Below are 72,089 nucleotides of genomic sequence, written 5' to 3'. Positions count from 1 at the left end.
CGGAAACTGGACGATATATACTGGATTCTCTGGGAATTCGCATACCGGCACACACGACAGACTTCATCTCTCTCCCTCGCGCCATACACTCCGCGCTTATCCTGAAACCCCTTCCTAAGAATGTCCACCCTGAATACCATCAATCCCGCCGAGTCGCGCGAGCCAAAGCTCTCCATAAAGAATATGGCACTTTAGAGGATGTGCGCTGGGTGGACGCCGCGTGTGGTATAGACCGTTCAGTAGCTGTGGCTTATCATCCAGCAGCCCCCCCCCCCCCCATTTACCCATTTCATAGACCCACCTTGTACCCCGGAAGAAGCAGAGGAAGCAGCTATAGCAATAGCCATTGCCCAAACCAATGCGGCTTATATACTAAGCGATTCCAAAACAGCCATTCTTAACTTCGCCCGCGGACGCGTCCATCCCCCTGCGTGGCAGATATTGAGAATGTGCACCCTAAATCCCGATAGGCGTATTGAGCTCGTGTGGGTGCCGGCTCACTCTGGCAATCCCGGAAATGAGGCCGCCGATAACATAGCCCGAGGACTTATTTGCCGGGCAAATGGCGACCCCAGCCGGAATTTCTCGAGGGAGCGGGCACACACATTCTCAGAACTAACTCAACAAGCACGCCTTGCTTGCCCGTCGACTCTATCCCCCTTCCCACCCCCGCCTATCCCACTCCCAACAAATCCTCTGGAGGCGACTCCAGACCCGACCTCTTCCTACCCCTCAGCTTCTATCCCACTTCCGCCATGTTTCCCCCGAGTGCACTCTCTGCGGAGAACCGCACGCCACCCTAGGCCACATCCTCTTCGGCTGCCCTGCCGATCCTCCCCCGCAGGGACAGCCCGCCATCGGTACATGGGAGAAATGGGAGGCCCTCCTTGCGTCGCAGGACCCGGACGCGCAACTTCGCTGTGTGAACCGGGGTGCCAGTGCCATGGCCCTACGTGGCCTGGACACATGCGCGTAATGTGAGGGCTGTGCGGTGGCCCTGAGACCTTGTACGGTCCAAACTCACTTGCTCAATAAAGTTTTCCATCCATCCATCCATTTGTATAACTTTCGTCGTCATCGGCTGAGACGCGTGGTTGTAAGACGCCTCCAAACGTTTCGAAACACCTCCCGGACTCTGCACAGTACTGGTAAATTGCTAAATTGGTTCTTGAGCAAAGGAAATAGCGAAGTATATGTCTCACTTATCTCGGTGGATACCCGAACCATGCTGTACGGGAAGAGAGAAAGGTGGGAGTGCAAGAAAAAAGAGGTGCCGTAGAGGAGTTTGGTTGGTTGGTTGGTAACAACTTTATTTATAGTCCTGCAGAGCTTTCGCCGACTGAGCCTTAGGTTTCCCACGTGAGGACGTCGAGGCGTTGCCTCGCCGTCGCCTCGCGGGCCTGCTGGACGGTCCAGAGTTGGTCCCCGAGGCTGGGGCTGCGCAGGGCTGCGGCCAACCGCGGCTGGAGGGTCGGAATAATTTCGACTACCTGGGGATCTTTTAACGTGTCTTAACATCGCATACCACACGGGCGCCTCTTGCGTTTCGCCTCCAACGAAACGCGGCCGCCGCGGTCGGGTTCGAACCCGGGTACTCCGGCTCGAACCCGCAGTTGAGAACGCGTAAGGGTGAGGCTGGTTACAAGCACGAAGGACGTAGTAGGGCAGCTGCTCGCGAATACTGTCCTCGAAAACATCTGGGAGTTTGAGCCCATAGATTTCATAAACGAAAATTGGCAATGTTTCCGCCATACTGCGAAGTTTCCAGCGACCCTCGTGTCTCGAAGTCACAAATGTTTCGCGTCTTCGTAGGGGTTTTAAATAGTTTTATAAGGAAAGGCGTGGTAGGAGCCTTACGCGTTGTAAGTGATGCTAAGGAAGGTTCGCTTGCGGTTTTATCTTCGGTAGGCGCGAGAAGTTTACGATGAGGGAAGGGATTTATGGCTCATTCGAATCGGCTATTTGTCTACATGCAGCGCTGAGCCTCAAAACCACCAGAAAACCGTTTGTTACCCAGCTGGCAATGGCAGTGGATGGACTGAGTCACCTAGCTAGACATCGCACCTCAATGACGTTATAATTCTTTTTCGTGAATTTCGTGATTTCGGTAGCTGTGTCCACCATGCACCTTTTTTCTTTTCAGGTTTCTTTTTTCAGTGATGTCTATCAAGCAACATTGTTATCAAACAACATGTACACGGGAATCTACATTCACGGAGGCCGCCAGGCGCGGAATGGAAAAACCGGAACCACCGAAGACGACAACGCACGTGCGAAGCTGTGCAACGTGTGGTAGAGGGACGTGCTGCTGATTTCGCGGAGCGGCATGATTGGACGGTTCAATGTAGGAGTTGCATTAGTGCAACTCCTACACTGAAAGTTGCATAAAATAATGCTCCTGGATGACACGCTGAATAGAAGGCGACAGCGATGGCGTTGGGGCGGGTGGGGAGGTAACCAGCGATAATTGACGAGCCACCTCCTCCCGCACAAACTGCTTGATGTGCTCAAGGAGTGTCGGCTGATCGTGGGCAGGGCTGCCTTCTGCCAAGCTCGAAATGGTGGCGTCCGAGCAAGTGGTACGGCGGGTGACATGTCGCTGTTTGCGGAGCTCGTCGTAGCTCTGGCACAAAGACACGACGTCGGATACGGTTTGGGGATCTTTAGACACCAACATTTGAAACGCATCGTCCTCAATCCCTTTCAGAATGTGTCGGATTTTGTCAGCCTCGCTCATAGATGGATTGAGCCGCTTACACAAATCAACGACGTCCTCGATATAAATCGTGAAGGTGTCGCCGTTCTGTTGGGCTCGACTGCGCAACCGTTGTTCAGCACGAAGTTCTCGGACAGCGGGGCGGCCGAAAACGTCAGTCAGGCTGGTTTTTAGAGCCGCCCAGATAGTAAAATCCGCCTCGTGGTTGCGGACGTTCGTGAGCTTAACGACGTCATCCCATTTGTTGTATGCGCTCATGCGTCCGTAGGAGGCGAGCCAATCTTCTACATCGGTGTCGTCAGTGCCGCTGAAGATCGTCGGGTCGCGCTGACGAACGGCACCGGAACAGATGACAGGCTGGGCAGGTTGGACCGAGGTGTCGGACGTCGTGGTAGAGCCTGGTAGCCTGCGCATCGTGGCGTAGGTCCACGGGGAGAACAAGCAGCACCTCCACCAAGTGTAATGTGGAAACTCGCACAGTTAGCGTGGACGGCCACAGTCCTTGTCCCAGCGGTGCTGCTCAGCAGGCCAGCGTTCGCAAGCGCAAAACCTGCACTTCGTCGGCTTCGCCTATCTTCTTCTTCCTCGTCTTCGTCGGCGCTAGCTGCTGAGGCATCAAACTCCAACTCTCTTTCTTACAGCTTCATTATTCGGCTAGGCTGCGTGAGTGCAATAAGGGAAGTGTCCATCGTATATAATAATCGCCAGTTTTGTTCTTCATTTTGTAGTGAAAATGGCCTTATAATACGTACTTGCTGTATCGTGGTTTCAGTTTCGAGGCCAATGATTACTCGCCTCAGCAGGCGCTGTATTAGCGGCGATGAGTCTATTTAACGCGAAGCACTCTGAATAAAAGGGGCTTGTTCAATGTCGGTCAGCGTCTGCGTCTGTCTCCCTTCAGGCCGCCGGCCCGGCGTGCCCCAACGTGCTCCGGAGTGGCGTTCGTGGTGGCCACGCCGACACAGCATATTGGTGACGAGGGTCCACGTGCATCGTGCCTATACGTAAATGAGAAGATTCTACTTACTTCTCCACTACTCCTACTACTGCTGCCCTACCTTCAAGAGACGTCAGCTTTTTGACGTGACTTTATCGTCGTCTGCCTGACCTACCAGCGCTACTGCGGTGTCTTCTGCATGGCTGTTTTGACCCCTAGTTCCGCTTCCTACTTCTTCAAAATGATAATGGAACTTCCTCCGCCACCCTTCTTGTTATGCCTCGGCGTACTGGCTATTCCTTAGCTTAAATGGCGACGTGTTTTCCAGGCTTACGTCTGTGCCGCCGCCAGGACAGCTACGCAGGACTGACTACAAGAAAGTGCTTCTGCACTACGCGCTGGAGGCAGAAGGCAGCAGTATCTACTGCAGCCTCGTCGAGAAACGGACGCAGGCTAGAACTGATGTGGAGACAGGTGACTCCGGGGCACTGGACGTATACAAAGCGGCGATTCAAGCACTATCATGACGAAGAAAACGAATATTGCACCCGCGTACATTTCAAACGCTGAGTGCGGATTCCTGCTGAGCCACCTACCGAATACATTAGAGATGTCCAACGGCTCGCCAAATCGTGCAAGTTTGGCACCGCTACCGGTGCCATGGTGCAAGATCAAATCCTTTGCGACTTGCAGTCGCATGAACTTCGCCGCCAGTTCATCCAACTCGGCGAGAATTTTGCCATGAAGAAGGCAATGGAGATTGCTCGGAAAGAGGAACGCACCGATAAAATAATGCAGCAGCTCGGCGTTCTAGAAGTAGACACCGTGTCACATCATCGGCAGCCACACAATGACGGACGCGTCCCGTCTCGTCCTCAGCGAGAATTTCCAGATGGCTGTCTTTCCCGTCCTGTCTCAGTCCAAGATGGCGGTCTCCTTCCCCGCCCGGCTTCACTCCAAGATCGCGGTCAACAGACCGGCGTTCCCGCCCGACCTGGTAGCGATTGGGGACGCCGAGAGCGAGGAGGTCGGCCTCCCCGTCAGGAAAGAAGGCAACCAGGCGCCTCGGCGCCGTCCGCTTTATCCGGCGGCTGGTTTTGCTGTGGCCAGCCGGACCACTGGGTGAATTTTCTAGGTTGTCCGTCTTGCCACAAATACTGCCACACAGGTGGGAAAAAGAGCCATTTCTTGCAACTGTGCCGTTCATCAGAAGATACAGCGGGAACCGTCAGCGAACTGGAAACTCAAAATGGTACCATTAGAAATACATTGACTGTCCTCAAGGTCAAAGGCAATGTCAGTGCCCTGTTGCTTATGCGCCTTCCCATTCAAGTTAACAATGTGATCCTCCCCTGGATGATCGACACCGGAGCAGTCGTCTCTGCCATGAATTTTCGGGACTACGAGACGTAGTTTTCACATATACGCCTGCTTGAATCAGTTAATCATACAGAACTACTCGGAGAAAGTGGTTAACTTGGGATTTTTCTCCACAACTGTCAAGTTCCAAGGTAAGTCGGCACGGTAAACTTGTATGTCACGGAACGTGGTTCATCATTTCTTGGACTTGACCCTATTAAGCCATTGAAACTCATCCTTATCGAAGAAACTCGGTGCTGTGCATAGATCACTCACTCGTCTGCAGTTCTGCCCAACGCACCGATGGAATTCAGTCATCACTTCACACCAGACTTGGGTCTGGTAAAAGGCTGCCTGCGTCTGGTGACTCGGCGACCGAACGCGAAGTGTGAGCTATCTTCTTCAAACTCCTCTTGCTGTCATCCTGTTGTAAGAACTAAGGTGTTCCATAGGCAGCAGTACGTGAAGAAACACGTGGATGTAGAGGGGAGCAAAGCCTCAAGGTATACAGATTGAGAACAGATTACGGGTACACATTCCAGTGAAACGACCTAAGTACATAGGTCCTTTTACAGTACTGTCCAATGTATCGCATAAAGCATTTAAGCTCAGTGATTGAAATTTGGAATGCTTCCAAATTTGCCCATGTGCATGCAGAGAGCTAAATAATGGTACCCAGAAAACAGTCCCCTGACAATGCTCCTTTGTTACAGAAAAGCTATCAGTTCTTTTCATACGAGATTCCTACTTTGGTAGCTACGCCATTCCCGCAACGCAGTCGTCTTCAGTCGGAAGACGTGATGATCAGGCACGCGTTCAAATTCTGACTCACGTGCCCAGTCAAAATGCTACACTTAAAGCACCGACTGCTGAGCGTTTCATAGGATCTGAGGATACTATTCACGTAACAGTTCTACATCCGGCTATGCCTGCATTGGACCTAATGGTCAATTGCAGGCACCTTCACAACGAATGACTGACGTGCCCAGCTGCCATACTTTCTCTGAAGCACCTAACACTCATGTGTCTGAGCCTTCGTACTCACATGAAGTTCTTCATAAGTATCGCTCCCTGCTGCCTGAAGGGCGCACCACTGAATCTTCGGACTCGTTTGAATCTTGTTCTTCGACTTCAAAGTCCAAAGACATCTGAGGAGCGCTTCAGTGAGCTTGGAAGCTCAGATGTCAAGCAGCTATCTCCATTCCCAGTTTTGCCTGGTGGGTGCTTAGCTGAGCAGCAAAGCTCAAAAGCAACTACACACCCATTGCTGGCACCTATAGAGGGTAGGCACGTTCACGTACCGCAGTTGCCTCGGCGGTCGAAAAGGCGGCGCCGGAAATCGCGCCACCCCAAGGATTATGTTCCGTGATTAAGTGTCATGGGTTCACATTTCTCGTGTACTCATATTACTTGCACTTCCACGTGCCACACCTTGACAGGTATTCAGCGCTAAAATGAAGAACCACCTAAGCACAATTCTGCCATCAGCAGCAGTGACGCGGGGGTGCAGTGCAGTTCAGTTTTTTGCTTTTGTGTATTATGCAATCCGGAAGATGCATGACTGTTATATTTTGATATACGACACAATAAAATATATTATCGCAATGCCGAAAAATAAGACAGATTAAGCGTGTAATAGTTGCCCAGTCTTTCCAGTCGAAGGCAGCGCTACCGGCGGCGTGTCAGCGCAGGAGCTCTCTCGTTTTTTATTTTAGTTATTTATTGATACTGCCGGCCAATAAACTGGCCCTAGCAGGAGGGCCAATAGAGTAAAGAGTGCGGCAATGCAAAAAACAAAAAAATACTAACGAAAAATAATGCTGGGTGTAGCAGTGTTACTCAATCAATACATTCACGGAAAACAACAGAATTGTTTTTTGGGGGAAAAAAAGGCATAACAGAGTGAAGAAGTTAGCAAAACATAGCCGATTGCGAACACTGCTTTTGTTTCAGTTAGTTTATAGAAGAAAGATGTTTGTCCAGCTCTTCTGCAAAGTTTTGTGACTGCAATACCTCGACAGGTATATAATTCCATTCGTGTATAGTACGCGGGAAGAAACTATTCATATGGGATTTTGCTTTAGAAAATATTGGCGTAAGTAAAAGGTTATGTCTGTGTCTTGTCTGGCGTGGACTTAGAGGTTTAACGCAATGAGGCCGCTGAAGTGCGCTTTTTCCATTTATAATGTTATGCAAAAATTGGAGACGACTTACCTTACGCCTGTTTTCCAGCGTACTGATTTTATTTGCAAGCATTATTAAAGTCGGGGAATCCTCTCCTTTATATTTAATAAAGATGAATCTGATAGCCTTCCTTTGAACACGCTCTAAATTCATTATATTATTTTTAGTATGAGGATTCCATACGGTGGGCACGGTGGGCTGCCGCTCTAGTTCGTATGCAAGCCACGCTGCAAGCAATGGCCTCACTATCGCCTCTAGCGGCAGAAAGTGTCAAATCTTTGTTAATTTCCTAAAGCTATGCTTTTCAACAACGCTTCATTGGATGCAGATTTTAAAATACATTTGGAAATGAACAAAATGTTCATAATATTATCTGTTGCCTTTTAACGTATTCGAGAGAAGAGGAAGGGTGGATAGAAGAGTGCACCTAGTGCGCACTGTTCGTCTTCGGAAATGGAGAGACAGACAGAGCCTGAAAGAGAAGACACGCCTTTGACGCGCACGAAAAGGAGTGTCAAACAGCTAGCGGCGAGTGTGGAGATAGATAGCAGAGAAGTCACGATTTCGCGATTGATGATATGGCGATCGCGAAATCGGTAGCGCTGCGGCCTGGTATTGCGCAGTGTATTGTGTTTGAAGTGTGAAACAGGCGCGCAGGGTGCGCTTGTATCGCCTTTACGTGGCTTTATCTCTACATTTTATTGTCCGCTGCCTGCGCGCGTTCAGCGCTATCTTCGTTCACTGACTGCCGTCATCGCAAATTCGGATGAAACTCGGGCGAGCGCGACACTCCGGCATTCCGGCATATCGCCATTGGACAGGTATTGGCTATGCACCAGCGCCAGCTCGCGTCTGCGTATCGCGCATGCGCACACCGGCTCCGGCGTACGCTAGTACGCATAGGCGCTGCGCGCGTATGCCTCGGATGGGCCCATGAAGATGCGCCTTAAAGGGACAGTGAGGAGAGCTCTATTAATATTTTTTATAGCAAAATCCGATGGTTTGGCATTTCATGGCTTTGTTGCCACTTCGCCGGAAGCGAAAGATGCATTTATTTCTAAGATATTTGGATTCGAAGTTGAAAAAGTTTTAACCGCCGCTCAGATTCAAACTTCGGATTCTCCTATGATGACACAGGACTAAGTGACGTGAAACATGACGTGCACATGACGTAACGCAGACTCCGTGATTTCTGACGGCCAGCAGAGCGGCCTAGCAGTAGCCGAAATGAAAGCTACTGCCGGCCGCACGTTGAAGGCATCTATCAGCTATTGCGGCCGTCGCTACCGTCGCTTCGCTTGCGTTTGCACCGGCGTTTTGCCAGCGTTACGATGGATCCTGTTCTCGAAGTCGTCAACGAAGTTCTCACAAATAGACACCTTTTCCTTTAGCATACCGTGTACCTTGTTACCGATAGCGGAATACCGGGAGCCCGCCTACGGTGAGCAGGCGCTGATTGGTTCCGATGCTGCAGTCGCGCGCGTATCTGCCGGGTACGTGGCACCATCTGGCGACGTCAAGGAGATTTACGGATGCATTGGCTGCGCCTCAGTGATTCGTGACTCCTCGTGTCCCAGTATTACTAGAACAATTGGTTCTAGCAACACTGTTTTGTCCTATGACGTCAGCACGCTTGTACTTGCGAGTTTGACCTGTGGCGGCGATACCTGTATTTTGGTTCTTGCCCTTTTATACGTTACAAGAGCTTTTTCGTCACTATGAGTGGCGTTTTTGTAATCAGGAGCTGGTATTCTGTCGATACAAGCCAACTTCAATTTCTCCTCAGTGTCCCTTTAAGGCATACCGACCCCACAGACTCGAGACGCCGCTTACACAAGACGCCAACCCCCCGCCAATAAACCGTCTCTTGTCCATCTTTCATTACCCCTCATTTTTCGGGTCACCGCCACGTATCGATATATACTTGAAGGGACTTGAAGAATATTTAGAGCACGTTGGGAAATTCAACGTGCACTGACATCAGGCAGCACACGGCGCCAGTACTCACCTATCGGGCAAAAATCGTGGAGGCTAAAGAAAAGGCTTCAACTTAAATTCGAGACAACGCAGTGGCTATGAAAAGGAAAATTATAGGTGCAACATAAAGAGGCAGGAAGAGGGCAGAGTGGGTCAGAGAAATAAGTCCATCGTAGTCGAAATTAAAAAGAATAAATGGGCTTGGGCGGGACATGTAACGCGAAGGTAAGAGAAGCGATGGTCCTCAATGGTAACAGTGTTGGCGCTGCCACCAGTTGTTGGCGAAGATGGCGGATTCGGTTCGGGGTCGTTGCTAGCTCGCTGCTGCTGCTGCTGCTCGCTTGACGGAACGGTGGTCAAGCTTCGACACCCGTTCCCACCACCACCAGGACAGGAGTGCCGCCAAGTCAAAGAGTTAAGTGATGGGAGGAAGATTACAAGTGGGTTTATTTACATCTTTTTACAAGCATAAGAGACTGAAGTGAGGTTCCAAATGAGGCTAAGTGAGGCTCAAAATAAGGCTAAGATGAGGCTCTAGTGAGGCTGCTCTGCCGCATTGATTCTCGGCATTTATAGCCTTCTCGTTCCCCAAATTCCCTAGGTTGAGGACGCCCACGCAGGGGTGGGAGGGGCCCAGAGCACAAACAACACAAACTTGTGTGCACAAACACACCACTGCAATTAGGGCCACGCCCCCGTCACATGTTGAGTCTGAGGGAAAGAAGGTCGTCGTCGAGGTAGCGTCGACGGCGGTAGGTGATGGCCTCCGGCCAGCCGAAGGTTTCTGCGGGTCACCGACATCTGTTGATCATCAAATGCCACCCGCCGCTGGAGGCCGGACGCGAGGTCACGAAAAGGCCGAAAGTGGTTCCTCGTGCTTGGATATGTTGGCGAGGGTCGGAGATAATGCCCGCCAGCTTGTCGCGGTGCTTGGTACGCCTACGAGCAACAGGAAACGAGGGCCTTTGTTCCCTGGCACGGTCACGGCAAATGGGGAAGATAACGTTCGTCTCGCCGAGGCGGCGGCGGCGGCGTTCTACACGTGCAGACCTTTCGGAAAGGGGATCTGATTTTGGTCCTGCACTCCAACCGGGCAAACTCCGTAATTGAAGCCAGCTGTCACCTGGGTCCTCTACGTGCGTGCGGTCCATGGCGGCAGGCCCGAAAGTAATCACACTCAAGTTGCTCGCAGCCATACACAGTAGAAGCAGGCGTGCTGGCGGCCACCCGGCGAGACTTGTTGACGTCGATCTTAACAGCTCCTCCGCGGCCCGGAAAATCTCGAATGGCCAGCGTTCCCCACCGCTGGGCAGGAAGAGATGGGTTCGCGTCCACGCTGATATCTTGGCTTGCAACATCAACTCTCGAGGCAAACCCAAAACACCAAACCACCAACAAAGGAAAGCATAGATGGGATGTTCCAAACAACAAAGCACCGCTCCACGCGCAAGCGCCCGGAATTCACTCAAGACCCACCAGGCTTCCTTTTAATACCAAGCAAAATCCTACTGACTCCACAATTTTGCCCGAATTTTGAGTCAAAGCGAGCGTCCGCGTCACATCTGAGGTCGCCAAAGACAGACTGCCACGTTGTACGATAAGCGGTGGTGTGTCAAAGCCTACAATTTTTGAATAGAAACTCCATTCCTTATCAATAAAGCTCTGATCCCCAATACCACCCGAATATCGAAAGTCTGCTTAAAATTTGGGCCACGCTCAGTTTAATCCACTGGCTCTTCTCAAAGAACCTTGATCGCTCGAGACTGAGAATCAACTTTTTTTGTTTTTTTTTGTTTTTTGTTTTGTTTTGTCATTTTTTCTCTCACGATCCTTCGGCCTATAAAAGATGTGGCTTTCACCGAATAAATTCAGTTGACAGTTAGCGCTTGTGTGTGTTTGTTTTGTTTTTTGTTTTTTGTTTTGTTTTTTTTGTCATTTTTTCTCTCACGATCCTTCGGCCTATAAAAGGTGTGGCTTTCACCGAATAAATTCAGTTGACAGTTAGCGCTTGTGTGTGTGTTTCCTCTCTTTTTTGTCCGTGTCTTTGTTTGCGCTATAATATTTCTAATTCAATATGAACTACCAACTCGCCCAAAGGAAGTTTTAATGAGAATCAACTGCTCCAGTTAACCTCACAAAGATACGACTGCTCATCAAAATTCGTACTGATTCCAGTACTGGCGCAATACTTCTCTTATACTCATTGTGTCAGGCACCATTACCTATACACAACCTGCTACAGCTGTTCTCCACAAAATTGTGCACTTTCAGTTCATTCGGTTAATCTCCGAATACCGCAATCGGATAACTAACCACGCGCCATTAAACACGAGTACGCAAAGGAGCACAATTACACGCACTTTGCCTTTCTCAAGGCATTAGCTACACTGCCGTTAATGTAGCAACAAGATCTCAACCAAGTTTGACACGTCTGAATCCACTAAAGATACAAAGGAATCGTGCGCCGAGATTCCAAGTTAAAGACACTTGCTTGCTCTAAACGGTTCCACGTTAGCAAGCAGCACATCGTCTACAAAGATGTATTCGCTGCACTCCTGCGAGTGCTCTCATAACTTCGTAGCGTGACAAATTAACACTCGCAATTATTAACTCAGGGGCCCCAATAACATTTGCCGAAGTTATATGAAAACACAGTAACATTCGTCAGCTCCAAATCTTTAGCCCAAACAAAGTAGCCTTTCCCTTCACTATTTAGCACTCAAAAAAAAGGAACAAAAAACCCGCTACTTCGAATGGCTACGCGGGGGTGAAAGCTCACTGACCTCCGCCGTGCGGAGTAATTAGCCCTTCAGACGCGCCCTCTGGGGTCGCGCTTTGACTGATGACAGTGCTGTCATTTCGTTACAAAAGGCCTCTGAAACAAGCCATCTACGACTCCTTCTGTCGTCTCCGCGCCCCCTCGACACGCTCAAAAAGCCTTGGTAGCGCATGCAAAGTCGAGAACCGGCTCTTGTCGACGCACAGCGACCAGCGCGAGAAGCTGTTCTTTGTTCTCGCCCCCAGCACTGAGCTCGGCTACCCTTTCGCCGTGCGCGCTTCCCGGAATCCAGTGCCGAAAGTGAAGGACGCATCCTTCTTTTCAATTGCGCGCGGTGAACATGCCTGCGTGCGTTGTCTCTGTTTCTCAATCCCTGTGCTCGCATGCGCTGAGGGTCGCGCAACCTAGCGCCTTCCGGTCTCTTGGGCCGCTTTACCTTTTCCCTTGCCGCCTTCTTGTCAGGTACGGGTTGTCTGGGTTTTCCCTCAGGCGGATACCCTTTGAAAAACCCCCCTTTTGCTTTGCTTGGAAGATGCGGTCTTCCCTTTCTGTTACTGCGGTCCCGTTTACAACAATCCCCGCGGGTCGCCTGGCCAGTAACTTTAGCCCCAAACTTGCGAGCTCTAATGCGGGAAGGCTTTTCTTTCCGTTCTGCCGCATTTCCACCTGTGATAACATTATCACCTGTCCACGCGCCTGAATTTAGGGCCTGACATTTCAACCGTTTCTTTTTTGTCCTTGCCCTTTTCTTTTTTCTCTTAGAACTTTGCGCGTGCATCGCCTGAACACAGACTGTTTCCTCCAGCCCTTGACATGCATCGCGTGATCCTTCCTTAGGCACAAAATTCACCTCTTTGCCTTCGCAACAGATGGTCATCTCCACAGAGCTGACAGACGGACCTTCAGCTGCCCCTGAGTTGAGCAGTTCGCTCCCCTGAAGGTAGTCCTCTGCAGCTGGCTTATCGCTCTCAGTGCTTTCCTCTGAAACGCACTGCTCATCTATAATCGGGCTCTCGTCCTTTGTCTCAGCATGGCGTTCAATACTGCGTTTTAACTCAACAGCAGCTTCACACTCTTTATACGCCAGCTTCGCCGAGGTAGCCACAACACTGGCTTGTTCACTGGCACCGCAGTGACGCCTCAAATCGGAGTTGCCACGATTCACAATCCCTAAAGGGCTGCCCTTTGTTTCCCTTTTGAAACCTCTACCTTTGGGGAAGTTATCCCTTTCACATCCGTGCCGGTTAGTCGCCTGTACAGGCCCCTTTCTAGCGTCCTCGCGCTTAACCAAATCGGCCACGGTTCCTACTCTCACTGCACAGCCTCTACTCGGAGCTCTCTCTTTTCTAAACAGTCCGTGCCGGTAAGGCTCTATTTCTCGGCCCATATTCGCAAGTTTGCAACTATCTGACTGGGCTACGGTCTGTTTAGCTAGCTTGGGAAGTTTCTCTTGGCTCGACTTTGTCAGACGCCATCCGTGCCCTCTCCACTCGTTTTCTGGACGAGCTCTAGCGGAGTTACACCTAGCTAACTCTGAGACTGTCTCTGTAGCCTCTCTACTTTGGCCGCGCTCAGTCGTGTACCATCCATGCCGGTTTAGCGCCATTTCGCAATCCTGTATTATGGCGTCATGTCTCTCCAGCCCGGCGATGGACTGGAACGTTAAGGGCCCTGTCTGGAAGGAGATAGCGTCGCTCATTGCTACCTCGTTCCCATTAAGACCACTGAGCCTTGCGAGCCGCCTTTTCTCAGCCTCGAGTTTAAGCTCTTTTAGCTCCGCTGCTAGCTTCTCCATACGCTCCTGGTGCTGTGCCTCTCGTTCCTCTCTTTCTGCTTCCTCAGCTCTTTTACGCTCCTGTTCTTTTGCCCACCTGTGCGTATTATCCCAAGCAATTTCAAAATCATCTTCTTCTTCCGTTTCAAAACTTTTGATTGCCTGGATAATATCCGAATCTTTCGCTCCTTCCTCCACATCCACACTTAACTCATCGCACAAGAACAACAGTTATGTCCTCGACAACCTCGTCAGGTCCAGGGTCGCTGCTTTTAAATATTGTCTTTGCTCGCTCATGGTGATTCTGAGCAACTACCCCTGTGCTACAGACATACAAACACCCAATCAACCAGCAGTTTGAATTATTAACCCAGAATTTGAAGCCTGGAAGATCCAAAGCAAAAACCAAACACTCACCCGCAGATGCAGCACCATGTCACCCGGTTCATCACACCGCTGCCAACCAGTTGTTGGCGCTGCCACCAGTTGTTGGCGAAGATGGGGGATTCGGTTCGGGGTCGCTGCTAGCTCGCTGCTGCTGCTGCTGCTCGCTTGACGGAACCGTGGTCAAGCTTCGACACCCGTTCCCACCACCACCAGGACAGGAGTGCCGCCAAGTCATCTCATCCTTTCTTTTGGTCGGCCCCTTCTAATTTCGTCATGTACCATCCCGACCAGACGGGTTTCCGTCAAACACTAGACTTCAAGTCAAAGAGTTAAGTGATGGGAGGAAGATTACAAGTGGGTTTATTTACATCTTTTTACAAGCATAAGAGACTGAAGTGAGGTTCCAAATGAGGCTAAGTGAGGCTCAAAATAAGGCTAAGATGGGGCTCTAGTGAGGCTGCTCTGCCGCATTGGTTCTCGGCATTAATAGCCTTCTCGTTCCCCAAATTCCCTAGGTTGAGGACGCCCACGCAGGGGTGGAAGGGGCCCAGAGCCCAAACAACACAAACTTGTGTGCACAAACACACCACTGCACTTAGGGCCACGCCCCCGTCACATGTTGAGTCTGAGGGAAAGAGGTCGTCGTCGAGGTAGCGTCGACGGCGGTAGGTGATGTCCTCCGGCCAGCCGAAGGTTTCTGCGGGTCACCGACATCTGTTGATCATCAAATGCCACCCGCCGCTCGAGGCCGGAAGCGAGGTCACGAAAAGGCCGAAAGTGGTTCCTCGTGCTTGGAGATGTTGGCGAGGGTCGGAGATGATGCCCGCCAGCTTGTCGCGGTGCTTGGTACGCCTACGAGCAACAGGAAACGAGGCCCTTTGTTCCCTGGCACGGTCACGGCAAATGGGGAAGATAACGTTCGTCTCCCCGAGGCGGCGGCGGCGGCGTTCTACACGTGCAGACCTTTCGGAAAGGGGGTCTGGTTTTGGTCCTGCACTCCAACCGGGCAAACTCCGTAATTGAAGCCAGCGGTCACCTGGGTCCTCTCCGTGCGTGCGGTCCATGGCGGCAGGCCCGAAAGTAATCACACTCAAGTTGCTCGCAGCCATACACAGTAGAAGCAGGCGTGCTGGCGGCCACCCGGCGAGACTTGTTGACGTCGATCTTAACAACAGACTAGATTCCACGTGAATGCAAGCGTACGAGGAGCGGCAGAGCACTAGGTGGGCTGATTGGAGCATTGCTAGAGCAGGAGCTAGTTGCTTTTGCATTTTTTGTATTTTACATCTTGCGTGTGTTTTGCAACACACGCAACTCGTTCGTTGTACACGTTTGTTCGTTTGTCATTTGCGTCGTGTAGAAGCGCGCTATAACCAAGAAGGACGAGAGTACGAGATAAAGAGGACAGTACGAACACAGTACTGGCTTAATTGAAGAGATAAGGGAGCAGCCTTTTTCCTCCAGTTGGCTTAGTCAGCCTGATGTTAATGACGATGATGACGGAATACGCGCTCTCTGTCGTAGATTTAGAAGACTCCTGGAATTTAATGCGGGAAGGTATTTATGGTGCGCTCCAATCGACTAATCGGCGGCGGTGCAGCGCTCACTTACCGATAGGCCTACGCCCTAAGTACCATTGCAATGGTACAGCCGGGATTACAGACCAGAGAAGAAACAATTGAAGCCCACTTATCGAGTGTTATTCTTATTCAGTGGGCTGCACTTAGTCAGAATGCTGGGCTAGGCCCGTGAAATCCTACACTCCTCATCTAAAGATCCCGACACTTCACTTCCAAAACAGCTGAATCCCCTCCCACGAAGTATGCACTCAGACTACCACATAGGCCGCAGGAAGACGTGCGTGTCCCACATCATAAAACTCTGCGGCATGCAACACATGACAACACGTTCTATATACCGATCCAACATCCCGTCCTCAAATCCCAGGCATCCACACAGCTGCCGGCCTGGACACCAGCACTACCAAAGCACCAGCAACTCCCACAACCACGAACATCTCCCAGCCAGAATCCCTGGCCATATCCATGTCTTTAGTACACGTCTGCTGCCTGCTCGCAACCACACGACTGTCCGTGCAGACCGCCAAGCAACAGCCCGCTGGCCAGAAATGGCTGGTGGATTGGGCTTTACATGAAGCACAAGCCCGTGGACTCCTCGACCAGTAAGGGACCACCCTGGAAGATATTTGTTTGTGTGTGTAATAAAGTTGTTTCCATCCGTCCATCTATCCATGCAGACTCTTTCGTAAGATTCCATTTCTTCATCTTAAGCTTATATACTATCTACGGTACCCGAACCACGGCAACATGTGACCAGTATATGCGCCCTGGACATGAGGGCTTTCCCATAAATTAGCGCGTTCATGCGTCTGCCACCGAACCTACAACCATACCATCACACCCAAAAAAGCCCCTCGGCTACAGCCCGGTCATAAAGCGCGACAGGAAAAGCCGTGTCATACATGCTCCTCTTCAGCAGACCACTCAAGAACGCACTCTGGAGACAACTTCAAACGAATTAACTTCCAACACCTTCGTTTGCCCGCTTGCAAGCCCATCCACTTCCCTCCTTACTGGACAGCTTATGCAGCCAGTGCCCAACAATTTACTCACCCACCCCAAAGTTTTGGAAAAACACCTTTCTGTGAGGTTATCATTCCTACCTCGAGCACCAACTTGTCCAGCAAAAGTTAAGTGGAATGTCTGTTTTGCCGCGAAATCCGGAATAGCTCGATTCTTAACCCCTTACTTGTTGATGATCTTCCTTACGAGATTCCTAGGCTCCCTCCTAAACACTACACTAACTTTTGACTTTACTAGCCTATGTTAAATAGATCACACTGCAAAATGGCAAATTTATCTCTGAGAGAGTGAAAGGAATTTTAATGAGAGTAAAAGGTAGAGAGCACAAGTAAGCTGAACTGGGCTAGTCGGAGCAATTGCATCTTCGAAATACGTAGCGCGAAAAACAAGACACAGGCAAGATGAAGACAGGACACGAGCGCTTTCTCACGACTGAATTTTTTATTAGGGAGGATATCAGAATATATACCATAGATATTGCCACGTATCATTGTAGCGTCCGTTCGTTCGCGCAAGGCCGCAGAAAAGGGGTGTTATCATTTTTGTTCCTGACGCGAGAAGCGACCGTACTAACCTCGATTGTTCACAGCCATGAACAGCTTCGTCTACGTGTTTCTAGATTACTCTAGATGATCTCGACCTGTTATCTCGAAGTTTCCTAGCCGGCTTTAAATTGAACGATGCCACGAGCAGCGAGCATTCGTAGTTCGACGACCGCCGAGCACGCCTGTTGCTGCCCGAGCTCGTCCAGACCCAGCGAAGGTTTTTTTCGGCGCTGGCTTCCTGAGAAGTTTCATCGACAAGTGCAGGCGGGCCCCGGATCCACTGCGACCCGGAGGTTCCGCAACCAGCCTCCCCCGCCCAGGCGCCGTGCCTTTGCCGGTGCTCGGGCAAACTGCGTGAAGTTCGTGCAAGCAGCAGCCCAGCCGGCCACCCGTGACGTCATGGGAGGCCCGGGACCTGCTGCCCCTCCCGTGTTCCGTGCGCCGCCCCCAAAGGCGCACTGTTTTTCATTTACAGTTACTTCCGACGCGACAGCTGACGACATCGTCGACGGCATCGAGTTGGTTGTCGGCCCGAAAGGGCTAGAGAGCCTCCAGCACCATGGAGGCATGAAGTTCTGCGTCGCCATGGCCTCGGCTGCGGCGGCGGAGAAGATGCTCGTGGAAGGCGCCTTCAACGTGAACGGCACTTCCGTCCCAGTAGCCTGCGTGGGTCCTGCCGTGGTCCACGTGACGGCTTTTCGTGTGCCGCTGTTCGTGGGAGACGCGGCGCTGGCGGCGGCACTGAGCTCCTACGGCAAGGTGCTTGACATCACCCATCCCGTCCTCAAGGGCCGTCGTCACGTCGGCAACGGGACGCGCGTGGTCCGGATCGAGATGAAGCAGGCGGTGCCGAACTTCTTGACCGTCCAGGGCCACCGCGTCATGTTTGACTACCGAGGCGTCCGGAAGGTGTGTTCCCGCTGCGGGCAGGACGGCCACATCGGCGCGGCGTGTCGAACACCGCGGTGCGCTCGCTGCGAGGTGTTCGGCCACGACACGGCCGGATGCGGAGCGGCTTGCAGGCGCTGCGGTGGAAGCCACGCCACAGCGGACTGCCTGCGACCACGGTCCTATGCGGCGGCCGCCGCCTCGAGAAAGGAACCGAGCAAGGACAACGTGGTCGCAGAAACGCGGAGCACACCAACTGTCCGGACGCCTGTTGCCGACGCGGACCCTACGACCAGCAGCCCGAGGGAGCCCGAGCCCACCCCCGCGACGGAGGTGCCCGTGAAGGAGCAGCTCGAGGGGACGCCTTCAAACGAGGTGGAGCCGTTCGGTGCTGTTTTCGCGGAACCCTTGCCGCCGCTATCCCGCACAGCTTCCTTCAACACCGAGAGCAGCAGCGGCGATGAGTCGAGCGTGGCGTCGGGCGACCTGGTGGACGTACCGGACAAAGTCACGCCGCTTCGCCTGACAGGCGACTTGACGTGCGGCCAGGTGTCAGGAACGACGACTCCTGGAGGTGCGGACGACGCGCGCTTCCCGTCACCAGCCAGCCACACCCTCCCATCGGCGACCCTGGCGTCGGCATCGGCTTCAGCTGCGAGCGTCGCCAAGACCACGCAGCAACCGGTGAGCGAGGCCACAAGCGCCGACGACCCCGAAAACATGGACTTTTCCCGACCAGACTTCAAACGTGCCCCCCCCCCCCCCCCAATCATCGGAATCCGAAGGGACTGTTAACGAACGTTCTAGCAAAAAAGTGCCGCGCGCGCCAAGCGCCGCCCATGGCAGCGCTCTTTAGGTTGTATGCTATGCCGTCGGTGCTCTTGGCAGTCATGGCGGTTGTGCATCTCCTCTCCCTGAATGTTCGGGGATTTCAATCCGTAGATAGACAGAGAGAGGTGATGCACTTTGCCAGGGCTAGGGGCGTCGACATCCTGTTTTTACAGGAATGCAACTTCCGTACTTCACTTGATGTGCTGAATTTCACCACCCGGTTTTCTGTTTTTGCTTATTTTTCGTTGACTGATTTTCATATGTGCGGTGTTGGTGTCGTTTTTGTAAACCCCTGCCTGCGCGCGGGTGCTCATTGCACTTTCGGGCTGGACGGCCGCACTCTTGCGGTCGACTTCACACTAAACCAGCGGCGGGTACGTGCGTTGGTTGTATATGCGCCAGCACGGCGGACTAGTAGTTCTGATTTTTTTGAGCGCCTCGACTCATTCCTCCTTGATCCCTACCCCACTTTCATCGTCGGTGACTTCAATTGTGTACTTAACATCGACCGTGACGTCCGCGGACAGGGTCACGGTCGCCGTTATTGCGGTGCCCCCGCGCTCCGCGATCTCGTGACTCAGTTCCGCTTGTCTGACGCGTGGGTGCAGCTTCACGGGGATGCCTTTGGAGCGACGTTTGAGAGAGCACAGTCAGCGAGTCGGATAGACAAATTCTATTTTCCACCAGAGCTCGCTTCTTTTGTCGTTAGCTGCGAAGTTCTCGCGTTCCCTGCAGGCACGCCGGTGATTTCCGATCACCACCCCTTGTCAGTCAGGCTCGACTTTGGTGAGGACACCCCACGTACTGTTACGTGGCGCATGGACACGAGCCTACTGGCGGACCCGGAAAGCGTGGCGTCGCTGCGTACGGCGTTGGCAGCATCGTGCAAGAGCTTCGTTGCGACTGATTCATGGGACACACTCAAGGCTCGTTGGCAGGCAACTCTGGTGGCGGCCGGTCAAGACCGCAGACGCCGGGTAACTCATGCACTGAATGACACCCTCAAGCGCATCCGTATAGTGCAAAGGGGAGCACCCTTAACCTTTGCCATGAGCGATTACCTGAGTCTACTTAAAGCACGTTACCACGTGTTGCTCTGCCAGTCATCACGGGCAGCTAGTCGTGCACACCAGCTCGGGCGGCCGATATCAGACCCGGCTGTGCTACGACACGTACGCGCAGGCACGGCAGAGGAATTCGCTCCCGCTACTGTGCCTTTCGTGACACTCCCAGACGGCACCCAAAGCAAAACCACGGCCGATATCTGCACGATCTTCGCAAGCCACTTTTCGAACTTGTTTTCTACGGACAGTTGGCTACATCTTCAAGATGGTTATGACGGGCTTCTACAAAGTTTTTTTGGAAACTTGCCACGAGTAGCTGAAGAGTTGCATGAAAACCTTTGCGCACCAGCCACAAGCCAAGAGCTGCACGCCATCCTGCAGAGTATGACTGCAGCCTCTGCCCCCGGTCCAGACGGCATTCCAACAAGTTTTTATTCAAACTTTTTTTACGAGATCCAAGGAGCGCTCCTGAAGATGGTCAACGGCTTCCTCGCGGATGGTTTACGTCCAAACTCTTTCCGCGAATGTCGCATCATACTCATTCCGAAAGCGGGCGGTGACCCCTCCGACCCGCAAGCATGGCGGCCCATAAGCCTCTTAAACGCAGATTACAAAATAGTCACATCTTTACTGAACACAAGAATGCGGACGATCCTACCTCACCTAATCCACCGGGCTCAAACCAGCAGCGTCCCTGACCGCTCTGTGTTTGATACATTGGCACTCACTAGAGACCTGTTCACATTTGCCAGCAGGACGGGCTTCAGCGGGTGCTTTGTTTCACTAGACCAGGCGAAAGCATTCGAACGGGTGGAACACTCGTATCTGTTCGGAGTCCTTGAAGCTTTCGGATTCCCTCCGCAAATTGTCAGCAGGCTGCGCTTACTTTACGCAGACCTGAACGCTCGTCTCTCCGTAAACGGCCACCAGAGCGCTCCCTTCTCAGTCACCAGGGGCATAAGGCAAGGATGCCCTCTCTCCCCAACATTCTTCGTGTTGTGCCTGGATCCACTCATCCGGCGCATTAACGACAGCCCATCCATACGTGGCTTCCCTCTGCCTGGCCAGGGCCAAATCAAGGTATCGGCCTACGCCGATGACGTGTCGCTTTTCCTCAAGGACGAGGATAGCTACGCCGCTTTTTCGCGGCTGTTTCTCGAGTACAGCGAGATATCTGGGGCCCTATTGAACAGGCGAAAAAGCAAGGCACTAAGGTTTGGCACCTTCACACCGAACCTTGCGGGCGAGGTGGAGTGGGTGCAGGGAGTGAAAGTCCTGGGAGTAGTATTCCTCGCCAGCGGAGAAGTAGCCCGCGAAACCTGGACTAACCTCCACACGAACGCTGAGAAACGCCTCTCGGTGGCGTCAACTTTCCGCCTTTCAATGGCAGAGCGCTGCTATATAGTTAAGTCCACAATCCTAGCCGCATGTTTTTTTGTCGCCCGCGTCGCAAACCCACCGCGCACGTTTGCGCGCAGGCTAACCTCGGCCTGTGGCTCTTTCGTTTGGGCGGGCAAAACCGAACTTGTGTCACGAATGTTCATGCGCCTTCCATCGTACATGGGTGGGTTTGGTATACCTTGTATCCGCACCATGTGCAATGTGCTCGCCTTGCGAGGAGTACGAGATCTTGTACGCAACCCAGACTATCCCGGGAGAACACTCCTCACATACTTTCTGGGTACAGCGCGTAACGTGTTTTTTTCACAACACGTGGTTGGCCCTACAGCCGAGCAGCCGCCGGCATTTTTCGTTAATGTGCGTCGCACACTGACGTCGTTGACTGCCAGCGTGCCCGATCTGGATGTTGATGGAACCCCGCCCTCCAGAATGTGTGAAGCACTAACGGTCGCTGCGCTGACCCGCGAACAACTCCAGAAAACGAGACGGGCACGCTGGCGCCAACTGACCTCCGCTACGCTTCCTGCAGATGTCAGGGACTTCGGCTGGCTGCGAGGCTGGCGGGTCCTGCCCACAAGAGACCGCCTTGCGGCGTGGGGCGTGGCGCCCTCCGCCCGATGCCCGCAGTGCGGTCTGCTTGAAACTTTGCAGCACGCAATGTTTGAGTGTGTAGTTGCGCGCACCTTTTGGACATTAGTGTCACGCATGTTTTTAACCCGCCTCGAAGCGCGCACTAGTTCACGCGAACTGTTCACAAATATGCTCTTGTGTGTCGGCATGTTCGTTTTGTGGCGGCAGCGTGGAGTGGCAACCTTAAATGGGCGTCCGCAAAGAACAATGTTCCCAATGTTGCAGCGCCTGCGCACGCGCCTCTTTGAACAAGCATGCATGGACGCTCTGTCAATGAGCGAGGCCGAGTTCTTGCGCAAATGGTCGACATACTTTATCGTCCTGCGCGGCGGTCGAGTATCGGCATTTTTACTGCATTACTGACGTTCTCAGTGCTGCGTCACTGCGCATGTGCTTGACTGATCAGAGAATTAAGTTCATCTGTTTTGTTTTGTATTTTCTATGTTAAAACAGAAAAAATAAACTTCTCTTTCTACGCCGCCACCGAGTGATTCAGTTCTTTTTCGGGCGCAAGTTAGCCCAAATAAAGAGCTTCGTTTCCAAGTCTTGTTGGTGTCCTACTGACCGCTGGACTGCCGTCACTACAACGTGACATCTGGTGGAGGTGCTGGGTAGCCTTCCATGTACCGGACACCCCTAGCAAGTCGCGACGCCAGCCCTTCGAGTCATTCGCCGGAGGACTTGACTCCAGTCTACCACGCAGCCTCATGGAGCCTCCAGCCATGACTTACACCGCAGCAGTGCGCCGTCCCGCACCTCGACGACGGCACCTAAGCCCCTATCGCCATTAGCCAGCTGCGATGGAGCGCCGCCCTCTCGCCCCAACTCCGCCCGTCCTACGAGCATCGCACACGGCCTAGAAAATGCGACGAGTGGAGATCACCCGACCAGCGCCGCCAACTATGCTTCCACTGCAGAGAAGCCGGTGACATTCTCCGGTACTGCCCATACAGGAGAATGGGCATCCGAGGATTTTCTTACGACGCCCCACGACCCCGACCTGGCCTGCGACCAGCCGCAATCGAAGAGTTCTTGCGTCGGGAAGAATACTCATCGCCGAGCCGCCTATCTCGTTCTCCGTCGCCATCGCCACCGCGCTATGTATCTCCTAGTCGAGGCTACGCAGTGCGTGGACGCTCCCCCGGCCCCCGAAAGTTAAACTGAATAAAGCAGCCTCTGGAGGTGAGATTGCTTCTGAGCGCAAGAACTAAGACCGTCCATCGACGAAAACACAAGACTATGCCTCAACTACGACGACGACCCCTACGACGACGACCCCTACGACGACGGCCCCTACGACGACGGCCCCTACGACGACGGCCCCTACGACGACGGCCCCTACGACGACGGCCCGTACGACGACGGCCCCTACGACTACGGACCCTACGACGACAACTCTACGACAACGACCCCTACGACAACGACGCCTACGACGACGACCCCTACGACGACGACGACAACTACGGCGACGACGACAACTACGACGACGACAACTACGACAACACCGACGACGACGGCACAGCCAGACTTGAAGCTTTTACCGCTGCCCTTAAACCTTATTACGAACGCTAAAGGAGTCGAAGTTCGCATTCTCCGTATTTATTTTCATTTTCAAGCATCGAGACGACGCTTCTTTGCGGGGGGGGTAATGCCACGTATCATTGTAGCGTGCGTTCGTTCGCGCAAGGCCGCATAAAAGGGGTGTTATCATTTTTGTTCCTGACGCGAGAAGCGAGCGGACTAATCTCGATTGTCTTGAAAGAATGTCGTACGCCAAAAAAGGACGAAACAGGAAGGAAAAAACACGTCCTTTCGGCCTTTTTTGGCGTACGACATTCTTTCAAGACAATGTACCAACTAACCCGTCAAAAAGTTCTACTACATAATCTGGATTGTTCACAGCCATGAACAGCTTCGTCTACGTGTTTCTGGATTACTCTAGATGATCTCGACCTGTTATCTCGAAGTTTCCTAGCCGGCTTTAAATTGAACGATGCCACGAGCAGCGAGCATTCGTAGTTCGATGACTGACAAGCACGCTTGTTGCTTACGCCGCCACCGAGTGATTCAGTTCTTTTTCGGGCGCAAGTTAGCCCAAATAAAGAGCTTCGTTTCCAAGTCTTGTTGGTGTCCTACTGACCGCTGGACTGCCGTCACTACAACGTGACAATATGGAAGCGGAGAAGAAAGAAGGAAAAACAAAATAACAACTCAAAAAAAGAACAAGACGAGGAGATAAAAGGCCGGCGATAGAAGCAGGTACATAGCAGAGCAACATAAAACACGTGCACTGTTACTTAACAACCGATTGGAGGTACACAATCTCACTTTTTGTTAAGGCGATGGATGCGTCACAAATACACTTCCCCCCCCCTTTCGCGATATGGAACGCTTCAATAATCTTTCTCGTGCGTTGATAATATGCTTTGTCAAGTACTACAGTCTTATCGAAAAGGGGGCGACATTTACATTCTCTTAAAGATGTTTAAGACATGTGGTCAAGGTTTGAGTTTTACTTTCGAATTGCCTAATGAAAACTCTCTTCAATTTCTTGACTTATCTCTTCATTTTGGCAATAAGCATCTTTGCTGGGGCTACCACCCTAGGTCTTCTAAACCTTTACTCCATTTTCACTCCAGGCATTCTAAAGTTGTAAAAAATGCAATTGTCTCCTCATGCCTACGCTCTGCTTTACTTAAGTCTTGCCATGATAAAACAGCCACAAGTTTTCATGAACAAGTTAATAGATTGACTAAGTCCGGTTATCCGCTTTCGTTGATTAGCACTAGTTGTGAAAAACTCCTGTTGTGGCTCAAGGGCAAGGATGCCAAGAGGGCTATGGTATTCGACGCGAAAAAGAAACCTGTCGTTTTGCCCTATGTACATCGTTTTTCACATGGGTTACGAAATGTTGCCAATCGCTACCAGGTGGGCACAGTAATCTCAGCTCCCGTGAAGTTATCTGGATTGTGTGCGGTGGTCAGAGCGAAAGCAGAGGGATTAAAAAGTGATCATCGTTGCCATGTTAATCCCAAATCTATGTTTGTGCCATGTAGAAAAGAGGTGATTTACAAGATTGCTCTTTCGTGTGAAAAATATTATGTAGAGCAGACCGGGCGCTGTATAAATGTCCGGCTGTTCGAACACAGAAATTCTTTAACGCCAACAGCTCTTGAAAATTTACCGAAGCATTGCAGAGAATGTAAATGTCGCCCCCTTTTCGATAAGACTGCAGTACTTGACAAAGCATATTATCAACGCACGAGAGAGATTATTGAAGCGTTCCATATCGCGAAAGGGGGGGGGGAGTGTATTAGTGACGCATCCATCGCCTTAACAAAAAGTGAGATTGTGTACCTCCAATCGGTTGTTAAGTAACAGTGCACGTGTTTTATGTTGCTATGCTATGTACCTGCTTCCATCGCCGGCCTTTTATCTCCTCGTCTTGTTCTTTTTTTTAGTTGTTATTTTGTTTTTCCTTCTTTCTTCTCCGCTTCCATATCTATGGTATATATTCTGATACCCTTCCCAATAAAAAATTCAGTCGTGAGAAAGCGCTCGTGTCCTGTCTTCATCTTGCCTGTGTCTTGTTTTTCGCGCTACGTATTTCGAAGATGAAAGCTAGAAAGGTCGGCCAGTGGTAACATAGCCCTGGCCTCCTACTCCACACAGGGGAAAGGGAAAGTGCGAATGGAGGTTGATGATGGCATAATACAATGAGTTTCATGGGTTATGTCTACACAAACAAAGTGGCTGCCACTCGTATCGCGGTGAGCAGACGCTCGTAAAACTTGTGTCTTCACCACACACCTGTCATTAACACATACTGGAGAAGCGGCTCCATGAAAACACAAATGTAAACCATGTAAACTGTGTAAACCATGTAGGTAGTGCACAGGCGGTCACAGACAACTATCCAGGCCTATTTCACACTAACATTTGAGCACGGCCTTTGTCACACACGTCTAATCAAAGCGTTTTGCCTTGGCGTCTAGAAGAGTTTTCTCAGAGAGAGCGCGAGAGTCCAGTTGTCTCACGGTCGCTCCCAATGTTCTCCTCTCATCATTGTAGTTCGGGCTCTCGCACAGAAGGTGCCCAATAGTCTCTAGAGTGTGGCACTGTACGCAATTTGGGTTAGTTTCGATTCGATTCTTTTAAAAGTAGTGTTTGGTGTATGCAACACCAAGCCGTAACCGGTGGAATAAAGTCCCATGACGTCGCATTACCCTAGATGGTCGATGAAGTTGTGAGCCGGCGTCAAGCTTATAGACGCGGCCCTGCCGATGGCTCGAATCGTTCCAGTGCAACTGCAATGCGGCTTGTATTAAATGCGCTAGCAAGGCTCCAATGTCAGAGCTGGAAAAGGTATTTCAATGAAAGCCCCATCGTCATGTGCCAGCCGAGCCTCGGCATGTGCACGCTCGTTTCCCGCTATGTAGCAATGGCTCGGTATCCACTGAAGCTTTATGATATGATCTCGGTGAAAAGCCTTGGCTATCAAAAGTACAATCTGTTGAACCAGCTCCTCGCATATCCTAGGTTTTACATAAGCTTCTATGACCTGCAATGCCGATATCCAGTCGCAGAATATAGTCCATTGGTGCGCTGACTGGTGACCAATATATTCACGTCTTAGTGACGGCAGTCCAGCGGTCAGGAAGACACCAGAAAGACTTGCAAACGAAGCTCTTTATTTGGGCTGACTTGCGCCCGCAAAAGAACTTAATCACTCGGTGGCGGCGTAAGCAACAAGCGTGCTCGTCAATCGTAGAACTACGAATGCCCTCCGCTCGCGGCATCGCTCAATTTAAAGCCGGTAAGGAAACTTCCAGATAACAGGACAAGATCATCTACAGTAATCTGGAAAAACCTAGATGCAGCCTTTCATGGCTGCGATCAATCGAGATTAGATTGGTCGCTTCTCGCGTCACGATCAAAAATGATAACAGCCCTTTCCTGCAGCCTTGAGCGTGAACGAACAAACACTACAATGATACGTGGCATTACCCCCCTTCCAAAGAAGCATCGTCTCGATGCTTTAAAATGAAAATAAACACGGGGAATGAAAACTTTCAGTCCTTTAGCGTTCATAATATGGCTTCAGGCGTACGACATGTACAACTTCCGGGCGTGGGCGGCGTCGCTGAGATGCTGTCGTGCCGTCGGGGATGACTTCATAGTCCAGGTCACCGATGCGACGGAGAACCCTGTACGGGCCAAAGTAGCGTCGCAGCAACTTTTCGCTCAATCCACGGCAGCGAACTGGCGTCCATATCCAAACCCGATCACCTGGCTTGTAATGCGTGTCTCGCCGGCGCAGATTGTAGCGTCGGGCGTCGGTGTGCTGCTGGTCTTCAATGCGAAGCCGCGCAAGTCTTCGGGCTTCCTCGGCGCGATCAAAGTAGGCGGCGACGTCGAGGTTGTCTTCGTCGGAAACGTGCGGGAGCATTGCGTCGAGTGTTGTCGTGGGCTTCCTGCTGTATACCAGCTGGAATGGAGTAAACCTGGTTGTCTCCTGGGCGGCAGTATTATAGGCGAAGATCACGTAGGGCAGAATAGAGTCCCACGTCTTGTGTTCGGCGTCGATGTACATGGAGAGCATGTCTGCGATGGTCTTGTTCAGACGCTCTGTGAGTCCGTTGGTTTGCGCGTGATAGGTAGTTGTCCTCCGATGGTTTGTCTGGCTGTACTTTAAAATGGCTTTCGTCAGCTCCGCTGTAAATACCGTCCCTCTGTCTGTGATGAGCACTTCAGGGGCACCGTGTCTCAGGAAAAGTTTTCCGACAAAAAATTTTGCGACTTCTGTTGCGGTACCATTAGGCAACGCTTTTGCTTCGGCGTATCGGGTCATGTAGTCGGTGGCCACGATGATCCATTTGTTACCTGATGATGAAGTCGGAAAGGGGCCGAGGAGGTCCATTCCTATTTGCTGAAAGGGCTTAACTGGAGGTGGTATGGTGTTCAGGAGTCCGGCTGGTCTAATCGGAGGCGTTTTGCGTCGCTGACACTCACGGCACGTTTTCACATAATGGGAAACGTCGGCAGCTAGCCGCGGCCAATAGTACTCCTCCTGGATGCGGTGCAACGTGCGAGCGATACCGAGATGCCCCGCAGTCGGCTCATCATGACATGCCTGCATAACTTCTTGCCTAAGATTCTTGGGCACGACAAGAAGATGTACTGTTCTGTTGGACGCGAAGTTCTTCTTCAGGAGGACATTACTGTGAACGACGAAGGACGAGAGTTGGCGCTTGAATCGTCGAGGAGGCGATGCAGTCTTGCCTTTCAGGTAATCAACTATGGTTTGCAACTCAGGATCGGAGCGCTGCTGCTGCGCGAAACTGTTGTTGTGGTTGTTGTTCACCTCATAGGATGGCGCATACCCACAGAGGGGGTTCGGCCAAGAAGAGGGGTGCATAGAGTTTTTGAGATTTTTTGCTTGTTTGTTTGGTTTTGTTTTCTGGGGAAAAATAAATAGATAAATTAAGTAATAAATAGCAATAGCAGAATGCTGGGGAAGAGAATCTTTATGAGAAAGCAGAAAGACCAAAAAGAAACAGGACAAGCAAACGCACGCAGGAGCTGGACTCAGCAAGATCTCTAGCAGAGGGAGTTGATTAACAAATAAATGAATGAAAATACTAATAATAATAGTAACGGGGGATAGAAAAAAATAAAATGATGTGTAAAAAATTAAATAAATAAATAAAGAATAAAATATTAGCAAGGTAACCGTTTAGCAAGGTAACTGCTGGCGCTTACCGGTCCTAAGAAAGCATCGTCGTCTTCTTCTTCGCTTGCTGCGTCGACGGGGGCTCGCGACAAGCAGTCTGCGTCGGAATGCTTGCGGCCAGATTTGTAGACTACAGTTATGTCGAATTCTTGAAGACGCAGGCTCCAACGAGCAAGACGGCCGGAGGGATCTTTCAAATTGGCTAGCCAGCACAGAGCATGGTGATCGCTCACAACCTTGAATGGTCATCCGTACAGGTAGGGGCGAAATTTCAACGTGGCCCAAATAATGGCGAGACATTCTTTCTCGGTCGTCGAATAGTTGGCTTCGGCTTTCGACAGTGAACGGCTAGCGTACGCGATAACTTTTTCCTCTCCACCATTTTTCTGAACGAGCAGCGCTCCTAAGCCCACACTGCTTGCATCGGTATGGATTTCGGTTTCGGCGTTTTCATCAAAGTGTACGAGCACAGGAGGGGACTGTAAGTGGCGCTTTAGCTCTTTGAAAGCTTCCTCTTGCGGCATTTCCCATTTAAAAGGCACATCCGCCTTGGTAAGTTGGGTCAAAGGCTCAGCGATGCGCGAAAAGTTCCTGACGAATTGCCGGTAATAAGCGCACAATCCGAAAAATCTGCGTATAGCTTTCTTGTCACTAGGCTGTGGAAACTCTGCGATCGCAGCCGTCTTCTGAGGGTCTGGGCGAACTCCATCCTTGCTTACGACGTGACCAAGGAACAGCAGCTCCTCGTAGGCGAAGGGGCACTTCTCTGGTTTCAGCGTTAGGCCCGAAGACTTGATGGTTTCCAGCACTGTACGAAGCCTTCTGAGGTGGTCTTCAAAGCTTGTGGAGAAGACAACAACGTCATCTAAGTAGACTAGACCAATTTGCCGCTTCAAGCCTGCGAGCACCGTATCCATTACTCGCTGGAACGTCGTTGGGGCAGAGCAGAGGCCGAATGGCATCACCTTGAACTCGAAGAGCCCGTCTGGTGTGATGAACGCAGTCTTTTCGCGATCTCTTTCGTCGACTTCAATTTGCCAGTAGCCGCTCTTCAGGTCCATCGATGAGAAGTACTTAGCGTTGCACAGCCGGTCCAGTGTATCGTCGATGCGGGGGAGGGGGTAGACATCCTTCTTCGTAATGCTGTTCAGGCGGCGGTAATCGACGCAAAAGCGAAGGGTGCCGTCTTTCTTTTTCACTAGGACGACTGGTGCTGCCCAGGGGCTCCTCGATGGCTGGATGACGTCGTCACGAAGCATTTCCTCAACTTGCTTGCGGATAGCTTGGCGTTCTAGCGGCGATACGCGGTAGGGGCTCTGTCGCAGTGGTCGGGCGTGTTCGTCTGTGACAATGCGGTGCTTGGCAAGCCGGGTTCGTCGCACATTCGATGCTGATGAGAAGCAATCGCTGTACTTTTGAAGAAGACTGCGTATTTGGTCTTGTCTGCTCCGTGGTAATGCTGGGTTGATATCAAACGTTGGTTGTTGGCGTTGGCCAGATGGTTCTACGGGTTGGTCGGGTAGGGCAAATATGTCTCTGATGTCTGCCAGCTCGTCGAGGAAAGCGATCGTTGTACCTTTGTTTAGATGCCGGTATTCTTCGGTGAAGTTGGTTAGCAACACCTGGGCTTGGCCATTTCGGATTTGGGCGACTCCCCTTGCGACGGCCAGTCCTCGATCCAGGAGTAGCTGGGTGTTCCCCTCGATGACGCCTGCGGCAGTCTTGATGTCTCCAGCACCTATGCAGGCGAGGACACTCGATCGGAGCGGCACGCTCAATGCTTCGTCGAGGACGTTTAAGGCAACGTGATGAGTTGCGCTCGTCGCAGCAGGTATGGCGTTCTCCGTGGAAAGCTTGATCGACTTAGATCGAAGGTCGATGATCGCCCGATGTTCATTCAGGAAGTCCATTCCCAAAATCACGTCTCGCGAGCATTGCTGTAGGACCAGGAAGGTTGTAGCATAGGTTCTCCCATTTACAGTAACTCTCGCGGTGCAGCGTCCTGACGGCGTAATCAGGTTACCACCTGCGGTGCGGATCAGCGGGCCATCCCAAGTTGTTGTCACTTTCCTGAGTCGAACAGCGAATGGCCCGCTCATGACGGAGTAGTCAGCTCGCGTGTCGATCAAGGCAGTAACCGCGTGACCGTCCACCTTAACTTCAAGGTCACTTGTTCGCGTTTTTGTATTGCACGTTGTCTTTGGTGTCCGATCTCGGCTTCGTCGGGTTTTGAGGCAGCGGTGGGCGTACTCCGACGTTACTGCTATGGGCAGCGGTAAAGGCGTCAAGTCTGGCCGCGTCGTCGTCGTCGTCGAAGTAGTCGTCGTAGGTGTCGTCGGAGGTGTCGTCGGTGGAGGATCTTTGTCCTTGCGCTTAGAAGCAACCCCACCTCCAGAGGCTGCTTTATTCAGTTTAACCTTCGGGGGCTGGGAGAGCGTCCCCGCATGGCGTAGCCTCGGCTAGGAGATCCGAAGCGCGGTGACGATGGCGACTTGGAACGTGATAGGCGGCTGGACGTTGAGTATTCTTCCCGACGCAAGAACTCTTCGATTTCGGCTGGTCGCTGGCCGGGTCGGGGTCGTGGAGCGTCGTAAGCGAACCCTGGTATGCCCAGTCTTCTGTATGGGCAGTGCCGGAGGACGTGACCGGCTTCGCCACAGTGGAAGCATAGTGGGCGGCGCTGGTCGGGAATTCTGCACTTGTCGCATTTCCTCGGCTGTGTGCCACGGTCGTAGGACGGGCGGGTTGGGGCGAGAGGGCGGCGGTCCATCGCAGCTGGCTGAGGGCGATAGGGACTTGGGTCCTGTCGTCGAGGTGCAGGACGGCGCATGGCTGGAGGCTCCAGAGGCTGCGTGGTGGTCGGTGTCACACCCAAGGCCTGTTGCACCTCATCCCGGATGACGTCGGTGAGCGAAGTGAGCTGTGGCTGCGTTCCTGTTGGCAGCAATCGTCGGAGCTCTTCTCGCACAATTTCACGTACAACCTCCCGCAGGTTATCGATGTTAGCGGCGTCCATGCAGCTTGCTGACAAAAAGCGCTGCTGGCGGTCATACTGGCGAGCTCTGGCATCAAGTGTTTTTTCCATGGTGGATGCCTCTTCGACGAATTCCGCGACGGTTTTGGGTGGGTTCCGTACGAGGCCCGCAAAGAGTTGTTCTTTAACTCCTCGCATAAGCAACTTCACCTTCTCTTCTTCCTTCATGTTTGCGTCGGCCCGCCGGAAGAGACGCTTCATCTCCTCAGTGTAGACTACAACGGTCTCGTTTGGGTCTTGTATGCGAGACTGAAGGAGCTGCTGGGCTCTCTCCTTTCGCACGACGTTTGTGAAGGTCTTGAGAAGCTTCTCCTTGAAGGTTTCCCAGTTCATCAGGCTAGCTTCCTCATTCTCAAACCAGATTCTTGCTGGTCCCTCCAAGGCGAAGAAGACGTAGCTACGTTTAGTGGCATCGTCCTAGTTGTTGAAGATAGCCACACGGTCGAACTGTTCCAGCCATTCTTCCGGGTCGACACCAGGCGAAGCGTCGAAGGTTGGTGGCACCCTGGGCTGGTGAAAAATGATTGGACTCGCCGTCTGGGGCAAGGTCATGGTGGACGGTGCTACTGGCTTTCGCTTCCGGGTAGGGTCCGGCAGAGTCCCGAACTCAGGTGCGTCGCCTAGCAGACGTCGGCTTGCGCGGTGGACTGGACTCAGGTCCTGCGGTGGATGACTCATAGGGCTGGCGTCACAACTTGTAGGGGGTGTCCGGTACATGGAAGGCGACCCCGCACCTCCACCAGATGTCACGTCTTAGTGACGGCAGTCCTGCGGTCAGGAAGACACCAGAAAGCCTTGCAAACAAAGCTCTTTATTTGGGCTGACTTGAGCCCGCAAAATAACTTAATCACTCGGTGGCGGCGTAAGCAACAAGCGTGCTCGTCAATCGTCGAACTACGAATGCCCGCCGCTCGCGCTATCGCTCAAGTTAAAGCCGGTAAGGAAACTTCCAGATAACAGGACAAGATCATCTACAGTAATCTGGAAAAACCTAGATGCAGCCTTTCATGGCTGCGATCAATCGAGATTAGACTGGTCGCTTCTCGCGTCACGATCAAAAATGATAACAGCCCTTTCCTACAGCCTTGAGCGTGAACGAACAAACACTACAATGATACGTGGCAATATAACGGACGGCCTCACGTACAGCTACCAATTCGGTTGCCGTAGATGACGTTTTATGCATTAGCCTGAAACGGTGACATAAGGCATTTCCTGGCACTATCACCGCTACAGCTGAAGAGCTGGTCGTCATGGATCCGTCCACAAAACATGTTGGGAGTCACCATACATAGATTCAATGTATGACAGCGCTAGCTGTTTCAGACCGACTCTAGGGATGTGCGTCTTCTTTGTTATCCGTTGAATGGTTGTACGTATATATGATTTAGGTACCGCCTAAAGTGGCACCTCCGCAATCTGGTGTGGCATGTAGTTCGAAGGCACCGCAATGCACTGTATCCACAGGGCTTTGGAAAAGGCTAAATCTGGACATACAGCACCAATATTTATCAAGGGGTGATGGCGATGCCAGGTCAGATGTCGCAAATGCGCACGAAGTGGCTCCTGTTGTAAATACATAAGAGCTGGGCAGGCGCGGGCCTCGTAAAATGTGCCCCATGTAGAAGTTTTGCGTGGCAATCCTAAGCATACTCTTAAAGCAGGAGCCTGCACGCTCTCAAGCGCACACAGGCCTGATAGTCTGACCCCCGAGAGAACGGGTGCGGTGTATCCGAGGAGACCAACTACCAGCGCCTGGTACACGTGAAGTAAGGATCGCTCAGAGGGATCGCAGGATTTCCCTTCCATACACCGCACAATGCTTGCAAAGCTGTCGAGCTTTTTCTTGAGCAAAGAAACGTGCTTTGTCCAAAACAGGTCATGGCTTATCGTAACACCTTAGAATTTGTGATGTGTTACGTATGGAACGATTTGTCTGCCGATTGTGACCGGACACCACGACATTAACTTCCGTGTGAAAGCCAGATCGAAAAGAAGCGTGGCTTGGTTTGCAGTGGTTCTGAAAGCAACATCGGGCTCTCAGCATTTGGCGCAATGTGAAAATGGATGTTAAGATATGCTGCAGGAGCGGTGGTAGCGTCCATTATTCCCACCAAATTTTTGAATTATTTTTCATCAAGATCGTTTTGACGGTAATAATGACTGTTTTCTACATTAAAGTAATTTCAGTAATACATGCCTGTACCTTTCAACTACAGTGCAATGAACTACCCCTAATTTTCTCCACGTCACCAATCAGTTTTTCGGCAGCCACACTTGCTGAGGCTCTGTCTTCTTCTGTGATGTGGATAAATTGAATTAATCTGCCGAATCGTGAATGTTTCAACTGCAAGGCAGTGGCGCGCCGCAGGGCTCCGTCTTCCCTCCCTACTCTATTCAACGTGGCACTGGCCAAGCTGGTCTCTTTCTCCCTTCTACAAGGTATCAAACATCCATCATGCCCTCTGCGCGGATGATGTGACAATTGCTACAAACAGGGGTTAGGCACTGGTATTCAGGATACCCTGCAGCGCCCTGGATACAGTACAAGACTATGTAACGAATGGAAGCCTCAGTCACGTAGCGAAGAAAACCAAGCTGCTTCTACTAGCAAGACCTCATCGAAAATCCGACCGACCTTCTTCTAATATATCCTTCCGTCTAGACGACAACCCTATCTACATTGGAAACTCTACGTATCGTAGGCCTACACCTCCAACAGTACGGCAAAATAACTGTCAGCGTATGCCTTCTTCAGCAGCAGTCACAAAGTAAACAAGGGAAGGGAAAGCCTCAGGTTGCTAGCCTACGTTTTGGCAAGATGTCTTCGTCTGGGAAGAGCGTTTTTCATTGGCGGGGATGGGCTCTTAAATCCAAGGTGGAAGACATCGTGAGGGGGAGGAGGGTGTAAAGTATGCTCCCTCACAATACAAATTCACCGCATCGCCAACCGCCGATATCTGAGATTACGAGACAAACCGCGCAGAATACAAGCGATCACACCCCGCAGGTTATCCGATCATTTTCCCTAAAAGATTCTCACCCAAGCCGAACATACTCTAATGGGCACTCTTCACCGAGCAGTGATCAAAACAGCACCTGGGTATCCTTCGTACGCCGCCCAAATATCTTCTCAGACTCGGCATACATAACACCACTGAGGAAGTACCGGAAGGTCATCGAAACAAAGATTCTTCGCCAACGAAAACTAGAAAGGTCACAACCACCTCACTCCCTTGGATAACCCACCTTCGGCATCCCTGCAACTCATGCGAGTGCACTGCCGACAGGTCTTCGCTATGAGGTTCACGTCGCACCAACGGATCGCTACATGTCGCCCAGAGCCCCGACCCACGCCCGCGGCATTAAGCCCAGGCCTACTGCTACGAGGCCAGGCCCGCCTGGAGCTAGTTACATAATCATTCTGAGCCAGGGATCGCCAAGCTCTATGTGAGGCCTGGCCTGGGCCCGTTTATATAGCAGCTCTGCAGTTAAATTGCTTTCTCTTTGCATGTAGACTTCTGTGACACAAGAAAAGAAGTAGCCCGCGAAACTCTCAAAATTACGTTAACACTTGAAAAAAATTGCTTTTGGATACACGAAAAGAAGGGAAGAAAAGGTGCTTTCGTGCACTCAGGTTTTTGAGCAAAGATTTTGTTTGTGAAAAGTCTCAAATTCGGAAAGCAAAATGAAAATGTTTGCATACAGGTATAAAAACTGTTACCTCTCAATTTTTCCTTTGTCATTCTTTACAGGTCGCAATTTCTACATAACAAAACGCCTTCGAAAGCATAGCAATGAATTTATTCTTAACCGCAGTGGCCATGCTTAAATGCATACGAAAAGCACATAGGCCTCTTCGCTGCGTACTCTGTGTTGAAGCCCCTGATGAGGCCTAAATTCAATCAATCAATCAATCAATCAATCAATCAATCAATCAATCAATCAGTCAATCAATCAATCAATCAATCAATCAATCAGTTAATAACCTCTTTCCCAATGGCGTTTTTCACATAGAAGAGGTGTGTGTTTGGGAGGCGAAGACACCCGGTCAAAGATGAAGTTCCAAGATAAGGCTGCCCACAGAGCAGTTGAATGAAGGTCATTCTCTATGGTTCTGATGAGGCTTCTGATGTCCGGACACGAGCGCAGGCGCAAAACCGACGATATGCGAGGCGCCTTTCGTTGGATCCGACGATCTGCGCTCCCTGACAGCTGATACAGGCCCGCGTGAAAAGGCCCATTTTCGGGCCCGCTGTACGAGTGGAGCCCGTGCTTTCAGGTCGGCCCGAGCTTGTGCATTGCTGTGAACGAAACAGAAGGACCTCGCTTCCGGTATACCATGGCAGCTGCCTATCTCCAGCACGCAGAATTGACCATCGCAGTTGTTGACCACGTGGATTATCTGTGTGCCTCGGGAACTATCTGGTCCCCCGACAGCAACATATCAGAAGGGGCTACAGCACTAGGCATTATGCACACAGTCACTGTCCCAAACCACACTGCACCCATCGCTATCGTCACTGCCTCATAGGTAGCATGCAAAGTATGTGTGATGATACGGTTCCATTTGTTGGTGAAAAGGCGAGGACGTCGCAAGGTAGCGTGACCTTGTGCCGCCATCACAACCTGCCCACCATGATAGATGGCAACCTGCCCATTGGGTAGTGAACAACTGCATAAGACGGCAGGTGGCAACTGAAGTAGTGTAATTATATTTCATTCAAAATCCACCCGGCCAGCATGGCACTTCACATCATGCGATTTCGCGCTCTGCGTTATTCATAAATGGCGCTGACTAGTCGCGAAGGCGATGAACATGGCACTGGTGACGCCCTTTTCCGTGAAATCAAGAAAGAGCAAGACAAGCAGGTGGGAACCGGTTGGGCGGAAGCTGTTGATGGCATCTGGGCCACGGTCATGGAAAAATACCACGGGGACACGTATGAAGATGAACTGGCTGAAGTTATGCTCAGCTCATGGTTACGCCCCTGCAAATAAAGACACAATGGCAGTGATAATAATGTGTGTGGCGAAAGAAGACGCTCAGAGACAGAAATATGCAGCAGCAACGTTTCTTCTAATGCATTCTCTCAATTGTTATGGTTGTTTAATGAGCGCAAATGTTGTCTTTCTTACTGTGTGCATAAGCGCGCAAAGTATATATTTGCCTGTATGCGCATGATCAGAGTCTCTGCCTTTTCTCTATGCTTTACTCGGCCTCGGGCAGCTTTCAATTTACCATAGTTGCTTTTTGTCCGCGGCCCATTTCCTGCATTTCACGGGGAAGTATAGCCATTCTATTCAATTTAATAATGGCGCGCGCAACACATAAACTATTATCTACACTCCCGTCCACCGCACTACGCAAAGTGAACATCATCTGCAACTCTGAACACACGCCTCTCTCCACGTCTACGAGTACATTCGTGGACAGCCTGAGAACTCGACATACGGGCTCCATCGGAAGTGCCGTACAAACCAGTGGACGCGCCCACAAAACAAGGAAACTGCACTTCTTCAATAGCCTGATATTTTGAAAGCAAGCTACCTCCTCCCTCTTCACGCTGTCTTTAACCGAGCAGAGGCCGTTGCCTGGCGGCAAGTGGCGAGCAGCTGTGCGTTTCGGCTAGGGCGTGGGAGAGAAATGGCGCCAGGAGAGCGCGCAGCAAGAGCAGCGCGCTGCCTGCCACGTCGCTGCCTTCGACTGGTCAAGAGGTCATGACGACGCAATGAGATCGCAGCTTTCGTTGGTCTTGTAAAAGCGATTATGGCAATTATTTTGTCGTTGACCTCTAAAGAAATGAATACCACAGTTGGTTCATTCCAAGCGTCACCTGAAATCAGAAAAGACCCAAGCAAAAAAATTCTGCGTCTAGCCTAAGCATACGCCAGAGTGAAAGACGCGTACGCATTCCATAGCGTAAACAACGCCATCATAACACCGGCTCGTCTTCTCGGAAAGGAAGAGGTGCGAACAATACTCAAGTTGACTGCCACCATCGGACGCATCCTGTCCTGGCCGAAAGACCGTAATCCTGAAGAAAGTGTCTAATACCTGTGCTACACGGCAACGTTCGAATGACATCCGAGTCGAATGACATTCGAGAATTGGAATGACATTCGGACACGACGGACTCCCTCGGTGCTACACGACACTTTCCAAACGCATTCGAAAGCCTCAGCTCGTTTTCAGTGTACAACGACGACGACGGCGGCGGTCACACTACTCCGACAACGACACTATATATCACGCTCAACAGCAGCATGTCATTATAGTGAAATATCTAGTTTACTATAATATCATTGTAATGGGACAGATTTGTCAGGTCAACGACACCGAGGAATCCGATCGGCGGACGGTCAGCCTTGTCGGCGGCTGAGCGAAAGCACGATGATGAGGCGGCCGTGTGAATATGTTCGCGCTTCTAAATGAGCGATACGAACGACTACATTTCACATGTGCACACCTGACCGCTCACGTGCGATAAGCGCTTGAAAAATTAATTTCAGTCGACGACGGCTCCCTTCCCTTCTGCGACGACTAGGCCTAGCGAGTCCGCCGGGTTGGATCTGTGATTGCGGTGGTTGTGAAGAGCGAATCACAAGCTTTGGCGAATGCAAATGGTCACCGAGTGTAGTCTTGGCAACAGCGACCTGAAATCAACTATTGCTTACATCGCAGGGCACGTATACGATGAACGGCAAACGCCGATGTGACCCAGACTGCCGAGTCGGGCTTTACGGCCAGCAGCAGTCGTCGCCGTCGCTAGCTTGTGGATAACAAGTTAGGCCGTTCCAGTTAAAGCGAATGGTCGCCAAACATACTTCTGCACGAACTAGTTTGAAATAAAGTACTGGTCACGTCGGAGGAAGCCGGGACAAGAAGCGATAAGCGCCGGTCCTGCTCGATGTCAACAACCCGGCTGTCGTGTTTCTCAAGCGTGCGATCGCATCATCGCTTCCCACACATTGTCTCACTGTGTAAACAAGCACGGGTACAACTGGTAAAAAAGAAAACAGGTTGTTTAATAGAACTAAAACACAGATTACGTTTATGTCATGAAAAGATCTCTAGCTGTTCGTACGCAGCAATGTAAACAACAGTATGAGTACAGTCGTCCTCATCGGCGCACTCCTGTGGAAATTTCATGCTGACGCGGTTAATGTTCGTTGGTGTAATATTATCTTCAAGCATTCCCTCAGACAGAGCACGAGCTATTTCCTAAACAAACAGTAGAAAAAAGCGAGCAGCGGGTATCGAAATGAACAGCCACAGAGCCGAAAGCAGTCGCTCCGCTGTGGGCGGGGCGAAGTGACGGCAGCGGCGACGGCTATTGGTCGGTTCGGGCTCGAAGCCATTCCAAAATCTGGAATGTCTCTGCGTAGCTCCGTCGACTCGAATGTCATCTGAACCGAATGCCGTTGAAAAACTTCGTGTAGCAGCGTTGGTTTGGCATTCGAGTCGGATGACATTCGGTTGGAAGGCATTCGAAACGCCCGTGTAGCAGGGGTATAAGGCGTTGAGTACAAAATACTCTGCCCTAATCTCCGGCGTTGTACGTTGGTGCAACAAATTATTTCACGGAAAGGATTAAGCAGCGCCAAGCTGACGTCGAAGTGAGCGAAGCGAAGTAGCCAAGCACTGCGAGGTATGTGACCAGAGGATAGACTCACGCAGCTATTGTGCTGGAGACCAAGCGAAACCCGCGCACAAAGCTGCTGCTTCATTTATGGTGCGTTCGGCGAACGCCGGGAAATATTAATCGTTCCGTCGGAACCCTTCCTTCTTCCTCGATCTACCGTTTATATTCAATGACTTGGCGGTCAACTCTGTGTGCGTTTAAACGACGAAATGCAACTCACCCGCAGTCACATCTTGACAGAGAATCCGTGTAAGGTTTCGAAATGTCGTGCTTTCTAACAAGAACTCGGTTATCGTTCATTTCTAACTTAAATGTGAATCCCAAGTTAGACCGACCTCTATCGAACATTTTCAGTTTTATCCTGTAGCTGCTATTACATTGACGAGGCAGCAACGGGTGGAAAAATGAGAAGCCGCATATGAATCCCTTCGATCTTTGCTTTCTTGGACGCGCGGAACCGACCCATTCTAGCACAACCCCAGGAGGTCTTGCCACGCCTATGCTGGAGAGAGAGACGCCTGCCTGAGCTGCTATGAAGCTTTTGCTGGGGGTCAGTGAGCATGTTTCTTCTTTTAGCAGAGGCGCTCCTTTGCTGTGGAGACAAGGATCTCATCCAAAAGAAAATCGAAGGAAGTGTGTCACAATTCTGCCGTGCCTTCTTCAGTGAAATGCAGATATATCACATTAGGGACAAGCTCTGCGTATACAGCGCTCTGACTAAAATGGTTCAAGCAGAGTACGCTTGCTTTGTCGGCTGTGAAATTCTCCCTCGTCACAGCAGCGACCGTTTGCGCCGCGAGCTTTTGATCTTGTGGAATGCAGTTGAAGCCGACACAGTCGCGGTCGAAGTTGTTCCTGCACCCGAACGCACAGCAGTATCTCGTGATCAACCTGGTGCTCAAACTCAGCTCACACGTTTTGTACACCCCCCATTAAAAGTATACAGCCCAAGGGGTTCGCTTGTGTGGCCTGCTGTATGCCTCTTCATTCATCCTTAGAGAGCGCAATGCCTCAAAAGAGGTATGGCTTCGAGTCCTCAATCATCCTAAACTTTGGACTACTAGATGTGCAAAGAAGCATCGCTAAACAGCTTCGAAGCAAACCGCTTGGGCTGTATATTTTGACTGGGGCTGTACGTCACAGCGCACGACACAAGGAACAGCGCATGCAGCGCGAGAAGCAACGGTCGCTGAAAGCTCGCTCGGGTGCCTCGAAGTATCCACGGCTCCTCAACGCGACGTCACGTGATCCGACATGAAAAGGTTTCTCTCTCCACTGTCCTCTCCTGTGCTCGCGCGGGACGCGGGAGATTTGAACGTCGCGCTTTCAATTGATAATTATGCGTGTTTGAGCCAACATCGAAAAATAGCGTCACAGACCATTTGGTGGAGCCTGGAGATCGTGCGGGGTTAGCGGCGGGGTGTGCGGGAAGAGGTTGGACATGGGTGCATCCGGGAAAGTCGTGCCTTCCCCTTCCCCCTCCCCGAACGCCTCAGCAGTCGGTAGGCTCCCAAGTTTTAGGGCGGGGTCAGGATGTCACCCATCATGTGGACGAAAATGTAACGGGAAGCAACCGGATGGATATGACAGCATGGTTGAATGTAAACTAAAGAATTTAATTTACCATTACGCTATCGGTTCGAATGTCTCCAGAAGATTGTGTCTTATGAAAAGTCGTTAGCGGTCATAGTGACTACGAAGGTTTCAGCACTGATTTAGGCTTGGCGACAACATGGTGTGCACGTTGGAATATGTCGTTGAATGTGAGTGCATATCTGCACCACACCTTTACAAGGAAGCGCTTCTATGAAGAGCATACGTATCGAGTCTTTGAGTCTAATATTTGTACATCAAAACAATTCAAATTTATAGGCGTTTTTCTCTACTACGGCAGAGTGGAAGCTTGGGCGATTTGGTGACGGCTCATTTGCCACATAGCGCTAAAAAGACACGGACACAGGGAGACACACAGGACTAGCGCCCATCCTGTGTGTCTCCCTGTGTCCGTGTCTGTTTAGCGCTATGTGGCAAGATAAAAGTCTCTACTAGGACTTGTGAAGGACTGGGCACATATTTTATTTAATGACTAAAGCGGCTTCAGTTCTCGTTTCTTTTGGCGAAATTTCAGTACCTCAAGCAGTTGCCTGAAACATCAATTGTTTTTTAAAAAAAAGTTCAATGAATACTTGAGTACATATGCGTACGTTTCGAATCTTACACCTTACAGGTAATTGAGAAACTAAAAAATACAAAACACAGCTGCCAGCTTTGTCCTTAGAAAATATGACAGAAAACTCATCGAAACATACACTTCGGTGGCTGGACTTAAAGAACCGAAGAAACATGGGTTTTAAATTATTTTATAACATATATTACTCCGAAACTGTCATCAGTCGAGAGATATACATTAAACCAGCTTCGTATATATTGTTACAGGTTCTATTTACAAATACTATTTACAAGGCAGGTCGAGAAGACCCTGGTGCGCCGGCGGCAGGATACTGGACTTCTTCTTCCCGCCGCCGCACGTCTTCTTTGTTCCTCAGAGCCCATGCGCAGCACGTGACAATATTCTAAAGAAAGGATCACCCTTTGAGAGAAAATGAACTTGCTTTCATAGGTGGCATTGTGCGCTATTCTTTTTTGTCCAGACAGCGCGGCTCTGGAATCTTCCTGCTGCTGATGTAGCACAAATTACACTTGTTGATGCTTTTTACCACGCTTGACTGCAACATTCCATTCTATAAGATTTTGTCTATCGAAGGAAATTATCATTTCTGTAATGCCTTCTTGCAGATCCAGGTACTAGATGAATAACATAAAATAAACTACTGAATGGAAGCAGTCATTTAAATTTCTGTTTTGCTCAAACCATCTTCTGGTAATCTATTATTGTTTACCGGGGACAGAATTCACGTGTGATCTTTTAAGGTATGTTTATTATTATTCTGTGCAGCCACAGCTGTGGCCTAGTGTGTTGTTAAACCGGATCTCAGGAAGTGACCTGGTGCTTGGCTCATAGGGGGTGCTCCCTAAATATTCATCATAATCTAAATCCTTGTAAACTTGTTTTGAACAAACAAATCTTTGCGCCCAAAGCCGGTATGTATAAGCATTTAACAGTTTTTTGTCTCTTCATCAAAGCACATCCAATAACCCAACTTTAGAATAAAAGGACAGGCTCTATTCATACAACATCCAGTATACCAGGCGTTTCAGGGAAGATTAAGTAATTTCAGAAATACGCCTTTTAAGTTAAAATATGCCTCGGCATGTAGACGGACACTAGAAACCGGTGAACCGTCTTGAGCAGCAATCTGGTTAATTATTTTTTCATTAACATTCTTACTATTTGAGCTAGGCGCCTACTTGCACTTAGATTTGTAGCAGCTGTACCAGCTTTTAGAATAGCGAAAACGCGATTGCCATTGGCGCTGTGTCTCGGCAAAGTTTGGCTATTTCGACTGAATATCTCCACCTGAGGGGATCTTTTGCCTGCATACTTCTCGAAAGGGCATGAAGTTCGGGTCGAGTAAGCCTAAAAACTGTGGGGTCGCAGCACCCACGATAATCGCCTTTTCGAAATTCGGAACACAAGAACGGCTATTACTAGTGACTGGCTACAAATCTCATTGCAAGAAGTTGTGTAAACGTAAAAGTTGAAAAGTAGGGGTGTGCGAATATCAAATTTTTCGAATACGAATCGAATACGAATACTTAGTTCCGAATATCGAATCGAATATCGAATAATCAAGGACATACGCATTCAATCACTACAAAACATTTATTTGGGCACCGAAGAACATCAGAGTTCAACTATCGATGATTAAATGAACACAAAAGGTGTGTGTGGCTGCACAAAAAGTATCAAAGTCTCGAACATTATTCTTAGAAGAGTGGAAATATCAGAGAAGATGGCTAGTACGCAGCATTGATTAAGACTAGCTAGCCATCAGCACAAAATCGCGTTGTTGGGATGATGTAAAAGGTTGTCGTGAAGGAAAACCAGCTGCACCACATGGTCAGGCAGAAGTTCCCTTCTAACTGAAACAACTCCTCCAGCCACAGAAATTGCCCTCTCACTTGGAACTGACCTGGCACGTATTGCGAGGTACTTCGTGCACAGCTCTGACTATACCAGCTTCGCAGGTATAGCCACAAAATAGCTCACCAGCCCAGTCAGCTACAGCATGGCCCTTGGAGGAAGAAAGAATTTTCCTTCCGTGTGGGCGCCGCCATGTTGTTATGTATCTGTCGATAGGGCTTGCGGATCGAAATGAACGCCGGTGCTCACAATGAATATTCGGCTAGATACGAATATTCGCGTCGTGTCGAATATTCGAAAGAACACGAATACTTGGATTTCGAATCGAATTCGAATACTAAAAATATAATATTCGAAATATATTCGAAAATTTCGAATATTCGCACACCCCTATTGAAAAGTCAATTTTCAGAAACCAGTTAACCAGCTTGCTACTTTAGGTGATTCACTGTTTTTTTACTCTCAGCCAACGCTGGCGGACCTCATAAGACATTTTTTTTACCCAAAAACCTGTTTTTGAAATTCACTAAGCTTTTACTCAAATCTTTACTGAATTTTTAGTCAGCTAGAAATTTACTCAACACCTTGCAGATTTCAACCGTTCTTCTGCTACATCAACACAGATCCATTGACACCAATTGTTTTTGACCTCGCTAATTACTGGCACTTCTTTAGAAATTACCTATGCTAAGACAATGGGGAAGCCTTTCGTAGATCTCACCCATAAGCCCTTTAAGCTGCGTGTTTCACTATTACTGAAAAATGAAGGCAAGCAGATAACTAAACCATTTTTTAGCATTGTAGATCCCTCTCCAAGAAACACATTTTTGTTGAATGAACGTCGTCTATCAAATGTTGGATGTTTTACAAAAATTTGCGATGCAAGTTGATTTATGGTGACTAATCCCTTTTGGCGCTGTAATAAAATTAAGCGTACCCTTTTTTTGCCCAGTAGGAAGACGAAAACATTTTCTCAGTTTGCTTATCAGGGTTTTGGAAACTGGCAAATAAACGAAGCCCCTAATTGCAGATTAGCTCGTAAAGGTCCGAGTGGAGCGCTCACCGACGCCTTCGAAGAAAAATTGGTCCTTCCAAGCGGTATCCAGCATGACATCCGCTTTGAAGTCGCCTACAAGAATAATCATGCCTGGCTGTATGAATGACAGTACACATAGAACCGTGCATTACTTCCCGGTTGCTTTCACTTGGTTATCTGTAAAATGATCCTAAAGGAAGGTTATTTCCGTTGCATAACTGCTTTGTTAAGGAAACGAAATGAAGAAAAACTCTCTCGCACTCGGTGAACAGCGTGTGGAAAGAGGAGACGGAGGAAGGGAAAAAGAAAGAGGTACCTTAACGGACGGCTACGGGATAATTTCGACAACCTGGGGCTTTTTAACCCGCATAGATATGGCTTCGCCTCAATCGAAACGCAAGTTCGCATCCCACAAACTGCCCAATCATGAACCATATCAAACGTTCTCAGCCAGAAATTTGAAAAAATTCAGGGGGCACTTTGACTGTCTAAAGTGGGTAGAGGCGGAAGCGTTTTCCGCACCACCTTCGCTGTTTCTGTGGCACTGGTGGCGTCACATGTAATTGAGTACTAATTACTAAGTAATGACAAATCACTAATTAATGGTTAATTACTGATTAATGCCTGAGTACTAATTAACTGCTAATTAATGACGCTGCCAGGGAGTCCACGGAACGCCACCACCCGTTCGGCGCGATGCCTTGCCCTTTGAACGCAACGCTTTTTGAGGAAAGGAAATGTATCTGTCTCTCATTTGTCGGTAGACACCTAAAACTCGCCGGAAGGGAATGGAGGAGGATGAGAGTGAGTGAAGACACCGTATTCACTAGACGCGCCTTTGTTCATTCCAAGCCCTCGAGCTGGCATCGCGGATATATCCGCGATGCCATTGTATCTGGCCTCCATTGTATTTGGCGCTCCAGAATGGCAGGATATCATTGCGATCCTGATGCACGGCCAGCACGGATCTATTTTCGGGAGTGCATGCATAAGTATATTGAAGTTCAGAAACTTGCTCCTGAAGCTCCCGAGTGGCTCGAAAGAGTCGAGCCTTTGGTGACGCTTAAGGAGTTTTAATATGACGAAGCCACGCACCCCCGGGCGGATAGTGTTGTTAATTATTGCTCATTGCGCTCTGTAAGTGTATTTGTGTACTGTATTTGTATTTGCGTATTTGTATGTGTGTATTTGTGTATTTGTGTGTGTGAAGTCAGGCAATAAATAATAAAAAAAAAAAAAAAAAGAAAGCTGGCATCGCGGAGTGGGTAGCATCCTCGTCTCTCACGCCGAAGACCGGGGTTCGATTCCTGAGCTCGACCAATTTCTTAATCGGTTTTATTTATTTATATGGCCTGACTAGTAAAGCTAATTAGGCTAATTGGGTAATTAAGCATTTAACTAAGCTCAGTCCCACTTACTTGGAGCATCACTATACGATCCCTTCAATTGGTTGCATGGTTACTAGCCAAAGTACAACTGGCCCCGTTTGAAATTCGCGCACTGTGTCGTCACGACCGTTTCCACCAATTGAAAGCGTGACATTTTCTGTCGACAACTGCTGCTTGCAACGATGAGATATTAAAGGCTTCCGCCTTAAAACTGAAAAATTGTAAGGTATTTTAGAGAAATACTCAAAGAAGTGGTCCATTCTTCTGATATGCAGCAAAACCTTTCTTTTAAATGGTTCATATTGATCGCATTGAACAGGTAACACTGCCATAGAAAACCAATGGCGAACGCTTTTGAAGATAGCAAAAATGTTAATTGAAACAAAACCGCAAGACTGCCGTAGGGAGATCTGCGGATATGTACACTGTTATAGTGAATTAATTATTAATAAATGAAAAAAATTGCGCTCATAAACAGTTTCATGCTAAAAAAATTAGGCAGCGGCTTAGCTCTGGTTAAGCCTGGATATACAACCGAAAAGCTGCGGTTATGCTTGGTTTGACGTCATGCCTGTCGCAGTTCGCGCACAATGCAATGGGAGCACCACGATAACGGTGGAAGCGTTCGGCCGTCCGCACACTGCCTGTGCGGAGGAGGAGACTGTAATCAGCGCGGTTAAAATTCAGGGGGCACTTTGGCCCTCTAAAGTGCTGCAAGGCGAAAGCGTTTCCTGGCGCACTTTTTATTTTTCGGATTTATTTTTTCCCATTCTTTTCTTTTTTGGTTCCTTGTATTACCTTTATCGTTCTTTATTACTTTATTTATTGTATTTTCTTCTTTCCATTAATTTTTATTTCCGTTTCTTTTTTATTTTCTTTATTTTTCACATTTTGTTTTTTCATTGTGTTTTTATACCTGTTTCTTATCTTATTGTTATTGTTGTTTAATAATCCTTTACTTACTTTTATTGTTTTTTATATTTCCTCTCCTTTTTACTTTTCCATTCCATTTATTTTATTTATAAAACCCACGCATCCACTAGATGCGCCTTTATTTATGTTCAAGCCCTTGAGCCTTCGTGGCGGAGTGGTAGCGTCTCTGCTTCAAATGCCTCAGGCCCTGGTTTGATTCCCAGCCTCGACGAAGTATCTCTTTTTTTAAGTAGTCACGAGTCGGCGGCGACGGCTGCGGCCATCTGCGCCGTGCGTCACGTTAATCAGTTTCGCGCATGCGCAGAAGTAGCAAATCTGGGCTCCGGCTCACGCGAAGCGGGATGTTGACTAGCCTAGTGAAGCTTTTCGCTTGAAAATCATCTTGTCTGGAATTGTTGGGTATGACAACGCATTGGTACATTATGACTATCGCGGATCTAGGAAGAGGCGCTCCGATGAAGTTAAAAAAAAAACTCAGCCACAAAACCTGGCCACACCACGCTGCTTACGTAGAACCTCTGTCAGATATAACACCTTATTAACTCACCTACAATAACCAGAGCAATGGCCAACTGTAAGACTCGCGAGGCATTTGGCTAGAGGCCCTGGCAGGTGGCGGGTTCTGTATCCAGGCAGTATGGTTGAGGCAGGAACAGGATGTTGCCCATGTTGGCAGTTTCCGTAGGTGTCCTCGCCTCCTCTAGAGAGCAGGATATCAGTCGACAGCCCTCCGCCGGTGGGAGATGTGGGAGCCGCCCGCGATATCCAGCAGCGCTGTACCAGTCATGAGGCCAGGTTGAGACTGCAGACCTGGGGTGCACTGTTGGAGAAGGAGGAAGGCCGGAACCCGTCCCCAGCTGATGGTGGTCTAGCAGCTAGACCCAAGGCTTGGGGTGCAACGTTGGGTTCGATTGAGGAGGAAGGAGCGGGTTGTTGCCTGTCCCCACTTCACAAAATTTTCCTGTAGGCAGAATCCAAGTGAGATGCTATTTTTAGCATCGCGAAAAGTGCTAATCGAAGCGTTATTTTTCTTTGTTCATAAACTTACTAATTGCTTTTGTGTGTGTGAAGATCACTCAATGCGCAAAATAAATCGAAGTTAGTTGGGTGGAACCTCTCTCCAGGAGTCCATTGACTTTTGTCGCCACTCATCCCTCTTCCCCAGTGCAGCGCCACCTTCTGATTAACATCCCTGCCATCCCTCTTCTTCTTTATTTATCTCTTTTGGCCGGTTCACGAGCGAAATCTGGTCAAATGGTGAACGCCTTCTTGCAGCAGGCACATTTATGAAACAGAAGTAGACAGAAATTGGGAAACGAAGTGAAAACAAGGGAAAAGAAGCCGAACAACAACACCAATGAATTCGAAAACACTTCTGCCCCGCTGAGGCAACGGCAGATCTTTTGTGGTGGAAGCCAAGAGTCACCGTGACCAAGGAGCATAAAGAATGTCTTTTTTTATAATTTTGAAGTTTCTATCAATGGCATATCAATAAAAACAGAAGCAAAACAACCCCATGCCGCCGGTTGAATCCGAACCCACGACCTCCGAATTTCCCGTGCGGTACTCTACCAACTGAGCTACCAACAATCTTCAATATATAAAACTACAAAATTATAAACAGACTACATCCCCTATGCTATTGGTTTCGGTGGATGTTGGCTTCCGTCAGTTATGTCATAACAGCAGATCTTTCCATTCTCTGGTCTTCTCAAGAGTTCATTGAGGGCCTCGAATTCAGCCATCTCGATGCCGCAGGGAGCATAAGAAGGTTCTCGCACAGCTCCCGCCCTCGCCATGTGGCGCTGCTGAACGCTCTCAAGGATCACTTACACAAAACGTAAATGGCCCCGAAAAGCAGAACATTGGACTACGGCCTCAGTAGCTCAGTTGGCAGAGCGCAGGTGGCGAAATTCGGAGTTCTTGAGTTCGGATCCCACCGGCTGCATGTGATTCTCTTTTCTTCTGCTTTTATCATTCTCTCATTGTTAAAAACTAAAAACATTATAAAAACAGACATCGACCATCCTCCCTGCTTTGAGTGACTGTTGGCTTTCGTCATTTACGTCATAACGGGCATCTCTTTCCACTCCCTTGTCTTCTGCTTTCAGGTGGGCGACCGACATGCTCACCAGGTTGAGGGCAATCTGCCAGGTGTCTACAGCTGGCAGGAAGGCCTTCAGGCCTTTTCCCAGTTCTTTGCCCAAAGACTTTTAGGATAAAGGCCTCAGACTAAAGGTATTTTGAGTGAAGGCCTTAATAATAAAATTGGCAGTGACTGAGCTCTGGTTAAACCTGGATATACATGCGAAAAGCTGCAGTTGTGCTTGGTTTGACGTCATGGCTGTCGCAGTTGGCGCACAATGCACTGGGAGCACCACGACAACGGTGGAGACGTTCGGCCGTCCACACACTGCCTCTGTCGTGGGTCCCTGGGCATGCCTCGATCCCCGGTAATGAGCGCGTTCATGCGCTGGCCCGAGAACTCTCCTCCCGGACCCCGGAGGATCAGGCACCCAACCCTGCGCAAGAAGCCCCTTCGGTCCTCTCTACATATCACCAAATTACCACATTTTACAAATTCAGCCGCATGACACTGCCACCACCCCACAGTACCTTGTCGCCCTTATCCAGCGCCACATGGCGGCAATTACAGACAGGCTGCTTTATTTCACCCCACCGCCTCTCATGCTTTCATCCCACCTTTCCTCCTGATTGTAACACCTGTGGCGTGCCCAAATCCACACTTTTCCATTACCTTTGGGAATGTCCTTCCCCAAAGGCAGTATCTCCCATCCCCAATCCCACTCATTCTTCCTGGGAGGCTGCTTTACGGACCGCTCAGCCCGCCGGCCAGAAATGGCTAGTGGATCGGGCTTTACGTGAAGCACTAGCCCGTGGACTCCTGGACCAGTAGGGGACCACCCTGGAAGATTTTTTTTTTTTTATGTAATAAAGTTGTTTCCATCCATCCATCCACACTGCCTGAACGGAGGCGGAGGAGGATACGCGTGTGTAGTAAATACGGTGCTGTGTTAGAAGGTTGCTTTAGAGACATGTCCCGGGGTGTCCATTTCTTTCGGGTGTACACCAAGCTATGAGAGAAGGGCATTTCCTTTCCTTAAAACCAATTTTCATTTAATTTCATTTACCTGAAGGCCCATACGGCGCGGATAGGGTAACCACCGAGTTATGAGAGACAGGCGTCGTTTCCTTTCCTCAAAACCAATTTTATTTTCATTTTCCTTCCCTTACGGCGCGGTTCGGATGTCCACCGAGATATGAGAGTTTAATGGCGCAATGTTTGTCTTTTTATTTATTTATTTTTTATTTATTTATTAGTTACCTGCATCGCCCCGCAGGGCATTACAGCAGGGGGGGTACAGACTTTTTAAATTCAAATTCTTTATTTCTGCCTTGTAAAGATACAGACAGCGGAGGCGCAGAAAAAGCTGAGAAACAGCTTGACTAAGCCGCAGCCCCCTTTCGCTTGGCAGCAGCTTGACAGCAAGGCTTTTAATACAAAAGGCAGTTGCAAAGCGTGATAACAAGTATACAATACAAGAGAAACGAAAGAACATTACACAATATTGACACAATATTCACATTGGGTAGACACAGGTAATGGCAGCAACGAAAAAAAAAAAGAGAAAGAAGAAAAAAAAACACAAAACAAAAATCCTACATGCTAGCATACAAAGCACGCAAAGACCTGTTTGACGAACTGAAAAGGTCAAAATTATTATATATATACGCGTTTAGCAGGGACGGAAGAGTGAACTGCAGGCGTTCTCTACCCGAGTTTAACCGTGGGGTCGGGACTATCCATGTCTCCGCATACCTTGTTGTGTAGCTTGCATCTCGGGTATGTAGTTCAGCAAGTTTACGTATGTGGTTTACATTTCTACGTGTTTCGAGTTTAAACCATTTAGACTTCATTTTAGGTACCAAACAATTATTGCAGTGCATGGAAAAATGCATCATTAGATGTGACACATACAATGCTCGATGGCAAACTGTTCCAGTCCCAAAAAAAGAAAAACGCAAGACGTCACCCTTGCAAGAAAATCCCTTACCTTCAAGCAGTGGTCCAGTCGCTTTGAGATATAATGAGGTGCCTGGATATATTGTTCGCGGTTTATGCCAGTTTTCGAATAATAAATCTCATGAAAAAATTTCAGTCTGATGTACCTTCTGCGGTCCTTCAATTCTTGCCAGTTAAGTTTTCATTTGCTTTCCGTCATACTAACTTGCCGATTATAATTACCAAGAACAAATCTAACAGCCCTATTCTGAATTTTCTCTAATTTGCCTACACACTCAGATGTGTGTGGGTCCCAGCAAACACATCCATATTCAAGTATGGAGCGTACATTACTGAAATACAGCTGTGTTTTTAAGTTACTTGGTAAATGGCTAAAATTCCGCCGTACGAAACCTGATATTTTCGGGTATTTTTTGATATTCTGATATTTTATTTCTGTCATTTGTTTTATTATCTTTTCTGTGCTTATTTTTATTCTTTTTCTTATTACGGATTCGGCGGCCACTGGCGCTGCGCGTGAGTCGTCTGGTTTCGCGCATGCGCAGAAGTGGCAAATCTGGCCTCCGGTTCACGCGAAGCGCGGTGTTGACAAAATTAGTGAAGCTTTTCGCTTCAAAATGCATTCCGGGTGAAGGCCTTTAAGTGAAATGTTTTTAGAACCTAGCGACAGTAATTGCCTGTACCGCACAGCGACGCTGAACAGAGGAGGCGCTATAATAGGCGTTCCCAGCCGGCGAAAGAAGAAAATAAAGTTGAACTGCGCATGTTGGCTGCGCAAGCGCGCCCCGGGCTGTTCGGTTCTGGAAGCCTGTCACGATGGACCCCTTGTTCTGGTGCTTCCCTGCGACCTCGAAAATTCTCTACATGCCCACCCTATTTCTCTCCTGGATTTCATGCTACGATTGGTTCCCTCATTAGAAAATGTTTTCCACAAGCAAAAGGTACAGCGGTGAATAGAGTGCAAATTCGTTGCAGCCATATTAGTGTCCTCTAGCTTGGCATCAATGCGGTTACTGGTGCACAGGGTAGTGTATGTTAGTAGTGTAGCAGCACCCTACATAGCAACCACGAAAAAACTCGCTCACCTTTAGGGACTGTCAGTCTCCACGTACGCTTCTACACCAGTACGCAAGAAATGGTGTGAGCGATGTCAGACCAGAAATAAACTAGGGATTGAACGGGGCGAAATTGATAGCAAAATGCAATGCATCAGGCAAAAGAATGAAGAGAACTTGAAGCGGAAGTAGCTGGGAAATAGTAGAATCCTCTACTCAACCCCCTACTTGCACCTGCGCAAACATGATGATGACCAACTGGAGGTCATCCACCGGAAAGTCATTAAGCGGGCTCTCGACCTCCCGGTCACCACGTTCAACCAGCGACTTCTGGCCTTGGGCGAGGTGAACACATTTCGGGAGCTTCGAGAGGCCCACTTAGTCAACCAATACACGCGTCTTCCACAGACCACGTCCGGTCGCCGCCTCTTGGACCGGCTACACATCAAACATGACTACCATATTGAGGAAAGAGAGAGAGTGCCAGAACCCTGGAGACGCGCCCTCCGGGTCCGACCCCTTCCCCGCAACATGTCCAGAGAAGACCATAGCGGTCGTCGCCAGGCGCGCGCGGAAGCGTTGGCGCGATACTATGGTAACCAACAACATGTGTATTACGTGGACGTTGCCGGCCCACACCACGGGATGTGGTACACGGCCGCAGTCGTACACAACACAAACACAGTCAACGGGCTCACTTTCAAAGCCTACAGCGCAACACACGCGGAGGAGATTGCCATTGCTCTTGCTCTCACTACTCCCAAGTCGAAACACATCATCACCGACTCGCGAGGGGCCTGTCGGAACTACGAGCTGGGCTGGGCTCCCCCGCTTGCCTGGCGCATACTGGAATATAGCTGTCGATCTGAAGATCCAACTCCACGCAACCTGATTTGGGCCCCCGGTCACCAGGGACTCCAGGGAAACGAACAGGCCGATCAGGCCGCCCGCGCACTCTTTCCCCGGGCTATCTCCCTGTCCTTGGAAGGGTACTCCCAATCAGGCAATCTGGCCATTACATTCAAACAAATCACCGATTGCTACAAGGAGGAGCACGGGCGCTACCCGGCCCCTTGTAAGTGTCTGGATCGCGCTGACGAGCGCCTCCTCATCAAAATTCTTACTAACACTGTACTGTGCCCAGCGGTGCTTAAACATTTCAATACATCCTTTGATGGCGCGTGCCAGTTCTGTGCGGAGGTGGCTGACACCTTCCACATGGTTTGGGCGTGTCAGTCAAACCCATCTTTCCCCCCCAACCCCAACCCCACCAGAGAGGACTGGGAGGCGGCCCTGCTCGGCTGTCAGAACCTAAAGACCCAAAAGGCCTTGGTTCACCGGACGCGGGCGGCGTTGCTTGCCAATGGGGCCCCGGAATAGGGGCTCCACCTAGGATTGTTAGGGGAAAGGGCCAATAGGGCCTACCCCAATCACTTCTCTGTAAATATTTATTGCATTATTAAATGTTTTTCACCACCATAGTTCTTACATGACTATTTGCGCTGGCTTCGGAAAAGCACCCGACGCATTGAAGGGGACGATTAGGGGCTGCGTTTTGACTCGCCAAGTGCACTAACACTTGTGTAGATGTGACGGAAAATTTCTGAGTAATGTCCTGAATTAGCTGCGCCGAAAATTTCTAGTTGAGAACAGGTCACGGACTATGCATGCCTCTTGAGAGATTGTGTGGATGCTGTAGTTTGGGTGTTATATGGCAAAAGGATACGCATTGCGTCCCCAGTGACCAGCAGCTCCAACTTTGTCACTGGCAGGGGAATGCAAGAGGCCGGTGCCTGACGCCATGGGCCATGCAGTGGACCAGGTAGTTTTATACAATTCTAGCGGGGCGCCCACCCAGACCCCGCTATAATTGAGAGAAAACTCAAAAACCGGCAGAAATGACCGAGATTCAGCATGAAAGAGGCTAAACATACTCTTCTGTGGCCGTACCTAAAGACTCACAGGAGAAACATGCGTTTGAAATCCTTCATTAACATTTATTATTCCCAAACTGGCATTAGCCGAGAGAAGTACCTGAAACTACCTTCGTATATATCCCAAAGAACAGATCACTCTTTGAAATCAATGAACTTTCTTTTATGGGCCGCGTTGTGCGATAATCTGACACTGACACTAGGACATCGGAAAGCTTTGCGAAACAAGAAATCTAGAAGAGTCTAGAATCTAGAAATCTAGAAATCTAGAGTTTGTCCCGTGTGGTTCGCTTTCTCTTATCCCGTCCTTTTGCGCAGTTATTTTTTGTTCTCATTATTGCGAAACAAGTTTATCGCCTTACGAATGCTGGTTATCCGTCCGATGCCCTAGTGTCAGTGACAGAAAAGCAGCTGAAAAACCTGAGACCTCGCCTCACTAGCGAACTGGTTAGACAAAGGGAAAGAAGAAAGGTTGTCGTTTTGCCTTATCTTCATCAGGTCTCGCACAACCTCCGAAAAATTGGAAGTAGGGCAGGGGTTGACGTAGAATTTTCAGCGCCGGAAAAGCTTTCTAGGTTGCGCAAAAAAGTTAACTGCACGACCAATGAACCGCGCATGTGTAAAGTTAAACACGGGGATCGTTTTGTCCCGTGTCAAGAAGGTGTGGTGTATTCACTGCCCATGTCCTGTGGGAAAAAATACATGCGGCAGGCTGGCCGCTGTCTCAACAAAAGGCTAAAAGAGCGCACTGACAATGTCGCACGTGTTGCTACCTCAGGTCACGTAGACAAACATTGCAGGGACTGCAGAGCAGAAGATGACAGCGACAATAAATGTGAACTCATGTACAGGTAATGCAGTGTCATAGGGAAACACCGATGCGCATTAACAAGAGAAATGATAGAAGCTTGTATGATTATAAGATTGCAGGACGAGTGTATAAGCGCACCGTCAGTGGCGTTGTCCCAGAAAGAGATCAAATATCTACAATGTGAAATCTGACACGTGCTGGCTAACCGCCGTTCTTGTACCCTTGCGCATGTCTGTTCTGATCTCCAGGTGGTATAAAAACCCTACTGGTCTGGAATAAAATTTAGTTGACAGTCAGCGCTGTTGTGTCCCCCTCTTGCTTTGTGCCGTCGTTGCGCTGTAATAATGAAAGAAGATACCTAATCCATGGATTACGCGCGAGTGCCTTGAAATGATACGCGAGAAAACAGACATGTACGCCAAATTTATCAAATCTAGAAAAAAAGAAGACCTGGTTCGGTTTTAAAAATTTAGGAATAACGTCACGAACGTTATCCGAAATGATAATTGTACGTACATCAAAAATTTGTTGGCAAGTGCTCACACTGCTCATGCTGATGAATTGTGGAGCACGTTAAACCTACTCTTAAATCGAAGTAAATCCAGCAAACCAATTCTAGAAATACACTGCGACGGCAGTACTCTTACAGGAAAGCCTCTAGCAGATGCCTATAATTCATGTTTCGTTAACCCAGCAGATAGCAAACATAATATGTCCCAATTTCGGTACTTATGCGCCTGAAACAAAGACTGCGCTTTCTTCTCTCTGTCACAAAATTCGGCGCAATTTTGGAAACAAAGAAGCAAAAACAGCGCCGCGCGGACGCGTCTCGCCGGCGCGAGCCAAACGGGGGAGGAGGAAACCCCCGCGAAGCGCCTAGCCTGTGTGCGTGTGCTCCCTCTCCCCTCCACCAACGCTCAACCGACGCGGCGTGCGCCGAGGGAATGAGTCATCCATGCCAGAGATTTCTCTCGAACATACGAGTCACTTCTACTGCTGACCGGGGAAAAGGGCGTAGCCTTGCGTGCACTAAGACGCGTCCCCCTCGCCCGTCGACGGCGGCGCCACGACAGAACTAGCCAGAACCTTCGCGAAACGTCTCCTGACTTTAACCAATAAGGACGCGCGGCTGGCGAGAGAAAGGAAGGGAAACTACACGGGAGATGCTGCCTGTATATGCGCGCCTACTTTGGCGCTTAGAACAAACAGACGTGAGAGCGAGCCTATAAAAGAAGGACGTTGACCGCTGTCAAGTAAGTCCGGACCGCCGTTTAAGATTCATCGAAGCGCGCCCGTTCGACTCCCGGGAAAACACCACTCGGCCAGCATCGGACCAACGAGGCAACGTTCGCCAGTCTGCGGGACGGCATCGTCGTGGAACTCTGGTCGACGGACTGCCGCAGTGCCCGGTGAACAAATTGTGTTTTGTTTGTTTACCTCTCTCTCTTGTGTTAGTCCACTTTAGGTGCAGTATTGTCTTTGTACTGTAGTCTCTCTCTCGAGTTTAACTTTGCCCGAGTTGCATTGTTTGTTGATCACTCTGTATGTGTTTGTACTAGTGATTGTGAAATCATCTGTATCGTCTCATCGCTGTATAAACCTTGTTTTGTTTTGTAAACCTTTGGCTCCGACCCATTCTCTGGCTTGCGACCGGCGAAAGCTGGGCACCAAACGCCCAAAAACCTCTTGTCACTTGGTGGCTGGTCTCCACTGAGCTTGCCACGCCGAGTCGAGGGCATCTCCTTCGAGTCCGAGACCGCTACCCCCCCACGCTCTAAGGGTGTCTGGGAACTTCACGCGTAAAAGTGCGTCGAAGTGTGGGTGACACTCTCCAACGACAAATAGTGAGATTTGCGCAGCGTTTCTCGGATTAAAGAACAGTAAAGCTAGAAACATTGACGGTCTAAAAACAAAAGCAGTGAAATTCGTTTTAGAACAAATTTTGTCGGTTCTTGCCCTCATTTTCAACCTGTCCATGACATTCGGCATATTTCCAGAAGACATGAATCGTGCAAAGGTCGTAGCGATATACAAATCAGGTGATAAGGAGAATTTTTCAAATTACAGGCCAATTTCGGTACACCAGCCTCTTCCAAAGGACTAGAAAAATTATTTGCATTATAATGAATTCCTTTTGCGAAAAACACAGTTTAATATCCCCATGCCAGTTTGGTTTTCGAAATGGAATGTCGACCGAATTTGCTTTATTAACACAAAACGAGACCATAAGAAAATCTTTAGAAGTAAAGGAGCTAATTATTGATATTTTTGCAGACTTCTCGAAAGCTTTTGACTGTTTGAATCACGAAACACTTTTAGCGAAACTAGAACATTTTGGTTTTCGGGGAGTATCAAAAAATCCCCTGAAATCTTATCTAACAAACAGGCAAGAATCCGTCGGAATAAATGAGAACTGTTCTATCCCGGAATTCCTGAAAGCCGGTGTTCCACAGGGTAGTGTCTAAGGACCTCTGTTATTGAATTTATATATAAATGATATTGTGAACATCACGGACCGTGATTTCTTCATTGTCTATGCAGACGACACGAGCGTATTTATAAGGTCTGACAGCATTGATGATCTTCATGATGCAGCCAATGCCACTCTTGAGAAGTTACACCATTGGAGCCAAGCAAACTCACTGTATATTACTACTAAAAAGACTAAGGCAATCCTTTTTACTGTGGCCCAAAAACACATAAGTTGCAGATTTGACCTCTATATCGGGTCAGACAAGATTGCACTTGTACCAGAGACTAAGGTGCTAGGTGTCATATTTAATGAACATTTGGTATGTAACTCGCATGTGAACTATGTCCTTGCTAATTTAGCGAAAGTAGTTGGAGTACTGTGTAATTATGTCTTACCTGCAAGGCTTAAACTTCAGATATATAATTGCCTGTTTTCATCCCAATTAGACCACAGTTGTTTAGTATGGAGTACAACATCAAAGGTAAATATAATAGAATCCACATATTACAGAAAAAAGCCCTCCGGCAAGTTGCGGGAGTTTCTTGGGACGCACCATCAATGCCTCTTTTTCAAGTGTACAACGTTTTACCGTTCATTAAATTCTACAGCTACCGATTGATAACGCGATATAAGACATGCCTGAAATTCAATAATAACGGATATCTATCACTGTTTAATCTGAAACGGCCTCCTGACGTGCAGTATCCTCTTCGGAACCAGGAATCATGCATGGTTCTGTTTTCCAGGACGAGTCAGGGGTGGAACAGCATTGAAAATCTTATAAGCAGATTTCTAAATGAGTTAATCTCAAAAGATGTAAATGTATACAGCATGAAACCGGACGAGCTTAAGGCGTATCTGTTAAATTTGGAATAAATGTGTCAGCAACCGATCACTCTTTAAGGTCAAAACAACTAAATCTTTGTAGCAGTTCTTTTGTGTACCTAATTTCGTTATGATTGCGGTAATTATGTCATGTTCTTTCAGTACTTACCGATGCTTTTTATTGCACGGTACGCCAGCAATTTGTAAGGGCGCATGGGGGCTGCCAAGCTGTCTTCTGAGAAGATTTTTTGTCACTGTGCCCTGCATTTCTTTGTATGGAGTGCAAAAAATAAACCTTTGATTTGATTTGATCTAAATTTTTTCAGCTCGCCGTTTACTACGCGCATCCTTAGAAGGTGCCTATGCTAAGACAATGCAGTAGAACTTTTTCCTAGGTCTCACTCGTAAGTCCATTACGCCACATGTGTCACTATGACTAAAAAATGAAGATATCCAGATGAACAAAATATTTTTTAGTATTTCAGATACCTCTCTCTCCTATAAACTTATTTTTATATAATGAACGCTTTCTAAAAAATGCTACTTGTTTTGAAAATTTGCGAAATTAGCGATGCAAGTAGCTTCATGATCACTGATTCCCTGTGCCTTTGTAATAAATTGAACCATAACTTCTTTGGTTAAAAACAGCAAGTGGAAATCTTTTTCTCAGGTTGGTTATAATAGTTTTTGAAACTGCGAAATAGACAACGTCCACACTTATTTGTACAGCAGCTGGCAAAAAGAAAAGGGACCGCTTATTGACGTCCTTCGCAGAAAAATTGACGCTTCCAAACCACATCCGGCATATTGAAGTCGCCTTCAAGAATAAGCACATCTGACAATATGACAGAAAGTAATTTACAGACACCGTGAAATACTACCGGGTTGCTTTCACTTCGTGAGCTTCAGAAAGATCCTACCGCGCACAGAAAGCTATTTCCATTTCATAAGTGGTTTTTTAATGAAAGAAAATGATGAAAAACTCTCTCACACTCGGTGGCCAGAGTGTGGAAAGAGGAAAAGGAGGAATTGAAAGGAGAAAGATTGGTTTATTGGTTTATTGGGGTTTAACGACCCGAAGCAACTCAGAGGTTCCGTAGTGGAGAGCTGCGCGATAATTTCGACAACATATGGCTGTTTAACCCACACGGATATGGCACAACATACGGCCGACGTTTGCACTTCGCCTCGATCGAACGCAAGTTCGCTTGCCACAAACTGCACTATCATGAAACATGTCCAAGGTTTTCGGGCAAAAATTTGAAAAACTAGAAAATTGTAAGATACTGCAGCGAGGTTTGTGACTGCGAATTATAATTTTCGTACAAAAAGCTGAGAACTTTGCGAACGTATTGGGTGTAAGTCTTTGGCAATCCGAAGAAAAATTTGCAGGCTGAAGTATTTGCGCAGATTTTATAATGATTGTACCGGTATTAATAAAAACACTTATCTAAAGCAGCCATATTACATTTCGGAGAGACTAGACAACGTGAAAAAGATTAACAGTTATCAATCCTGCATTAATGAATTTGAGTACTCGTTTTTCCTTAACACAATTATGGACTGGAATAAGCTTCCGAGTGATGTGGTTTGTGCACCTGATTTCCAAAGTGCTGCTGAAATAATGATCTGATGTATTTCTTGCAGCTCTCGTGCGTTTACCAGCGATGTGCCGAATTATATTATGTTATTACTCGTACTTCTTGCGAATTCATTTAGTCTTCTATTAGTAGGTTGTGTTACCTTGCTGACATGATTCGAATATAGCATGTGTTATTGTATGTAGTTATATCCACCCTACGATAATGCCTCACGGGCGCTCTAGGTACTTGCAATAAATAAATACTGCAATCAAACTATTGAAGATAGGTGCCCATTCTCATATGCAGCAAAATATTTCTTGTAAATTTTTTCCATCCATCGCACTGCACAGTTAGCACTACCGCGGAAAACCAATGCCGAACGCATTTGATGGCATTAGAAATGTTAATAGAAATAAAAATGCAAGACTGCCGTCAGGAGGTCTGCTGACACACAGACTATTGTAGGGAATTGATTGTTAAAGAGCAAAAAAATTGCTCTCATAAACGGTTTCCCGCTAAAAGATTTCTTTTCGCCGGAATTGTGCGGTATGAAAACACAGAGGTACTCTATGAACATCGCGGATCTGGGAATAAGGGGTTTGATGAAGTGAAGAAAAAGCCAGCTACAGAAACTGGCCCCACCACGCTGCGTACGTAAAACCTCTGTCAGATATAACGCCTCATTAACTCATCTACAGTAACCAGAGCAATGGCCACCTGTCAAAGTCGTGAGGCACATGGAGAGAACCCTGGGAGGTGGCGGGTGCTGTATCCAGGCAGTATAGTTGAGGCAGGAACAGAAGGATGTTGCCCATGTTGGCAGTTTCCGTAGGTGTCCTCGCCTCCTCTAGACAGCAGGATATCAGTCGACAGCCCTCCGCCGGTGGGAGATGTGGCAGCCGCCCGCAATATCCAGCAGCGCTGTACCAGGTATGAGACCAGGTTGTGCCTCCAGACCTGGGGTGCGCTGTTGGAGAAGGAGGAAGGCCGGAACCCGTCCCCAGCTGAGGGTGGCCTAGCAGCTAGACCCAAGGCTTGGGGTGCAACGTTGGGTTCAATGGAGGAGGAAGGAGCGGGTTGTTGCCTGTCCCCACTTCACAAAATTTTCCTTTAGGCACAATTCGAGTGAGGTGTTATTTTTAGCATCGCGAAAAGTGCTAATCGAAGCGTTATTTTTCTTTGTTCATAAACTTACTAATTGCTTTTGTGTGTGTGAAGATCGCTGAATGCGCAAAATAAATCGAAGTTAGTTGCGTGGTGCCTCTCTCCAGGAGTCCATTGACTTTTGTCGCAGCTCATCCCTCTTCCCCAGTGAAGCGCCACTTTGCGGTTAACAACCCTGGCATCCCACTTCTTCTTTATCTATCTCTTTTGGCCGGTTCACGAACGAAACAAAATCTGGTCAAACGGCGAGCGCCTTCTTGCAGCAGGCACATTTATGAAACAGAAGAATTAGACAGAAATTAGGAAACGAAGTGAAAACAAGGCGGTGGTGGTGAAAACTGTATTACCAGCGGATATAGAGGAGCAACTCTAAGTCGCCCCCCGCTTAAACGCCGGCCGTTATCCCTTGGGCAGCGGCGGCGTCTTCAGCCAGCTGGAGGAGCTTGATCAGTGTCTCCGGGTCGGGGCTGAGCAGTAGAGCCTCCCAATGAGCAGAGTCGGTAATGAAGTGATTCGCGGGTAGGGACTTCGGGCAGTTCCAGAGAGGGCACGGCACCTGGACAACCGGCAACATGTCTAAGCCACCGATCCTGCTGTTACAGGTCCTGCCGTGGATTGTTGCCGCAAGCATTTCCACCTGTGGAACGGATGAAACACCATTTTTCTACGCGACCCATCACGACAGCGATATCGGCGATAACCTGTTCAAGGGGCGTGTTTCGTCGATGACAGTGACGTCACCAGTGGGTAGCCTACAAAAGGAACTGCGCGACGCCGGAGCATTCAGAGGGCACGGCACCTGGACAACCGGCAACATGTCTAAGCCACCGATCCTGCTGTTACAGGTTCGTTATTTGACTAATATTGGAAGTGTTAGGAGTGACAACCGCTTTCTGTTAGTTCTGCCGTGCCCTGGAAGATTGTTGACTGCTTTGAATGTTTTGAGTGACACTTGGTCTATGTTATTGTCTTTGTTGGTTTCTGGTGATATTGAGGAAAACCCGGGGCCAAAGACTGCTGAAATGTTGCAGTTAATTCTAGAAAACCAGGCCACGTCGGATGCTAAAATAGATAAACTGAGAACAGAAATGACCGAACTTAATGCAAAATGCGATAGGATGACTGGATTTCTTGATATTATCGAAGAAATGAACAAACGAATGCAAACTTTAGAGACCCTTGTTCATCAGCAGGCAGATAAGTTGACTGAATACGAGAACAGGAGCAGAAGTAATAATCTTTTGGTTTTTGGTGTCAAAGAAGCAAAAGACGAATCAGATTCCGATCTGAGGGAAGCTGTGGTTCAGAAGATATTTAATGAAAAATTGGGCGTTCAGGCGAAAACTATAGACAGAATTCATCGTATAGGCAAGAAAAAAACTGGTAGCCATAGACCTGTCATTATGCACTTTTTCGACTCTAGAGAAAGAGAGTTGGTATTTAAGAATTGCGGGAAGTTGAAAGGCGGCCCGATAAGTGTAAGCCCAGACTATGCGATGGAAACAGTAGCAGTACGAAAAAAACTGTGGCAAAGTAGTAAAGCAGAAAGAGATAACGGAACAAAGGTCAAACTGATACATGATAAACTTAAGATTAACAACACCATTTACGCATGGGATCATGAACGACAAGAGCGTTGTCTGTACCGAACCCACCAAGATAAGATAGGACGACCCAAAGTGAACGATGAGTCTGCTGGTCATAGTTCGCTATCCCCGGCCAAATCAACTGCAGATTCTGATGATCATAGCGATTGCTCGCAAATATAGCTCAGAATTATTCTGTTAAACGCCCGCAGTGTAGCAAACAAAACAACTGATTTAGAACATTTGCTAATTTTCGAGAACCCTGACTTATTGTTAATAACCGAGACCTGGTTACATGAGGGAATTAGTAACGATAGCATTTTCCCACCAGGCTACCATGTTTTTAGATGGGATAGAAATTCTAAAGGAGGGGGGGTGGCTATTGTTATGAAAAGCACAGTATCTGCAGTCGCTCTTAACTGCAGCCTTTCTGAAATGGTGTGGTGCAAGGTTTCTTGTGGGAACCTTGTACATTTAGTAGGTGTTGTGTACAGGCCGCCTTCTACATCTCCTGAATTTTTGGATGAATTGCTTTTGTTCCTTAACTCTCATGTAAATAAGAACACCAGACTGATAATGGCTGGCGACTTCAATTTGCCACATATTAATTGGGAAACTTTGTCAACAGGTAATGTAGAAATAAGCAGTGCGAATAAAGTAATGGAAATTATGTTTACTCATAACCTTAAGCAAATAGTAAAGGATTTTACAAGGGTTACATCAAGGTCCCAGTCATTGTTGGACTTGGTTTTCTTATCCCCTAAAGTGGCAGACCACACTATATCTGTCAAGCCGGGTTTATCTGACCACAAGTTGATCTGTTTGAATGTGCGGTTGAACACACAAGTCCGCAAAAAATCGCATGTTTTAATACGGGTCAAAGACTACAGCCGGGCAGACGATACGTCTATCTTAGACGTCTTAGAAGAAAACTTGAATCAGTTTGCAACATCATCACACCATGAAAGTGTCGAGGAATTGTGGCAACGTTTTAAGGGCACACTAAAATATTGCATTGATAAGTTTGTTCCCACTCGCTCAAAGAAATCGAAGCAGCTCAATCCTTGGATCACTAGAGAGATCATTCAGTTAAAGCGCAAGGTAAAAAGGCTACGAAAGCAAAAAAATAGAGCGACAGAACTTTCAAACATCAAAAAGAAGCTCAAAACAGTGTTATTGGATTCGAAAAAAACTTTCTTCAATACAACACTGACTAATTTTCTCACAAGCTCACCACAAAAGTTCTGGCGATATTTTTCAGCGAAAAAGAACGCAATCACACAGGTAATGGATGGGAACGATGAGGTGACTGATAAAACCGATATTGCAAATCTGTTTAATGATTTCTTCCAGTCGGTCTTCAGTAGTGATGATAATGACATTGAGAGTGATCATACAACAATTTACACGTTGCCATACTCAATGCACGAGATTCGCATCAATAGGGAGGGGATCTGTCAGCAGCTGCTGTCTCTGGACCCGAAGAAATCGAGCGGTCCCGATGAAATACCGACGGAATTCCTTAAACAGTATGCTGAGTGGTTATCATATTATTTGCAAATTTTATTTGAAAAGTCATTGCGGGATCATTCTTTACCTCGTCACTGGCGCAGCGCAATAGTAGTTACGGTATTTAAAGGCGGTAATCGACTTCTTGTAAAAAACTACAGGCCAGTTTCACTCACTTCCGTATGTTGCAAGGTTTTTGAACACATAATAGCTAAACACATCCTTCATTTTTTGGAAATAAATGACCTATTGTGTCCATTTCAGCATGGTTTTCGGACCGGCCTTTCGACCGTGACGCAGTTAATTGAAACAGTGAACGACTTTTGCAAGGCTATAGATGAACGTCAGCAGGTAGATGTGGTCTGTGTAGACTTCTCGAAGGCTTTCGATAAAGTTCCGCATCATAAGCTTCTTTTTAAACTACGCAGATTAGGAATCGCTGAAAATATAGTACTATGGATTCAGGCCTATCTAAGTAACCGCTGTCAAGTCGTCAAAATAGAAAGTGCAGTATCGAATAGGCGTGAAGTTCTGTCGGGGGTGCCACAGGGCTCCGTTTTAGGTCCGCTTTTGTTTTTATTGTATATAAATGATATTTCTGCTATCGTCGAATCGCCTGTCAGAATGAAACTTTTTGCCGATGATTGTTTAATTTACTCTCCTGTGGCTTCCCCGGCAGATCAGATGAACATAAATAGATGTCTTCAGTCGTTAAACTCGTGGTGCCTGAAATGGGGTATGGAAATAAACTACCAAAAATCTAATTACATGCAAGTAACAAGGAAGCAGAATGTTATGATGTTTCGATACAATATCGGTGAAAATTCCTTAGATCAAGTAAAGTGTCTCAAGTACTTGGGAGTGACATTAACAAATAATCTTGACTGGCGCACCCATATTGAAAATGTCTATTTAAAAGCCTACCAGAAGGTCTGTTTCCTGAGGAGGAAGTTGCCGAATGCGACTAGAGAAATTAAATTGATTGCGTACAAGACGTTTGTGCGGCCAATAATAGAGTACGCAAGTGCAGTGTGGAGTCCTCATCAAAAGGGTTTAAAACGGAAACTGGAAAGATTGCAAAGGATGTCAGCACGTTTTATATGCTCTAAATACCGCCGCACTGATTCAGTCACAGCAATGCTAAAAGAGTGTCAGCTAGAATCACTAGAAGTAAGAAGACTAAAGCAGAAATTGAAACTTTTTTTTCTGATAATGAATGATAAAGTCAAAGTTAATAAACATCACTATGTTGCACCTCCCCTGAAGCGTTGCCCTCGGAAAAATCACAGTAAGGTATTACAGCCTATTATTACACGTACTGATGTCTATCGCTACTCCTTTTTTCCCGATGCTGTAGAAATTTGGAATCAACTACCAAGTGACGTTGTGGACCAAACAGATGTAGACAAATTTGTGATAGGTGTGAACGCGTTCCTGGAAGATTGCTGTGCAAATCTGTAATTCTGTGCATTTGAGTGTTTCTTTTTTTAGCGAAGAGAATTGCACTTGTGTCTGTATATGTTTCCCTCCCTGTAATGACCCTCATGCAGAGGGTTAACAGTATGAATAAATAAATAAAAAAAAATATTGCCGCAACCAATTACTGGCGCCGCCTAGTAGTCGCGCTCAGGAGGCTGGCACGCGCTCTTCTTCGCCCGAGAGCTCGCTCGCGAGTCGGTTAGCCGGCCGGGCCGTTCTCCTTTTCCTCTAAAGCTCCTAATCATTCCAACAGTTCACCGCCTGTGTCTTGGCCACTCCCCCGTAGTGGGTATGTGCCATTCTACTCGAGGCCAACCAACCAACCAACCGTTTCCGCTGGTGCTGGGACGTTGTGGCAAATATAAACCTGCCTACCTGCTTCTGTGACATTTTGGTGGAGCTTTCTGGGTACATCCCATGTCCGAAGAGCTTTTGGGTGCCTCCGAAGCCTCGCTACACACCGTGGACACACCTGTGCACAAGGCCAGCCGCCGCTTGAGAGCTTATTCCTCGAGTGTGGTCCCCTTCTTTCCTTACCGCGAACCATGACGACTACAGAGCCAAGCCAGCCCATTCACCTTCCAGTGAGTGCCCAGCCGCTGTTCTTCCATGCTCCGCGTATGCCCACGCCGTTCCATGGCGACAAATTTGAGGATGTTGAGGACTGGTTGACCAACTACGACCGGGTCACTGCGTTTTATGCGTGGGACGAGGAGCGAAAGTTGCGAAACATTTATTTTTCACTTGAAGACGCCGCCAAGATGTGGTTCGAAAACCACGAGACTACCATCACCACCTGGCAAGATTGCCGGCAAAAGCTGCTCAGCACATTCGGCAACGACGCAAGAAAAGAGATGGCTGAACTGGCTCTACAGTCCCGAGAGCAGCGGCCCAATGAGAGTGTCGCCATGTTCGTAGAAGAAATGACTCGGCTTTTCAACCGCGCGGATCCGTCCATGTCGGAGGCAAAGAAGGAGCGCCATCTTATGCGTGGCGTTAAAGAACAGATCTTCGTCGGCCTTGTACGTGACCCTCCATGCACTGTGGCTGATTTTAAGAAGGAGGCGACAAGTATGGAGCGCGCCCTACAACAGCGATTCGTACAATTTGATCGTTCTGCGAACATCACTGCTGTGGACTTCCGCTTGCCGATGAACGGCAACGAGAGTGGCGCCCTTCGCGAGCTTGTCCGAAGCATCGTACGTGAAGAACTGCAAAAGCTGCCCTTTCTCGAGCAACACCGTCGTGTTGGAGGCATCTTGGATGTTATACGTGAAGAGCTCCGGCAAGCAGTGCCATCCCCCCAGCCGCCTGCGCCGCACGTCATGTCCTACAGCGACGTGTTGCGTACCCCTGCGCCAGCACCGCCGGCACCCCACAGGCCCGCTCCTCTCGTCCGTCCTGCACCCCGACATCCAGCTCCGGCTGATGCGCCCGCGGCACTCGACCGCCCGTTCGCAAAGCACACGTGTGGCGTACGCCGAACAATATACCTCTGTGCTTCCGCTGCGGCGAAGCCGGACACGTACTGCGGCAATGTCCATACCGTCAGATGGGCTTGCGCGGATTCTCACCGGATTCCCCTCGGCCGCGCTATGGTGAACGACCTCGGGACATCGACCAGTACCTCAGCGCCAACGTCCCACCTGCGTCCCCACCGCGACGCCAGTCCAGGTCGCCATCGCCGCGACAGTTTTCCCCCAACCGGCGTACTTCCTTCAGGCAGTCCCCAAGTCCGCGCCGGGAAAACTGAGGACGGCGACTCTCGGAGTTAGAGCCGCCGCCGATGAGCACTACGACCAACATCCTCCATTCGCCGATTTGATCAAACATTCCGACCTCCGACTCCCCGCACCGACCAGCAGTCCGACCACTTTCCGACGATCGCCGCAGTTTTCCTCCGACGCCCCCAATCGACGCACCGAACGACCAACGAGTCCGACGACCTCCCGACGATCACAGAAGCTTACCTTCGACGCCGCAATTCGACGCAGTGAACGACCCGTCAGCCCGACGATCCGTGATACGGCGCACTTCGTCGACGGTGGGCTTCTTTCCGCTGAGATACCGATCGTCGTTGACAACCACCATACGACTGCCCTTGTAGACACCGGCGCTGATTTTTGCGTTATGAGTCGTGGACTTGCTACAATGCTACGCAAAGTCCTGACTCCTTGGCACGGCGCGCCGATAAGGACAGCCGGAGGGCATGTAATGACGCCGCTAGGCGTGTGCTCCGCTCGAGTCGAGATTCGCCACGTAACTTTCTCTTGTTGCTTTGCTGTGCTGGCGGAGTGCTCCAAGGACCTGATCCTCGGTCTTGATTTTCTTCGAGAAAACGGCGAAACGATCGACATCCGTGACCTCATGGTGACTTTTTCGACCCAGCGCGCAGTTTCCGACGACTACACAGCAGGCAGGCCAGTTTTCCGGGTATGCGATGATCATGTCACACTACCTCCACGCACCAGCATGTTTGTTACAGTGCACTGCGACAACCCTCCCGCCCTTCAAGGCCTCGCGGAGATGAATGTGAATTTATTGTTGAGCCTACAAGTCTGCGTCGCTCGTGGGGTCTTTTCCTTGAGTAATAAGCGAACTGAACTGCTTTTAACGAACTTTAGCGCCGAATACCACCATTTACCGCAAGGGGCAGCCATCGCTTACTTTGATGAAGTCGGCGAGCCCTCAGCCCACTGCGCCCTATCGTTGCTAAACAAGAACCCTCCCGAGAGCACTGGCCATACAGTTCGAACTGACGTGAATCCTGCTTTGCCTTTGGACCGGAAACGCCACCTTCAAGCAATTCTTGACTCTTACCATGACTGCTTTGCCGTCACGTCCAAGGTGAGACAGACGTCAGTAGCAAAGCATCGCATTATAGTTGACCCCACCGAACGCCCTATCCGCCAACACCCCTACCGAGTATCGACTAAGGAACGCGAGGCTATTCGGGCGCAAGTTGATGAAATGTTTCGCGATGATGTGATCCAACCGTCCACAAGCCCATGGGCCTCGCCTGTTGTGCTGGTCGCTAAAAAGGATGGAACACTCATATTGTGCGTTGACTACAGGAGGCTCAGCAAAATTACAAAAAAAGACGTCTACCCACTGCCTCGAATCGACGACTCGTTCGACCGACTCCGCCATGCCCGATACTTTTCATCGCTCGATCTACGCAGTGGCTATTGGCAGATCGAAATCGATGAACGTGATCGTGAAAAGACGGCGTTCATTACTCCAGACGGCCTCTGCGAATTTAAGGTGCTTCCCTTTGGTTTGTGCTCCGCCCCCGCGACCTTCCAAAGAATGATGGACACTGTCCTAGCCGGCCTCAAATGGCAGACGTGCCTCTTCTACCTTGACGACGTCGTCATTTTCTCTGCGACTTACGACGAGCATCTCAGGCGCTTGACGGCCGTCCTAAATGCCATCCGCGCGGCCGGCCTCTCACTAAAACCGGAAAAATGCCACTTTGCATCCCAACAGCTGACGTTTCTGGGCCACGTCGTCAGCGCTGAGGGTATTAGCCCTAATCCAGAGAAGACGGCTGCCGTAGCTGCTTTCCCGACTCCTACTGATAAAAGTTCGGTTCGACGGTTTTTGGGCCTCTGTGCATATTAGACGCTTTGTCCATGACTTCTCCCGGATAGCCGAACCACTGACTCGTCTAACAAAGGACGACCAACCTTTCATCTGGGCCCACGAGCAGCAAAGGGCTTTCGAAGAGCTTCGCACACGCCTTCAAACAACGCCCATACTTGGCCACTTCGACGAGGAGGCGGATACAGCATTGCATACCGACGCAGTAACGTTGGCCTCGGAGCAGTTCTCGTTCAGTGGCAAGATGGTGCTGAGCGGGTCATTGCTTACGCCAGTCGCACCCTCTCTCGTGCCGAAGCGAATTATTCTACTACCGAAAAGGAGTGCCTTGCAATTGTGTGGGCGGTGGCAAAATTTCGGCCGTATTTGTATGGTCGGCCGTTTAGAGTGGTCAGTGATCACCACTCTCTCTGCTGGCTAGCAAATCTTAAAGATCCTTCTGGCCGGTTAGCCCGCTGGAGTCTCCGCTTGCAGGAGTTCGACGTCACTATTGTGTACAAGTTCGGCAAGAAACACAGTGACGCTTGCTTTTAGCGGTGAGGGCCGGGCATTATTATTTTTTATTCTTTTTAATCACCCACTCTAACTTTTGTCTATCCCGAGCCCCTATCCCGTGTGCTTAACTTGAAACAGATGACTCCGTTTTTCTCGGCGCTCTCACGACGCCTGATCTCGCTCAACAACAGCGAGATGACACCGAACTGCGGCCCATCATCGATTACCTCGAGAGAACCGCGTCATCGCCACCTCGACTTTTTACCCGTGGCCTGTCGTCGTTCCGCTTGCTGGGCGGCGTCCTTTACAAGAAAAACTACGCTTCCACAGGCATTCAGTACCTGCTGGTGGTCCCAACGCCGCTCCGTCCCGACGTTTTGCAGGCATGCCACGACGAGCGTTCTGCCAGCCATCTCGGTTTCTCACGGACCTTGGCTCGCGTACGACAAAAGTACTACTGGCCCAAGCTTGCTGCTATTGTCCAGCGCTATGTTAAGACGTGCCGTGATTGCCAACGTCGGAAGAGGCCGCCTGTAAAGCCGGCCGGCCTGCTGCAGCCTATTGGTCCTCCTCGAGTACCCTTTCACAAAGTCGGTATGGACTTGCTCGGGCCGTTTCCTACGTCATCATTGGGCAACCGCTACATTATAGCCGCCACTGATTACCTCACCCGCTATTGTGAAACCCAAGCTCTTCCCAGCGGCACTTCTACTGATATTGCGAACTTTTTCATCTTTAACCCAGTCCTTCGTCATGGTGCCCCTGCGGTCATTTTAACTCAGAGGCACTGCATTTACTTCAGCTCTAACCCAGGAAGTTATGCGGCTCAGTGGCACTTGTCATCGCAGAACAACAGCTTACCATCCTCAGACGAATGGCCTTACTGAGCGACTCAATAAGACCATCACCGATATGCTTTCAATGTACGCCGACGAAGACCATAAGAACTGGGACTAGGTACTCACGTATGCAACATTTGCGTATAATACCGCAGTCCAGGAAACGACCCGCTTCACACCGTTTCGTTTGGTGTACGGACGCGAAGCCGTTACCATGCTGGATGCAATGTTACTGCCCGATGTCGCCCTACCATCAGTTGCCGGCGCTGACCAATTCGTCCAGCACGCTGAGGCCGCCCGTCAGCTAGCTCGAACGAGACTCCGGACGCAGCAGGTTAAAGACGCTCAACGCTATAACCTTCGTCACAGGGAGGTAATTTACAACCCTGGCGATCAAGTCTGGGTGTGGGTTCCTGTTCGCCAGCGGGGTCGCTCCGAGAAGCTTCTGCGCCGCTACTTCGGCCCGTACGAAGTGCTGCGCAAACTCAGCGACGTAAACTACTAAGTGATTCCGCAAGGAACTGTTCGTACGTCCCGACGGCAAACACAGTCGGAAGTATGAGTATGAGTATGAGTTTATTTCAAACAAGCATGTTTACATACATGTTTGGGGTGTATGGGAGTAAAAGCCGCTCAAGAGCAGCTTGACAAAGCTCCCATTACCCTTCTATACTCGGCAGTGCAGGGCAGAAAACACAGATTACACTAAAAAGATAACAGATAACAAAAATCAGCCAGAAGCAGTGCAATACAACCAAAATTGTGCAAATACAACAATAAAAGACATTATTATATGTTCACTTTATAATGGTACTCATGCAACAGATATACAGGTGCATTAGTAAAAAACTTCTTTTAACCTTTTAAAAGAAAAAGAATAGCTGCTAATATTTTGTTGTGTAACTTTAATTTATTTAATGTGTATGGCAAAGCATAGTAAAGTGTTTCAAAGCCATAGTTTGTGCGCGGATGCGGAACGTGCCAGTGTTCGTGGAATCGTGTTGTGTAATTTGAGGGATTTTCAATTAAGTTAGCGATGTCTCTAAATAACATATTGTTTTGTTTAACCTGAACTTTAGAGGACCTAAGAATGCGAAATTCGTACATTTTTCTGATCTCCATGATGTGGTATGTTGAGAAATAGGAGCTAACGTGTGACATATAAGATACATTCACTATGGCTCTCATCGCAGCCTTCTGCAATTTCAGAAGTTTATTTTTACATGTAGACGTTGTGGTTCCCCACACCAAATTACAGTAGTTAATTTGAGACCCGAATAAAGCATGATATATTGCGATCTTTGTTTTAGTTGGTAATGTGCGCTGAAATTTTCTTAATACTCCTACAACACGAGCTAGCTTAGTGGTTATCAGGTCCACGTGATTGTTCCATAGCATGAATTCGTTGAAATAAACGCCGAGTGTTTTTACAGCACTCACTATTGCTATTGTGTTATTACCAAGTGTCAAGGTGAGGTCAGTCGCAAGATACACTTTTTTAGCTCTGAATATGACGGCTTTAGATTTTTCTGTGTTGATGAGCAACGCATTTCTTCTGGACCATGCATGCAGTTTCGCCAGTACATCGTTTCCTCTACGTATTAAATATTCTACATTTGTTCCTGAAATAAATATGCTTGTATCATCGGCAAAAATGATGTAATCGACTTCATTGTCTATTTGTGCCAAGTCATTTATGTAGATGTTGAACAGCAGGGGCCCCAATATGCTTCCCTGAGGGACACCATGACTAACTGATTTAAATTGAGAGTGATAGTTACCCAAGTGAACAGATTGA

Source organism: Amblyomma mixtum, chromosome 1 (assembly GCF_055824585.1).
Source record: "Amblyomma mixtum isolate Tamu chromosome 1, ASM5582458v1, whole genome shotgun sequence".
Classification (NCBI taxonomy): domain Eukaryota; kingdom Metazoa; phylum Arthropoda; class Arachnida; order Ixodida; family Ixodidae; genus Amblyomma; species Amblyomma mixtum.
The sequence above is the reverse complement of the archived record's forward strand: the minus strand, read 5'-3'. Positions refer to the sequence as shown.